We start from the raw sequence: 60,948 nt of genomic DNA, 5'->3' as shown, positions 1-60,948 counted from the left end.
TGAAGTCCCTATTTCTAGGCCACTGCTCCTGGACCACACTTCTAAACCCACTCCAGACCAGGAGGGAATCCACTGCCCTGGCAGGGCAGACCCAATTCTTGGCTGGCTTTACTACCTGCTGACACAAGTGGCCTTGGGCCTTGAATAAACATCAGTGCAGTCAGACAATAGCAGCCATGGGCCTTGAGTGTCCCAGTCCTATGCTGGTTTGGGAGGTCATGGGTATCAGATGCAATTCAGTGCACTGCCTGCTGCAATGGCCACAGAGTGCTTGAGTCACCCCTCCCACAACACCAGGTGGCCAACCCCAGAGAGGGACTCCTGCTTGGGGGAAAGAGAGGGAAGAGAGTGAGGGACTTTTCTTGGGTATCCAGGGAATTCCCTTATTTTCCCCAAGTCCATCAGTGATGGATATCCAGGAATCTGCAAAGAATCTTAGTGTACCTGGGCTTTGGACACCCTCTAGTGCTGAAATAGCTGTAATGACACAAGCTTACTGAACTCAAGACTCAGCTGCCTTTGAATTCTTGGAAGGCCTTCTGAAGAAGGATGAGGATAAACAAGGCCAGACTATGAAGACTGGAATAAATACCTAACTCTTCAGTGCCAAAACATCAATGAGCATACAAAAGCATCCAGCACAAAACTTCAGGAAAATATGACCTCACCAAACAGACTAAATAAGGTGCCAATGGCCAACATTGCAGTGGTGGAAATATGTGATATCTCAGATAGGAAATTCAAAATAGATGTTTTGAGGAAGCTCAATGAACTTTAAGAAAAGAGACAGAAAAAATTCAGAAACTTATTAAAGACATTTAACAAAGACATTGAAATAATAATAATAAAAAAGAAATAGAAATCTTGCAGTTGAAAAGTACAACTGATTAACTGAAAAATGCATAATCAGAGTGTCCTAATAGCAGAACTGATCAAGCAGAAGAAAGAGTGATTTCAAAGACAGGCTATTTGAAAATACAAAGTCAGGGGAGAAAAAAGAAAAAAGATGGAAGTACATTACGAGATCTGGAAAATAGCCTCAAAAGGACAAATCTAAGAGTTACTGGCCTAAAGAGGAAGTAGAGAAAAAGATGGGGTAGAAAGTTTACTCAAAGAAATAATAGATCACTTTCTAAACCTAAAGAAAGTTATGAATATACAGGCACAAGAAGGTTAGAGAACAACAAGCACATTCAACCCAAATGAGACCACCCTGAGGTATATAATAATTATACTCTCAAAGGTAAAGGATAAAGAAAGGATTCTAAAAGCAGCAAGGGCTGCTTTTCTTTTGAAGCAAATAACATATAGAGGAGCCCCAATATGTCTTGCAGCAGACTTCTCAGCAGAAACCTTACAGGCCAGGAGGAAGTGGGATGACATATTCAAAGTGCTGGAGGAAAAAAACTTTCAACTGAGAATATTGTACCCAAAAAAGCTATCCTTCAAACATGAAGGAGAAATAAAGACTTTGCCAGACAAACAAAAGCTGAGGGAGTTCATGAGCACCAGATCTGACTTACAAAAGATGCTAAAGGCAGTTCTTTAATCTGAAAGAATAGAATGCTAAAGTGTGACAAGAAATCATCTGAAGGTATAAAGCTCATTGGTAAAAGTAAATACACAAATTCAGAATATTCTCATACATTAACTGTGGTGAGTAAACCACTCATATATTTGGTATGAAGACTAAAAGACAAATCCATCAAAAATAATAACTACAACAATTTGTTAAGAGATAAGCAATGTAAGGCTGGGTGTGGTGGCTCACGCCTGTGATCCCAGCACTTGGGAGGCCGAGGCAGGTGGATTACTCGAGGTCAGGAGTTCGAGACCAGCCTGGCCAACATACTGACAAATATCATCAAGATAAATCATGTTCTCAGTCATATGTGGGAGCTATAAAAATTGATCTCATGGAGGTAGTCAATACAATGGTGATTACCAGAGGCTGGAAAGGGTAGCAGGCAGGGAGGGATGAAGAGGGGTTGATTACTGGGTACAAAAATACAGTTAGATAAAATGAGTAAGTTCTAATATTTGGTAGCACAATAAGGTGACTATAGTTAACAACAATTTATTATATATTTTAAAAGGCCTAGAAGATCTGCAATGTTCCCAACACAAAGAAATGATAAATGTTTCAGGTAATAGATATCCCAATTACACTGATGTGATTATTACAAATTGTATGCTAATATCAAAATATCACATATATCCCATAAGTATGTACAACTATTATGTAAAAATAAAAAAGTAAAAATTAAAAAAATAAAGTATATGAGAGGATATGCATAGGTTATATGCAAATACTACACAATTTTATACAAGGGACTTGGATATCTGCGGATTTTGGTATCCACAGGGGGTCCTGGAACCATTCTCCTATGAATACTGAGAGATGACTGTACATGCAGTAAGAGTCCTTGGGGTGTTGCTTTTAAGTCAACTACCAATAGTAAATTATAGAAGGGTTACCACTCTGTTTTTTTTTAAATCATATTATTTGATTGGTAGTTAGACATTTAGATAAGTTGCGTGAAGGTTTGTAGAAAGATATAATAGGACTTTAACATAAATCAAACAAGCAATTTCAGTATATAGAAAATTTAATATGAAATCACTTAAAATATTTCAATATTAAGAAGTTTTAATTTGGTGCCTTGGCATGAGACATTTAAAAGCATGTTTGGGTCTAATCTCAAATTAGTTCAGGGGAAGAGAAATAACTGAAAATTTATGTATATGTGTATGTATATATATATATACATATATATACACACACATCTGTATATACATACATGTATATATTCAAATTATATATGTATAAAGATATTTGTAGATTCAAGATATATAGTATTATATATCTATATATACTATATGTGTGTCTATTTATACAGCTATATATATATATATTCATCTTTCTGTGTGTGTGTGTATATATATCCACACACACATATAAAATCTATTGTTGCTTAGTGGTGGAATTCTCTAATTTTACTCATACACATATTTTGGAAAGCTTATCCCCAAAAGGGGCACATTAATCATACATGGAACAGAACCCTTCTTTTCTACTTTAATTAATTTCTTTTTAAATTTATTTATTTCTATTCTTCCACTTTTAACTACTGTAGTCTCCTTTAAAGTTGTTAATTCAGATAGGAAACTAAACTCACTTTTGTGGAATCAGAGATGATTCTGAGTTGGAAAGAACCCGAGTATGCACTTGGGCCTGTTTCCTGTCTTCACGCAGAGAGATAAACTAAAGCTAAGAGAGATGGACTGCCTGTTCTTTGCCTAAAAGGTCACATTTCTCAACTACTGGGGTACAAACTATATTTCATGAAGTAATTTTTGTAAAACAATTTTTCTTTAGCTATAGACACAGTAAAGTAGCCATGTATAATTAAGTTTTTAGCTTGCCTCAAATATGACCTTTGTTCTTCTAGAAAAGTTTCCTCCAAAATCAGTAGCAGTAGCAAGTATGGCAGAAAGAGAAATGTGGTTCTCCATGGGAGAGAGACTATTTGAAGCAGTTATATCTTTTTAGCAAAATGTTTTGTGAGTTTTTGGGAGTGTGACACTTTTAGTGCACACTCAAAGACTTGTGTTTTCCCATGTATAGAAGTTCACCTGGGGGTTTCCAAAGCTTTCTGTATTTTCACCGATGTGTGGCCTTATAAAATGTAGTTTTTAAAAAATCTATGGTTTACTAAATGTAACACGTCAAAAATTACTGAAAAATTTGCCAATGTAAATCCTAAATGTGGGTTTACTAACTTAAAATGAAGCATTAAGACCAAAAAAAATTGCAAATTTTATTTTCACAGGGGATTTGCATAAAAAGAACATTATTTTTGTTCTGTGTATATATAAGTATTTTTGTTTCCTTAACTTGTTTCTGTTGCCCACACACAACTAGGAGAAGATGCTTTTCTTTATTTTGGTTTGGCCAAAGATGCTAATGGTTAAATTATGAAGGACTTTGTTTTACTTATGTCAAGTGGTGAAAACTGTAGTTCTTAATCTATGAAGAATTCTCTAGGTGGATATACAAGAAAAATACAAAAAGTTAGGAAAACATGTAAACATAAGTTATGAGGTATTTCATAGATACAGTGCCCATAAAAATTCTCTTTCCCACAATTTTCAACTGCCAGATCTCTTGCTTTAGTCTTTTTTCCTTATATTTGGAGAAACAGACAAGTTTGAGATAAAAGTCCCTTTGAGGATGTGAGGATTGCAGTAGTTTACAGCAGGGTCAGAAAATGAAAGTAATAAAGCAATATTTACATGTTTTTGTATAAGAACAAAAATATTTCCGTAAAAAGTTGTTAAAAGTTTTTTAGTCCTATAAACACTCACTTTTATAGGGCACGTGATTGTCTGTGTGACTTCTCTTTCCAGAGGAAGACTTTTTTATTTTTAAATTCTAGGAAAGCATGACTTATTCAAATTAGATTTTCCATGCTATATTTACTTTTACAGATGTGTTTAGTTCTAAAACTGTGGTTTACTGTATTCTGGGGAGAGCATGTATATAAAAAAAACCCAGGAAACCCTTACACCCAATTTAGATACAGTCAGTTTTAACATTCCACTGTGATCTCTCAATTCTTACAGCTTATTGCTTCCATTAAGAAGAAATCTCTGAACTCTCTGCATCTAATTTTCAACGGCTACAGTCTGAGAAACTGACCCATTATCACTTTTTCTAAATAGCCAAGTTCTCAAAGTTTCTGAAAGCTCTTTGATCTTTTTTTTCTGGGAGCGAAATAGGTTATTCCTCTTATATAACAAGAATCAGGAATTCCCAGCAAACAGATTTCATTATGTATAAAGCATATTCCAGGAACACTCAGATCACACATGAATATGCTCTCAGTCATCATAAACAGGCATTCACTCAAGGGGTAAACCAGTAATGAGCCAAACATATGTACTCATGCAAATGTACAATTGACAGCAAATTATTTTAGATCCTAATGTCACTTCAGTATTAAAAATGAGCTGGGAGACAGCTCCTGTGACATTTGGTATGAAAGCTTTAGATTGCAATTTTCATGTAGAAGTAGCTTCATATTACGTCTCGTGAGTTTCGTATCGCACAGCAGAGGACCATGCTGAATATCATGCCAAAGATCTGAAACAGAAGGAAACACTCATCAGTGACTTTGAAATGGGTACTGATTGGTAAAAAGTTCAGCAGACTTCCTGGGTATCTAACTCAAGTTAACAAATAATTATAACCAATAATTACCAGTCACAAATGACATTTTAGTATGTTACTTAAGGTTGGCTATGGGGTAAATAATTCTAGATTAACTGTTTAAATGTGTATTATTATTGTTAACAGGTAACAAGGCTCTGCTTTAAAAGAACCTACCCTGCTTCAGAATTATAGAACCGTTCTGAATACTTGTGAAAGACAGATACAATACTGGCTTTGGAATTTTATATTTCAGGTTAATCCCAGATCTCTTTTATATGTTTATTTTGAAAATTGTGTCCATAACCACTTGTTGTTTAGATATGCTTGTGGTCTAAACAATTTTCTATTGCTGGAAAAGCTCTCATTTTTTACAAGTGTCCATATATCAAAAAATGGAGTATCAGCTGGGTGCAGTGGCTCATGCCTGCAATCCCAGCAGTTTGGGAGGCTGTGGTGGGAGGATCGCTTGAGCTCAGGAGCTCTAGACCAGCCTGGGAAACATGGTGAAACCCTGGCAGTACAAAAAATACAAAAATTAGCTGAGCATAGCGGTGTGTCCCTGCAGTCCCAGGTGCTTGGCAAGCTGAGGCGGGAGGATTGCTTGAGCCCAGGAGGTCGAGGCTGCAGTGAGCTGTGATCACACCACTTCACTCCCTGGTGACAGGGCCCCTGTCTCACAAAACAAGAAAAAAAAAAAAAAAGTGGAGCATCACTTCATTCTCGGTCCATTTTTAAGGGCGAACAATGCTTCACTGTTAAATTCAATAGTTTTAGCAAAGCATAAACTAAAGGGTTTATACTATGGTATTATTGACTTTTACCTTTTGGATAGTTCTCTCAGATGTTAAATACTTGAGCAAAATCAATATCCACTTCCACGGTTTGAATAGAAGAATGCCAAAGATTCTTCTTGTCCGCAATTATTTCCCCTACAATTTTGTACAGCCCATGGAACCCTATCTGTGGGCACCATTCTATAAACTACTGTCAATGTTTATTTAAAAAAATGGGTACTATGACTTTCTGGTTCTCTCCTCAATTCCATCCTAAATCAGACTAGGACCTGTAAGTGCTAAATTCAATAAGATATGAATGATCAGTTGTTTTGAAAAGGGAGGGGCAGAAGCAGGTAAGGGCATGGCCAGGAACAGGATTTCAAGCTTCTGGATGACAGGACTCAGTACCAGTGTGTAGCACAGGCGACACCCAATGGACATTTAGTTAACTGATTACATTGTGCAACTCTCACTTCACAGAGAAAAGAACTAACGAAGAAAGCCGGGGGTGCCGACTCAAGATAGGCTCACTATGGGCATTTCCCCTTTACCATTGCCATAAGGTTGGATGTAATCCCTACCCATCCTGGTTTCAGTGAGACTCCTTCAGTCTCAGCCTACTGCTGACACGAGTCAGGGGTGAATGGTTCTAGGCTGCTCATTTGCTGAGATTGTGAAACTCTCCATTATGTAGCACATGCTCAGACCTGCCTCAGGACTGTCCTTTGGGGAGCTGCAGAACTGCAGCCAGGCTATCCGCAGAGCAGGTGGGGAGGACCTGAGAGATGTCCCTTGATTTGGAGGGCCTCAGCAGAGTGTTTCCAGCCACTTCCCCACCCCTCTGTGCTCTAAATACAGAAAAGGGGAAGGCGCTTGTGTGTCCCCTGATAACTGCAAATTCATTGATTTCCTCACAATTCCCACAGCCCTTGCCTTAGTTTAGGCCATGAATTAATCTACATAGAGGGCTACAGACTAAGTGCCATCTTAGCATTAGCTATTATCATCCAACTCCTGGACAATGGAAATCATCCTTTAACCCGCCTCCCAAATCCAGTCTTGCCTCCCTCCAACATTTCCTCTATCCTCTACCACAGGTTCTTCCAACTCTTGGTGTCTCCCCTTTCCTTAAGGATGAAGCCCACCGTTTCAAAGGGGCATATAAAGATCTCAATGTTGTAGACCCAATACTCTCTCCATTACCATCTCTCGCAACTCCTGCCATACCTGTCCGCTGCTATCCATTCTTTCCACACACTCTTCTTTTGTACTTTAGAAGTACAGAGCCACCTGGTGGTGGTCTGGATGCACTACGCTTAATACCTTCTATGCCATTGCCTTTGCCTGGTAGATTATGCGGAGAGCTGGCATTTGTTGAGTGCTGTATGTCCCAGACAGTTTATCTGTATTAATTTGAATACTACCTTATATGTAGCATCCCATTTAATTTTCACGGCAATCTTATAAGGTTTATATATTAACAGATGGGGAAATTGAGGTATAGAGAAATTAAGAAACTTTCCTGTGATCTCAGAGCTTGCAAATGGTGGAGCCTAGAGTTAAATCCAAGCCATGTGATGCCACAGCTTGCCCTATTAATCTCTATGCTCTGCTGTCTCTTCAAATCATAGGTGAGAGAGATTAACCTGATATGTTGCATTGAATTTGTAACAGTAGAAAGAGACCCAGAACTGAAAATCATTTATCTAGGTTATGGATGGTAGCCTTAAAATGGGAAGTTAATAGCAATGATACACTCAAGGTCATAATGAGTTAAAGTTGAAATTTCTATTATATTTTAGAGGACAAACTATTAATATATTTATGAGCTTTGTTCTTAAAACATATAATACATTGTGAACAAAGGTCTTTTTTCTTTATGAGAATTCTCTCTTAAGATACTACCACACTTGAAGAGAAATAAGATGCAAAGTTTCAAGGCTTTTTAGAGGGCAAAAAAGATAAGTTCTAGAACTTTCTCACCGTCAGACCTGCAATTCCAATACCGACAATTCCAATGAGCTGGAGCTTAACACTGATTATGGTCTCAATTTCATCGATGCAATTCTGTTTTGAGGAAAAAAAGTCAGGAACAAAAACTGATTGTATGTGTCAGTCATTACCCTGATCCAATCCTTTCCATCTCTACAGTTCATTCTGTGAGAGTTAATCCATGCCAGCTTCTACTCATGTTTCAACAATTCATCTTTGATAACATCATCTTAATAAGCTTAATGCAAAAATGCAGTTTGGGGGAAAAAAATAGAAGCCTCTCCTTCGGGTGAGATTTTCATGTTTAGGCCAGTGGCTTCTTCAGAGCCCTGAAATATAACTGGAGGAAGCTATTTGTCTGGTTCTGAGGAATCTAAAAATTTGGAGCCACTTCTTACTTGTAGCAAATAAGTAAAATACCCTTAAAACAATAACTGTTTGTTTTCATATTGTCATTTACAGTTTAAAATACTTTCTATGTCTTTGATCCAATTTACTATGCAAGGTAGGCATGACCTATTAAGAAACTAAAAAGTCTTAACAGGTTCAAGTTAAACAAAGGAAATCCAAGAATTAGAAAAGCCAAGTCTTGGGAGCTAGAGGACCATTCTCTTCTGTGGTGGCTGGGCTGGGCTGGGTGAGTTCCTATCCTTTCATCTGTGCCCATAAGACACCTGTGCAGCATAGATTCAAAGGGCCTTCATGGATGTGGGGAAACTTAGACAGAAAGCCAAATAGAGATCACCTGTAACTATTATTAGTTTCCCCAACTTCAAACACTCCTATTTGGAGTGCTCTTAAGTAAAGGATGCTCTCAATCCAACTGTATCCTCAGTTTGTTCAGATCTGTTTGCTTGTCACTGGTTCCTTTGATACCATCTGAGCTATATAAAACCCTCAACTTCTCTCTTTGTATTTCCTATCACACTTCATCCATTCAACAAACATTTCTTGAGCATCTACCTTGCATTAGTCACGGGAAGAGGGGTGCTAGATGCAGAGACAATAGGATATGGTTTCTCCTGCTTTCTGGGAATTTACAGTTTAGAGAAGGACACAGATCCACAAGAGATACCTATAATGCATTCTGACAAAAGTTTGAAAACTACTGTTCTATAGAGTGGCTCCCTTACTTAGTGGAAAAAATGAGAGTCAACCTATAGCAATTCTTTCACTCTTCCTCTCCTTCTCCTATACACTTAGATGCTCCCTTCCTTCAGTGCCGGGAATTGCTGTAGGTAGCAAGCACACTCCTGACTCCTTTTTTTCTAATCAGAGCCAAAGAGGTGCCCTTCTCTGTTGAAAGTTAACCTCGTGGCTGGGCACGGTGGCTCACGCCTGTAATCCCAGCACTTTGGGAGGCCGAGGTGGGTGGATCACCTGAGGTCAGGAGATCAAGACCAGCCTGGCCAACATGGCAAAAACCCGTCTCTACTAAAAATAAAAATATTAGCCGGGCATGGTGGCACCTACCTGTAATCCCAGCTACTAGCAGGGCTGAGGCAGGAGGATCACTTGAACCTGGGAGGCGGAGGTTGCAGTGAGCCGAGATCGTGCCACTACACTCCAGCCTGGGCAACAGAGTGAGACTCTGTCTCAAAATAAATAAATAAATAAATAATAATAAAAGAAAGTTAACTTCATATCCTGCTTTGGGTCTTTCTCTCAGCTCCTCAGGAAGCCTGCACTGCCAGTTACTTTTTTTCCTTCTTATACATTAAGCCTCTCCTTATCCACTGACATTTCTACTTATCCTATCACCATGCTCAGGTTCTTCAATCAAAACAAACAAAACAACACTCTAGACTGTCCTCCTCTAGTTCTGCCATTGGGCCCTCCTTCCCTTCATTGTCAGCTTCTTTTTGTAAAAAACAAATGTACAAAAGGTATATTGGCTTTAGTCACAAAAGGAATACATGCTTCTTGTAGAAATCTGGAAGAGATTTTTTTTTTTTTTTTTATAAAAGAAATATCTGTATTCTCACCACAAAAGGTAATAAATTTGTTGGTGATACTTACACACACAAACACACCTACATCCTTAGGTCATTCTTTATATTCAACAGTGAGCTTTTTAAACTTAATATTACAACTTTAAAAATGCTTTGTTTCACTAAAAATTTCTTTGAAATCATGATTATTATTTTTTGGAGACAGAGTCTCGCTCTGTCACCCAGGTTGTAGTGCAGTGGCGTGATCTCGGCTCACTGCAACCTCTGCCTCCTGGGTTCAAGTGATTCTCCTGCCTCAGCTTTCTGAGTAGCTGGGATTACAGGCACATGCCACCACGCCTGGTTAATTTTTGTATTTTTAGTAGAGACGGGATTTCACCATGTTGCCCAGGGTGGTCTTGAACTCCTGAGCTCAGGCAATCGGCCTGCCTCTGCCTCCCTAAGTGCTAGGATTACAGGTGAAATCATGATTCTTAATGGTGGTAAAACATTTCATCATATGAATATACTACAACTTATCTAAACAATCCCCTATTGCCACATATTAAGGGTCTGTCCAGTGTTTTGTTCTTATGAATAACATGTAATGAACATGGTTTGCACAAAAACATCTGTCTGCATTTCTGATTCTTTTTCCTTAGAATAAACTCGGAGAAGTGGAATTTCTGGATAGAAGGGCATAAACATACTTAATCCTCTAGTCTTAATAGTCATACTGACCTTTAAAACTATTTACTAATTTATCTGAAAATGCTCATCACATCACGTTTACCAAAACTGTGTATTCTTATTAAGGGAAAGGAAAAACACTTGGTCAATTTCATAGGTTAAACAACAGCATCTCTTCATTTTAATTTGCTATTAATTTTAAATATTACTTTTAATTTCCTATATTTTCTATATGTTTAATGGTAATTTGGACTTTGGCTTTTGTAAACTTTCTTTTTGTGTCCTTGGCTCAAATCCAAACTTCTTGAAAGGATGTTCTCTCTCCTCACATCTCGCTCTCTGAAACCTGGGCTCTGTCCTCACTCCATCCCTCACAGCACATCAGCAGTTGGTTCCTTACATGATAAATCCTGCCAGCTTTTCAGCAGTTATTAGTAGACCTTCTTAGGCTTTCAGTTCCCCACACAAACCATGGCATTTCTGCCTCTGTGTTGTTGCTTACACTGGTCTCTCTGCAGATAGGCCTCCCCCTCCCGCTTCCTGCCCAATGCTTGCATAATTACTTTCCATTCTTGAAGATTTAGCTGAGACATCATTACCTCCAGTCAGCCTTCCCCATCCCCCAGCCTCTGGCCTCTCCTAAGTGCGTTTCCCTTTGTGCTTTCGGAGCACAATGCACATTCCATGCATTCCTAATCACCGGACCGTATGGACTCCATGTTCATCCCTCCTATTAGACTGCAATGCAAGCTCCTTGTGAGCAGGAACTTTTGCTCCTTCCCCTTTGCATTAACAGTGCCAAACATAAGGTAGACAGCTGATCAATACTGAATTGCCCTCAACAGCAGCACCTGGGCCTGGTGACCATTCCCTCCCCTTCCCATGGTGTCTCCTCACTTGTGTCTGGCCACCCCTCCCAGTTTCCTTCTTTGGCACCTCTTCTTTTGCCCACCCTTAAATTGTTCCCCAGGGCTCTATCCTCATCCTTCTTTTCTTCCAAGTCTAATGGATCAAATCTGTATTTATAGCTTTAAGTTTCCCATCAAGTACTGACACTCAGACATCTCTCCTGAGCCTCAAACCAGATCTTCCAACTGCCTACTGGATATTTCCATTTGGAAGTGCCACTGGCTCCTCAAAATCACCATGTTAAACACAAAGCTCATTTTCTTTTCTCCACAATTGGCTCCTTTTCCTCTCTCCCTCAGCTCCGTAAATGACACCATCATCTATGTAGATGGTGAAGCCAAAAACCCAGTAGTGGATTCTCCTCTCTTCTCTGGTCACCACTCCTGTAGATGTCACTTTCTAAAGGGCCCTCTTTAACATCTCTTGTTAACAACAGGGACAGCAGCCTTCCCAATGGGTATCTCAGCTCAATGCTATTCATTTTCCATCAATCCTCTATGCTGCCACTAGAGCAAATTCGGTAAAATGCAGATCCCATCCCAGATTCTACCTTCAACGGCTTCCTAAGCTAGCAGCATGAAGGCTAGACTTTTGGCCTCACAAGAGTGTCCATGGCCCTTTGAGTATGGGTGCCTCCTTTCTGAAGTACTCATCTCCCATAGGCAACCTGGGCTTTCGGCCACTTCCGCTGCTGGCACTCGCCTGAAGACAGCTACCTTTTCTCTCCTCCATGCCTTTGCTCTGTGTTTCTGCCTGAAATATCCCACTCTTTTTTGTTTGCATCAGGGAAGCCTCCTGCAGACCCTGGAATCCTATGCCAGGTTCGTCTGTTGCGCTCTGTCCTGTGTAGCCTTAACTCAGCCCACGTGCTGTCCATGGCTCCTGTGCGGGTCTCCCCTGCCAGACATGAGCACTTTGAGGGCAGGGCTGTCTTTTTCATTTCATCCAACTCAGAAGGACCCAACCAGTGTTCAATGGGCAATTCAGGATGCAAGCTGGAGCTAAAATCTCATCTACCCCATTCACAGCTGAGGGTCTAAGAACATCTATATTATTGTCTCCAAAGTCTCATAGTTTCCTCTCTCATTCCCACATTGCATTTTTCTCCAATTACCTCACTAAAACTGTATGACAAAAGTCATTAATGATATTCTAACCAACAAATCCAACAAATTATTTTTGGTCTTCATTTACTTGTCTTTTCCCAGCATTTGACTTCATGGGTGAACCATCTCCACCTTGGCTTCCCAAGTAGACTCTGACTCCTCCTTCCCAGTCTCTTGTGCTGCCTTCTTGGCCTCAGCCTGCCCCTGAAATGAGGGAGCCCCTCCTCCTTCTTTGTTCTGTTCACTCTCCCTGGTGCTCTCGTTCACTCCAAGGGCTTTGGCTAAGGCCAAACTGCTCAGTTTCTCACACCGTGTCTTCCTCTCAGCTTACCTGTAAGTCGATAGGCACCTAAAATACAAACTTGACCAAAACCAAAGTTGTCATCTGTCTCCAAGATCTGCCCCTTTCCCTATATTCAGGGAGTGGAGCCTTTATCCACCCAGCCACCCAAGCAGAAGTCTGGAAATCTTAGCCCCCTTCCTTCCACTCACTCACCACTTATACCTACTAAGTCAGCCAGGCCTGTTGATTTTGCCTCCTGAATGTCTCTTCAACTGTCACGTCCTTTCCATCCCTACTGTTTGTGACTTGCTGTGGCCGCTCATCCTCTCTTATCAGGGTGACCACAAGTGCCACCTAAGTGGTCTTCCTCAATTACTCTCCAACTCTTTCCTACCCTTCATACCCCAGTGGCCTGAAAATACTTTCTACAACTCAAAGCGGATTTTGCTCATTCTCTGCTAAAATCAATGGCTTCCTCAAACTTCCAGGTGTAAAATCCTGCTTTTGCCTGCTTCTCTCAACACGTTGCCCAGTTCTCTCTGTGGGCTCCCTGTTCTCCTGCAGTCCTGGAGTTTTTCACGCAGCCGTGTCTGTGTTCCTGGTGCTTCCTGGGCCTGGAATGATCTTCCTTTGTTAGAACTCAGCTTGGGGACCCGCTCCTCTATGAATCTTTCCTAAATCTACTGCTTTAGGGCACCCTGTTCAGACTTCTTACACCTCACTATTGCCCTTGACTGTCTGTGAGGCCGCTGAGCACAGGGACCATGTCTTTTTCATCTCAGAGTTCCCAGAAACTGGCATAGCGTCTGACACACAGCACTGAATAAAGGATGCGTTTATCAGTGCTGTGACTCCCACGGAGAGGTGTGGGGTAACATTCTTGGGCACAAACTTCAGTCCTGGTGTCCTTAATTAATACCATAAGCAGGTGGCATCACTACCAGAAGTTGGCGTACCATCTTTCCCCAGGGCATCAGGGGACTGTGACTCCTCATTGCTTCACTTATTTCACATGGAATAAGGCCAAGCCACAGAAGTCACTGGGAGAGGGCCTCCCAGAATCCCTGAGGTAGGAACTGAGCCCCTGGCCCTACCCTGAAGGCAAAACCATCTTGTACTACAGGTAGAGTAGGAACCTTGGTAGAAGCTTACCTTGTGTCCTAGAAGCTCCTTTGGGCATGTAGGTTGGACCTGTTCGGAGCTTTCTTTTCCACAGCACTGAAACTAGAGAGTCAGAAAAGAGACTTCAGGACCAGGCGGGAGGAGTAGCAGCTACAAGTCTGGGCACCCTGCTAAGGACTGGGGTGCCGAGGCGGCAAAGCAGCTCCAAGGCCCAGTCACTGCAACCCAGACTGCTATTTCTGGAAGGAGAGCGAAGAATCACATAATCATGCTGGCAAACCAAGAAAATGACTTTGCTAAAGCCATCTGAGTTTATGATGAGAAGACTCAAGGCAACCCAAACAAGGCAAGAAGCTAATTGACAGTGTCTGTGTAAACTGCTACTTTTTAGAAAGGGGTTGGGGCTTTAGATTCCTTCTTTCAGACTGGGAGTCATTTAACCTGCTGAGGAGCTCAAGTTTTATGAGCTGCAGAAGGACTCATTAGCTGGGAATAGTCTGGGAAAGAGGGGAGACGTGGCTGCAGGAAATTCCAGGGTCCAAAAGACCAGATGTGAAGATTGGCCAGCAAACAGGTGTCCTGCCTTGGGCTAGCTGGCCCTTTAAGACAAAAGAACCTGTGTGCTGCTTCAGGTCCTGGGGGCAGCTGAGGTGAAACTGTATAAATGTATAAATGGTGGCCACTTTCCAAGACATACTTGTCCTAGACAAGAACTAGGTAGCTGAAAACACCTGGCCCAGGAATTCACAGCTACTTCTTCATATCACAGTGTCTAAAAAATCAGAATAACTCTGGCCTGGCCCATCTCCTCTGTAAGCCTTCCGTGATTAACTGCTTGTAGCTCTGAGCACTCCACGGACAGCACAGTCCCACTGAATGTTCCAGAAGGGAGTGTAGCCATCTCCTGTGACCCTTCATTCTACAAATGAGGGAGCTGCGTGGGTAACAGGGAGGCCAAGTAACTTGCTCAAGGTCACAAGGCTGTTAAGTGGCAGAGCTGCAGCTAGAAATTAGCTTTTCTGACTTAAAGGTCACACTTGTTTCTGTTACACCACAATGCTACCCTCTGACAGAGCCTGCTATTTATTTGGGCTCCTTTCTCCGTAACCTTGTTTGTGCTCTTTTGTCTCTTTGGGGCATGTGTCTTTTGGGTTCATGCTCTTCTGTCTCTCTTGTGAACTCTGTGTGATAGACATCTTTCCCTTCTAGGGTTGCACACATAATGCAAACTCTGGCCCTCGAAAGGGCTAAAATAGGTGGTGCTACTTGGCTTTACTGAATTTATTTTTATTTTTAATCCTGGTGATTGGTGAGAACCTGGCTCACACATAATCTTTAGAAGCTGTGATTTTAAGGAAGAAGTGAAGTTACTCACTGTTGAGTGGAAGGTGATGAGCGTCCCATTGCCTTTTCCCCTGTCTTTAAGGTAATCATTGTAAGCCTCTTCATACATGGTCTGAACATGTCGGATAGCCTGAAGAAATACGAGGAAAAATGAGGGACTTCTGGGTGGGAAGTTTCAAACATTCTCCTTTCATCAAGGAAAATCCCCTCTTCCACACCTTTGAAAAATACTGCCTTTCTCATAAGAATGATACAATGGACTTTGGGGACTCGGGGGAAAGGATAGGAGTGAGGTGAGGGATAAAAGACTGCACATTGGGTACAGTGTACACTGCTCGGGTGATGGGTGCACCAAAATCTCAGAAATCCCCACTAGAGAACTTACTCATGTAACCAAACACCACCTGTTCCCCACAAAACCTGTTGAAATAAAAAAAAATACTGCCTTTCTATAGGTATTTTAGGATAATTCTGCAACATATGGAGAAGATTATAGTTTCTGGAGTTTCTAAGATGCTTTTGAGGATGGAAGGACAGACTAACCAGAACAGTTTTCATGGACTAGAAAGATTTCTGACAGTTCCCAAACCCAACTGGGCTTCAGCATCAACTGGGCCCCAGATTCCTGGGCTCCATCCAGGTGATTCGGATGCATAGCTAGGATCCGGACTTGTACATTCCTGTTACCCCATTGGTTAAAAGCATTCAAATCTTTTTATGACATGATTTAAAAGATATTCATCACCAAGGAAAACTTTCTACATTCAAATATCATATTAAGCTTACAGAATGCTTTTTCTAGTATAAAAACTTGTGATTTCAAATCCACAGATATCTCAACAGGTCCTAAGATCCCAGTCTACTTCTGTATGTAGCTGAATTTAAACTAACCTATGAACACAGCCAGTTACTTTAGAAAAATTCAAAAGGAGGTGACATTTACTACTCTACATGTTTACTGTTTTATAGTCTAAAATAAGTTCAGAAACATAATATTAATGATACAGGAGTTAATGTGAAATACAGCAAACTTAAGTTTCCATTCTTTCTCCTTTTCCATTCCATTCTCTTCTATCCCACAGTGTGTTTTACAGAGGAAGAAAAGCTACTTCCTCTGTGTGTCCTCCTGATAAGCTATTCTGGACACCTAGATTTGGGCAACAAATATAAACTGGCTTCACTAGCCCACAGCAGGGCAGGCTCTGCTCTTTGAGAATGAAATGGACCCATCCAGGCCAATCCTTAAGGACAAATGGCAGTCTGACAGGGGATGAGAATCTAGATTCTTTCTCAAGTCTGTACTCTAACTCTTACCCCATTTCACAATGGGGAAGAATCTTAAACTAGAGATACTTTTTTTTTTTTTTGGTTTTATTATAGACCACTTCATAAGTCTAATGGAAGATATGAACTATCTCCCCAGAAAAATGTGAGCATGTATATATGCCTGCACACTCATATATGTATATGCTTAGTTCTGCACACCACTTCTAAGTTAAAAAGTTCTGTTTAAACTATAATAATGGGGATTATTTGGTTTCTTAACAATATTGTGGGTATCAATATTCTAACACTTTTAACCATCATAGAAAAACATTATAAGTAATTTTACTTACTACCCCCTTGCCTATAAAAGCAAATACTCCAGTGGTTACTTCAGCAGCAAATATCACCAGGAGGCAGGTAAAAAACTGTAGAGGAGAGAAAATTCTAATTTCATTAATTTAATACCTTTTCAATTTATATATTTTGCACCTTAGTTTCCTTCTGTAATGGCTAAATCGCTTTCACGTGGTTCATTCATTCATTCATTCATTCATTCATTCAGCAATTGTTTATTAGGCATTTAGTCTGCACCAGGTACTGTCCTTGGTGCTGAGTATTCAGTGGTGAACAAGATAATATCCAAATGTCTCTGCTATCACGGACCTTGGATTGGACAGGGGAATATACGATAACTGTGTAAAGAAGTTAAAAAGTGAATAAGTTCAGGTAGTGATGTAAAAATCCCACCACCTAGAACACCACCTGGCACCTACGTGCTCAGTAAATACTTGATGAACACAAAAGACCTAGAAAGATATAAAATAAGGTCAGGAGAGGGAGAATCACTGATGCAGCCTGGGCATGGGGAAGGGGGTGACTTGAGACTCTGTGGTCTGGAAAGGTTCTTTGAGGAGATGAGTTGAGGGGGTGTCCTTCTGGATGGATTTCTGTTCTGGTCTATGGATTTGCTCTGATCAAACTAAGTTCAGTGATAAACAAGACAGAAATGTGCTCAGCAGTAGGAGAAAGAGAAGGAATGAATGGCAAAGAAATAAGTTAGACATTTCACATAGCAAGAGATCAGAGGCTACGGCCAGAGTTAAAAATCCAAAGATCACAATGAGTAATGAGAGATGAGAGGCTGCCTATTAAAACTGCTGTTTCTGACTCCCCGTGGAGAAATATCAACACTTTCTCTCCTTCTGCCCCTCTTCTTCCTTTCTGTTTCTCTCAGGCTACACTGACATTGAATGTATAGCAGTTAATTGAAATTATTTGATTTTTTTTTTATACAGAGGTTGCTTGTTAAAATAAGCCACAAGAGGGATTTTGGTTGTTATTGATCTCAAACATAAATGTTTCCCTTGTAGATAACAGCACTTCCCTGGCTATAGAAACCTTTCAGCTGCCTCACCCACTGTGAAATATTTTTTTTAAAGAACAATCATAGTCACCCCTTACAATTACTAAGTACTTTTACTCCCAAAACATCTTTACACCAATGACCTCATTTCTTTTCACACTTCCCATATGAGGCAGGAACAAAGATAATATTATTTTTTTTCTTTTTTCTTTTTTCAAGACAAGGTTTTGCTCTGTCTCCCAGGTTGGAGTGCAGTGATACAGTCATGGCTCACTGCAGCCTCCCAACTCCCGGTCTTAAGTGATCCTCCCGCCTCAGCCTCTTGCGTAGCTGGGACCACAGGTGTGTGCCATCACACCCGGTAGAGACTAGGTCTCCTGTGTTGCCCAAGCTAGTCTTGAACTCCTGGGCTCCAGAGATCCTCTTGCCTCAGCCTCCCAAAGTGCTGGGATTACAGGTGTGAGTCACGGCACCCGGCCTTAGGTAATATTATTCATATATAAGAGATGGAGAAACCAAGACTGAGGGAGGAAAAGTGTGTGCCAAGGGCTCAGAGAGTCCACGTAGGAGCTGGAGCCAGGGGCCAGAGGCACTGACTCCCTTCAGATGCAGGCCGCTCCCTCACCCCCACCCCACCATTTACCCCCACGCCCCACTTACTGATCCAAGCACACATTGCGACTCCCGCATGGCTCCACAGCACCCGAAGAATCCCACGGCCATCATCAGGGCCCCGGCTCCAACCAGAACATAGAGCCCTGTGGGGAAGAGGTCAGAGGAAACCACTGAGCTCCAACCGAGTGCCTCCACGACCAACTAGGCTTAAGACTCTGGGCACTGCAGAGCATTCTAATAGTACCACAAGGAGGTGCTATTCTTACTGCCATGTTTGACACGGAGGAACTGGGCCCCAAAAGGTAAAGTGATTTGCTTAAGGTCATAGAGCTGGTGTTTGGCAGAGCCGGGAGAAAAATAGCCATGAGCCTCAAAAGCCTGCCCAACACTCCGACTCTGTCCTGCATCTCTAGTGATGGAGGCAGCCATCATTCAGGTGGGGATTTCATTTACTACTTAGGCAAGCCCCAGGTACAGTTCTTACAGAGAAAGAAAAGGGCAGAAATGCTCTGGTTCTGAGAGAACTAAGCCAAGCCTTAGCCTTTTTGTATTTCCTTCTGTGATCCTGAGATAAGTTAGAATACAATATGGGACCTGGCACTTGTCTTACTTGGAATCATGTTAATGGTCTCTATTTCATTTTTTGCGTTTTACTCATATGAGTCACCTGGAAACCACTCTCATTAATAGGGAGGGTGAGGGCTGGTGCCCTGCCTCTGTGGGGAACCCCTGGGCCTGGCATTCAGGGTGCTTCCTGGGGCTCCTCTGGGTTGCTGATGGTGGTTTGTGGGCAGATCTGGCAGTTTACAGACCTAGTAGGAGCCACAGGCGAGGCTGCTCTGCTTCCTGCCCCACCCGGACCTGGCCTCAGGGTTCTTTTCAGGGCCCTGAGGCCTTGTTGCTCTGCAGTCCCGAGGTGGGTATTTATTTCCTGCTGTTCCAGCTCTACCACCTCCTCCCTTTCCCTTTTCTCTAAAAGAATAATTTCATGAGGGAATGGATGTGGTAATGTGAGAAATGATATCATATTAAAAATAATAGTGTTGTTGGCCCCACTGCCTAAACACTTTATTGTTTTTAAAAATGTCTTTCACCAAAGGTCTAATATCCAGAATCTGTAAGGAACTTCAACAAATCAACAAGCAAAAGGCAAATAACTCCATTAAAAAGTGGGCAAAAGACATAAACAGACAATTCTCCAAAGAAGACATGCAAGCGAGCAACAAACATGAAATAATACTAGTCATCTCTAATCATCAGAGAAATGCAAATCAAAACCACAATGAGATACCATCTCATACCAGTCAGAATGGCTTTTGTTAAAAAGTCAAAAATAACAGATGTTGGCAAGGGTAGGAGTAAAGGGGACGCTTTATACACTGTTGCGAATGTAAATCAGTACAGCCACTGCGGAGGGCAGTTTGGAGATGATTCAAACAACTGAGTTGAACTACCACTCGATCCAGCAATCCCATTGCTGGGTAAATACCTAAAGGAAAATAAATCATTCTACCAAAAGGGTACACGTTCACTGCAGCACTATTCACAACGGCAAAGGTATGGAATCAACCCAGGTGCCCATCAGTGGTAGATTGGATAAAGAAAATGTGGTACGTGTACACCATGGAATACTATGCAGGCATAAAAAGAACAAAATCATGCCCTTTGCAGCAACATGAATGCAGCTGGAGGCCATTAACCTAAGCAAACTATTACAGGAACAGAACATCAAACACCGCATGTTCTCACTTATAAGTAGGAGCTAAATATTGGGTACACATGGACATAAAGATGGGAATGATAGATACTGGGGACTATTAGAGGGGCTCAGGGGTTGAAAAACTAACTATTGGGTACTATATTCATTACCTGGGTGACAGGTTCAGTCATACCCCCAATCTCGGCATCACTCAATATACCTTTGTAACAAACCTGCCCATGTACCCCCTGATTCTAAAATGAAAGTTGAAAAAGAAAAAAAAAGTCATTCACTGTATTGCAATGTTTTCAAAGCTCTCACTTCCATCATCTTATTGGCTTCTCAAAACAACCTGGTTAGGTAAGCAAAGACTATTATTTCTGTTTTACAAGTGGAGGTCTGAGAGGCAAGATGGCTGGCTGCAGGCAGGATGCCCTGGCCTGCAGCCCCAATTCCCATCCCACATTTCTATTTGACCACCCCACAGAAGCAAGCTGGATGCAGGGTGGCAGCAACAACACCATATTCAGTTCCTTCATGGAATGTCTTCTGGTGAACCACCTTGCTGCAGAACATGCCCATTGCCTCCCATTGCTACTGCCACAATTGCTACATGATGCCATTTGCAGATCTATCATGAAGTCACAGCCTACAGACCAGTTTCCCCCAAAATCCTTATCCATCCTATGCTCCAGCCACCTGGGCATTCACCATGATCTGACTGTGCCCTGCTCTTTTCCATTTTGTGCTTTTGCAGGTTCTCCCATTAGTCTCTCATTATAGATTTCAAGTTGACAAACCTTATTCATCCTCTCTAGAACATACCCTGCACAAGGCAGAATTCTCAGTCAGTGTGCGTTGGATGAGTAGATAAGACAGAGAAAATCAAATCAGTTCCAGGCTGGCTGGCTGTCATCACCCATCTTTGCTTAGAGATATGGGCTGGAAACAGGTCTCAGCAAACATCCACAAAGCAACTACATAGCTGGGCTCTCCAAAGCCAAGCACATGAGGATGGTTGCTTCACACCCCAAGAAACCCTGGAATATAAGAAAGAGGGAGGCTCCTGAGGAGGTGGGAGGCTCACTGGACAGGGGCATAGAGGTTTGAGGAGGCCAGAGTTGCTCCCCACTGTAAATGAAACTGTCTGCTCCCTCAGGCAACAATACTTATCCTTCTGAAATAATGAGCTTTTCAGGAAAATGTGCTTATTGGAACACTATTTCATTCTTAGGCTATCAGAATCCCAGAGCTCATGGCAAAAACAACCTGAAGCTGCCCTAGCAGCTTCAACTTTGAGGCCTCTTCTCAGCCAGCTTCTGTTTTGTATGTGTGGGCCTGTGACTCAGCCCAGCTCCAAATGAACATTGCTTGCTGGAGCTGAAGGGAAAAGCAGAAGAAATTCTACAAGAGGAAAGGTTTCCTGGGCGTGCTGGATCCAGTTCCAAATCTGGCTCTAATACTCTGCATGCCGTAAGGCCACCTGTGGCTTCCAAGGATACTTTATCCTTCTTATGGTGTGTCCCTCAAAAAATAGCTGCTGAATGTAATTAATTAATTTACAGCCACATTTTAAATTCCAAGATGGTTACTGTAGAGCCTTCTCCTTCCCACAGGAGCAGGTGTGACAAACGTACGACCTACTTCCCAAATCCCTCGTGCTTTCTGAGTCCTATTGCCTTTGATTTGAAAAATAGAAAACACTTTGAAATTACATTTTCATCATGAATAGCTGGGCTTTGGGATGCCAGTGATCTTGTGACATGCTACCACAAGTACTTTCCCTGGGACACCTTCTTTTTTAAAAATTAAAAAGTATTTAAAATTATTTATTAATATCTTAGTGATATATAATAGTTGTACATATTTTGGGGGTACATATGCTATTTCAATGCACGTATACAATGTGTAAGGATCAAATCAGTGTCACTGAGATATCCATCACCTCAAACATTTATCTTTGCGTTGGGAAGTTACAATTCTTCTCATCTAGCTACTTTGAAATATATAAAAATTATTGTTAAATATAATTTCCCTACTGTTCTATAGAATACAAGAATTTCTTCCTTCTATTTAACTGTATTTTTGTACCCATTAAGCAGCTTCTCTTTATCTCCCCACCCCCCTACACTCTGCGGCCTCCAGTAACCATCAGTCTACCCTTGGCCTCCATGAGATCCTCTTCTTCAGTTCCCACGTGAGTGAGATCATGTGATACCTGTTCTTCCTGTGCTTGGCTTGTTTCACTTAACATAATGGCCTCTAGTTCCATCCATGCTGCTACAAATGACAGGATTTCATTCTTTTTATGGCTTTCATTCTTTTTATGGCTGAGTAATACTCCATTGTGTATATGTACCACATTTTCTTCATCCATCCATCTGCTGATGGACACTTAGGTTGACTCCATATGTTGGCTATTGTGAAAAGTGCTGCAATAAACATGAGAGTGCAGATGTCTCTTTAATTTACTGATTTCCTTTCTTTTGGATATATACCCAGCGGTGGGAATGCTGGATGATAGCTCTGTATTTATTTTTTGAGGAACTGCCATACTGTTCTCCATAGTGGCTGTACTACTTTATATTCCCACCAATAGTGTACGAGACTTCCCCTTTCTCCAGATCCTCGCCAGCATTTGTTATTCTTTCTCCCTTTGATAATAGTCATTCTAGCTAGGGTAAGATCTGGAACATGTTCCCAGGCAATTCCATCACTCTTTTCTTAGGTTTCAGAGTCTTCTTTTAAGCTAGAAACATCATTTTAGTTAACATAAAAATGAGAGAGAGCCTCCTAATGGCCTACTGGGATAAACTCATTTAAAAATCGTTCCCCCCTTTTAGGGACTGGATGTGGTCATCAGTTTTAATGGCTTTCTAGCAGCAGATGGTTTTACATAGTCTGCTAATTACCATTTTTTTCTAAAATTTTTTATGTCCCTACATTTATGTCCCTTCACTCTCCCTTCCAGTATCCCCTGAATGCATATAATAATGCAAATATCTAGAATATTGAATACAACTTAGTTTTGGGGAAGGGCAAGTGTTTCAGATTTAGGATGTTTTCAAATTTTGGAATGTTTGCATTACACTGGTCGAGCATTCCTAATCCGAAAATCCAAAATCTGAAATTATCCAAAGAGCATTTCCTTTGAGAGTCAGGGTAGTGCTCAAAAGCTTTTGGATGTGGGGGAATTTTGGATTTTGGATTTTCAGATTAGGGATGCTCGATCTGTAATAATAATAGCCAATATTTACTGAGGGCTCACCACAAAACAGATACTATGCTTAAATATGTTCATATTTCACAGCTGAAGAATCGGAGATGCCAAGAAATTAAATAATTTATGTAAGATTGCATAGCTAGCGAGGGGAAAAATTGGAACTGAACCTAGGGGAGCGTACTCTAAAGTGCACCCCCTGAACCCCTATGCTTTCATTTTAGCAGTAACTCTGAAGAACAATAATGCTCTTAGCTAGAAATTGGTTCATTTTGCAATTTATAAATGTCAGTAGAGTTATTGTTCTTCTTCCTTGAGAAAAGTACTTGAGATGTCTAGAATTGATGGTTCCTGGTTTTTCCTCTGAAAGTACATGGCTGGGAGCCAGAAATCCAGGCCTGCCAACTATGGCTTTAGGTAAGTCTTCCTATTCTTCAGTTTTGTTAGCTGCAATATGGAAATGATTGTCTATTCCAACTTCTTACAAAAATGCTCTGGAGAAATTATCTCAACAATGTAAGCTACAACACCTCTCTGGTATCCAGCTACCATGGATGTCAGGTACAAGTGAAAACCAAGTGGAAAAATATGACCAGCGTGAGTCAGAGTTTTTAACAAGCCAAGCCACCCCCTTGGTGTTCGGCACTGGAATGCTTTCCTTATACATAACATCCAGCCACAATCAGAGCCAGGCTTGGAGACTCTGAGTTCCACAGGGAGAGACAGCTGCAGTCAGGCTGCGATCCTGGAGAGCCGAGTGGCTCCTGTGTGTGTGGGCAACCCCTTCTTGGAGAAAACCTGTTAATATCCTCTGCTCACAGACATGACTTCATGCACCAAGCACACAGTCTCTCCAGTTTTCCAAGGGCTGAGGGGCTCGCTCCTACTCTGTAACTCTAGAAAGGAGACCCCTGGGGTGTCTGCCCACTCCAGAGAGAGACTGTAACAGGAAGTCAGATGGGCAAGTTGCTGGAATTTGGAAGACACAGGGGTTTCTCCCGAGTGCCCTGAAAGAGACTAGCGTGGACAAGGTCTAGGAAACATGGAGCAACCCAAGCCCTCCTCTGCCAGCGTCACTCCTCCAGGTCCTCTCTTCTACCCTTAGCAACCAGTGGACACAGAGACTTTGGAAGGGCCTCCAGGCCTTGGCCTGGATGCAGAGGGCCCTGAGAAGAGACACAGGCGGCAGTCAGTCTGACTATCCTCTCGCCCTGTCCTCATTTCCCACAGCTGGATCCTCCTGCCCTGCCCTGCCCTGGGATTGATCATACCTCTGGCTTGGAGGTTATGTCTGATCTTTATCACAGGAAGAAAAACTCGCTCCATCCCCAAGGAAAGAGAACCAAGGATGCCAGAAAGGAAAGCTTCCCCCAGAAGATGGGACAATTCCCTTACAAAGTCTGGCAGTCATCTACCCCGAAGCAGGGACCTAGACTGTCTTCCTGGGGTTCCTCTCAGAGAGGAGAGTCAAGGCTGGAAGGGCTTATTTCTTTAAGAACCATTTGAATGTGCCATGCCTGTTTAGGACACTCTTTAACAAAGGGGTGATAAGAGTTTAATAGGCTGATCTATCTGGAACCTATTCTGGAAAGGAAATACCCAGATCAGTGAATGGTGTCCTGTGACAATGGAGTGAGATTTCCCAAACACTGGGCCTGCTTGTTTCCTAAAGTGCTATCACCTCATACTGTATGTTGTGTAAATCCATAAACAGTATCCTAGTGTATTTTTCTTCTTGTTTTATTGCTGGAGAGCAGGTATCTTTCTTATGTGGAAAATTATTTACTGAGGAAAAAATGTCAATTTCTACAAATATGTCTATTGCTCTTTCTATTTATATTATAAGACATACTTGAAGGGGAAAAAAGGTACCTGACTTCACAAGGACTTCTTGATGCCACTATCCAGAGAGGCAGCACCGGGAGACAGAGCAAGCACAGACCTGGCTGTCTGCAAACCTGGGTTCCAGGCCGAGCCCCACCAGGAGGAGCTGGGAAGCCCTGGCTGACTGCCAGCCCCAGGTGCTTATTCACGGCCTGTAGTTTCCTTATTCTGCGTGATGCTAAGTTTCTACGACGACCCACTTCTCTGAACTTTGAGCATGGATCGTGAGTGCCTTTACCACCAACCACTCTGGGCTGCCTTAGGGAAGGGAGATGTGGTGGACGAGAAACGAAGGGTAGGTAAACCCATATCATGCCCTGTGACACCAAGAGCAAGCAGGGGGATTCAGGCCCTGCTGTGGCCTGCTGTTTTCCCTGCCCAGAATCCACTTCTTTTCTCTATTAGGTAAAGGGAACTCCTCCATTCTCAGCCCATGTGGTTTGAGAGGGCTGACTCACCTCCAGCTCCATGGCGGGCATGAAGCCCAGGCATATGCCCACAAGCAGCTGTCCACAATGACAAGTTTGAGGATGAGCACGAGGTCCAATATTGCCAACGAGAGTTAGGCCTGGGGCATTAGATGGATCTGTTCGAATGAAAAAAGCATGTTCTACTTCTGGAGTCACTCTGGAGGTGGAGCCTAGAGCCACTGACGGCCGTTTTATCACATGGAGAAGAAACCTGCCTAAGAATGGAGCCCAAGGAAAGCAGGGCCAAGAGATGGCTCCAGACTGGACTCTGGTCACATCGTCTGAGTCCCTGAGACCAGTATGAACCCTTGACCTTTCAAGTATGTGAGTCAATAAAGGTCTGTGTTGCTTCAGTCAATTTGAGTAGGTGTCTGTGATTTGCAATACGAAGAGTCCTGATAGACAAGTCCATAAAGATATGACATAATGAAGAATTCCTCATATCTCAGGCAGTGTGCGTATCGTTTGGTTTAGATTAGAAACAAAAGCAGGAATGTGTGTGTAGAGCCAGTTCAGCCTCCGGCTCAACACAGGAATCTCCTGAATGAAACACACAATTCTGATTCTTGTCACGATAGTGGTTAAATACGACATGAAGGAGAGCTCACTTTCATCTATGGAAGTTTATTCAACCTTTTGATGTATCTAATCATAAAGGTTTTTATGTGGAACTGACATCTAGAGCTGTGAAACTGTTATCAGCCTTTTGTTTCTGGAGAAACACAGACTGAGGCTGCTCCCAGGGAAGTCTTCCATCTGTAGCGCCACACAACGGCCCCTCCCTCTGATGGAGCAGGGGCCCCTTACTTAGACCTGTAACTCAGGTTTCCATCAGAAAGTCATGAATTATTACTGAGAGGTTTGACTCTGCCTCTCACTCATCTCTTTTGCCATTTTGATTTCTTCTGTCCCTGAGTTTGATTAGGCAGGCTTAAAAATGTTTAATAATGTTTCTTATCTTTCTGTTTCTTTCCTCTTAATTCCTTCTGCAATCACTGTGGGTTATACCCTAATTTGTCAGGCCTGATTATATCAATAATCTGCCATTTTTTTTTTCTGTCCTGGGATTCCCCTTTCATTCTACTTCTGCTATAATAATCTCTTTAAAATGCAGTGCAGATCATACCCTACCCCCGGCCCCAAATCATTCTTCTACTGTTTACCAACTTAACCCTGACATTCAAAGGCCTCTATACTTGTTCCCTCTCCCTCCCCAACATTCCAAATCCTACTGCCCACCATGCCTCAGTCCTCAGACTCCAACAGAGCCCCCGGCCCACCGGGCTTGCTAATCCTTCCCCACAGCCATTCTTTGTGCATGCCTTCCCCTCAGCCTTTCCAGTCCCCATTTTTCCTCTTCTCCATTGATTACAGCCTGGTCTTTAAAACCTAACTTAAATCCTTCTTTCCTTACCAGTTTAGAATGACCTCTAATGCACCCACTGCAAATACCACTTAGCTGGCATTTAGTCACATGCTAATTTTTATTGTGATTTAAATCATGAAGTCTATGAGTCTTTTCATTTATATTACAAGTTACATGGGGGCAGTTACAGAATTCTTACACATTTTTCTGTGACGGCAGAGCCCAGGACTGTGAATGCTGGCCAATGGATTATATTTAGGTTGTACTGATAGGTTATATTTTTTTGTCTCAAATATCCTTGTCCTGTGCATATTTCCTGGAAACCATGTGGGTAGAAAGGTGCATTTCAGTTTTATGTCTACGGCAGATTCCTCTGCTTTTTCCTTGTCACAAAATCCCAATCTCGTCAAAGTGTCACAGGTCCTGTGGGGGGCCCAGGCCCCTCTCCAGGCCCAGGGGAGGGTATGAAGGTGTGAATATCAATTAGTCAGAGATCCAATCATAGTAATTAGCTTCTTGGCTGTGATTGGTTTAGGCATGAATACAGAATGCAATTTTGACTAATAAGCTGCAAGGGGAAATGTGTTGGGAGATTCTGAAAAAGGTTTTACTCATTCAAAAAAGGGACCATATGAAGCGAAATTTGCTTTGTTCTCTTTTGGATGTCGCTGTATGAGAACATGACGCCTGGAGCCACTGCAGCTATCTTTTAAGGGGAGATGTCTAAGGACACTGAGGACAGCAGAGAGGGGGAAAGAACCTGGGCCCTTGATGACTTTGTTCAGCTCTGAACGAATTCTGGAAAGTCCCCATCTGCAGACTTCTTTTACTATATTTCATCACTGTCTAGATGATTTATTTTTTGGTATATTTTAACAATGCTGAAATTAGAATGCATCTTTTATGGTATGTCATAGCTAAACTGGTAGCATTTTTTCCTTTCTTAGTGGAACCTAAAATAATTGAGTGTTTTACAAAGAGCCACATCTAAGATTTCCTGAAATGTGGAATGTCCTTATTGTTATCCATCTTTAGTAGGTTTTCTGCTACTCTCCTCTAAAAGTATCCTAACTGACACAGCTCTTTTCCCCGCAGGAGGATGCTGTGTGGGAAGAGTGTTTGGAACAAGAGGCAGCACAGCTGCAGGCTGGCCCTTCGGGACGATGTCCCTGCTCTGAGTGGGGCCTGCGCTCTCTCTCTCCTGGAAGAGACTCTACTCTTCTTGTGATTTAGAGCAAATGACCCGTGCAGGATGCTCCTCCTCCCCGCCACAGAGGTCACCACAGCAACTGAAGCTTACTCTTTGGCTAGTACAGATCCTAAAACAGCGAGTATATGGGGGTGCCACCTCTAATGACAATTGTCTTGGGCTTTTTGAAATCTAGAGTCTTAGTCCACTTAGCTGGGGAATGAGAAAAGGCCACAGGAAATGCTAGAAGTAGGTCAACTAATCCCAGGGCAACAATGCTCAGCCCCTACTAAGAGCACTGCCTTGGGGGTGGAGGCTGCACCCTACCCCACACTCCTCACCCCTTCCTACTGTGGCAGGGGCAGAGCTATTGCCCCTTCCCGCTGGAGCCTCTTCCCAGGGGCAGCCCTCCATCTCCTCTCCCTCCATCCCTCCTTTCCCTCATTCTTCTCTCTCCTCCCCTCCTCTCTGCAGTCCCTAGTCATGGAGAGACTGAGATTAGCACCTTTTAACCTGTATTTTGAGTTATGTTTTTTCCTAGACAATTTAAAATAAAAGATCACAAAATAAAATCCTACAGGGGTCCTGTGTCACCCCAGATGGACTAGTGAATGACACACTTGTGGTGTACCCACTTTACTCCAGGGGCAATAGGGAGTTTTCTCATTCTTTGAAATAAATTTTAGCTGCATTTCCTTGAGACTTCTTTCCTTGAAACGAAGCACAACAGGCTGCTCTTACTGGCCCCAGACTCCCTTGATTTTGGAGGGCGGAGGAACAGACCCTGTGAGGGCAAGGGGAAGGGGTCGCAACAGCCTCTCTACCTGTCTCCAGCAGACAACCCGGAGGGCTACACCAGTGCACAGGGGCTCAGGGGTGGCTCCTTTCAGCCTCTTTCCCTGCCTCTCTGCCCTCCCCCTCCCACTAAAGTTCAAGTGCCGCTTCTGCTCTAAGCCTTTGCACAGCCCCATCTACTCTGAGCTGGAGCTTAGGAAGCTGGAGTCACTCACCCACATAGAAATACTCTGGGGACTTGTCCTCTGATGATAACTCCTTTATGGCACCTCCGAACCGAAACCATAGTCCAAAAGCAATGACGGCCGATCCAGCCAGCTGGAAGGCAAATGACACTGTGTTTACAGTGGAAGGGGAAAGAGCATGCACAGATCCGAGAGCAGGCTCTAGGCACAGGACACTGACGAGGTCACCCCTTTAGAAATCACTTAGACCACCCTTCCCATTTTACAGGGGAGAAAATGAAGGCTCAGAGAGGTGAAGTGATGTGCACGAAGCCCCTCAGGCCCCTGATGTGACATTGGACTGGGTTTTTCTGATTCTGAAAGCAGGGTTTTTCCATGATGCCAGGCTGCCCTGTGGTTATGGGGCACACACAGCACAGCCAGGGAGGTGTCTCAAAAGCAATGTTCCAATAACATTCCCTCTGGAAGGCATCTGCCCGCTGCCTTTTTGTCCCTTGCTGGGCATGTCGGATCTCTTCACCCACACTACAATGAGAAGTGACTACGTCTCAGCTGCCAGGTCACCAAGAGCAAGATGAACTCCAAGACCTGGGGGAAACCCACCTTTCTAAATGGGAAGAAAATACAGCAACCTCAACCTCAGAACCCACCCACACCTCGTGAGTGCACAGTCCCCAAATAGAAAGCGGTTTTAGGGGCATCTGTAACCCTCTCCCACCATCCTATATGGTCACTGCCTTGCCTGGGGATGGTTTTGCTGGTAGGGAGATAGCCCAGTCTTTTTTTTTTTTTTTTTTTTTGGTTGCTATTTTGAGTTTCCATGGAAAGTGAGAAAGGAAAAAATAATTTTCTGAAAAAGCATGGTCTGTGTGCTGTGTGGCTCATGGAGAGGCTGAGTGGCTGCCGCAGGCAGTGGCTGGGCAGGCTGGCGGCTGGTAGAGTCATCACCCGGCTTCCTTTCCTTCCCTACTCTGAAGGCTTTTGTGAGGCTCAGCATGGAAGTTGGAAGCCCTTTCTGCCATCTCAGGACTGTCACTGCTGCGTGCCAGCAGGCTCTAGCCACGGTGTTTTCTCTCCACAAACACCACTCTGGAATTTCACTGTATCAATCCATCAACAGATATTTACTGGGCACCTTCTGAGCCCAGGGCACCATGGGAAAGTAAGCAGAGATATAAAAATAGCCTCCTAATTCTGATGGCCCATCTAGTTGCTGTTGGGCTGCCCTGGCCTACCACTGAATGAACACTTTAGAGGCTTCCCCTGCCCAAATACAGCAGAGCACACACAGATGCTGGGAACAGGAGCATGGAGGATGGAAATCAGAGGAGCAGAGGTCTAAAAGGAAAAATCGCACCAGAGACAGCATAGTCCTTTTTATACAGGAGACTTCTATCTTGCCAGGCAGCTTATAAAGGACCTGGAACTAGCCTTCTGGACGATCTGGCTGGATTTCTATGAGGACTTTATCCCTCTTCTCCTTCTGTCTCCCAAGGCCAATCCCCTTTGTGGCCAGCTTCTTCAGAAAAGAGGTGTGACCTCAGTGAGGAGGAGTCAGAGGGGCAGAATTCTACCAGCTGGACTCTCCCTTGTGGAGTAACTAAAAGTTTCCAGTACTTAGAGGAAAGCACTAATTGGATAATGTGAGGGGCAGCTAAAGGAACCAGGATCAATCAGCTTTTGAAAGACGTCTGCATTAAAAAAAAGGGTGGCATGGCATGGAAACATATTGAAAGGAGTCTTGCTAAAACATTATCTATGAAGGGCAGGATTCCAGGTGACTTTTTTCCTTCTCAGTATATTTTCTAAGTTCTCTGCATTAAGCATGTATTTCTCTTGCAACTTAAAAAATATATTTTTAAAGTGTTACATGGTAGTTTCTATGTGCAATCCAGAAAAGGTGAGGAGAGTCTTCTTGGGCCATGCTTTAACTTGGGAGGACACCAGCTTTGAGGTCCTCGCTGTTTCTGTGTAGGAAAGAGAGCAATGCCCTTGGTCAATCACCTAGGTTCCTCCTAGGAGCATTTGGAGGCTGCCTGGGACAAGTATGCCCAGCAAAGCCTCACAGGCAACCCTGCACGCCCTCATCTCTGTGGCGACTCAATGGAAAGACAGAGTTTCCAAATACAAAGCAAGACCTATTGACAGAGGCATCAGGCCAAAGCCAGCAGCCACCGAGCAGACTATGGAGGAGGTGACTGGTCCCAGGGACACCCTACCACGAGGCCACATTTTTGGAATCTCTGTACACAAACTCTAATTTATAGCTGTCTGGGATTATCCTCCCAGACAGAATACATTTGTCCAGTTCTGGCACAGATGTGTTTGATGCATAATGGAAAATTAAAAGAGAGGTTGCAATTTAAAGCCATCGGGCAATAGGAAAAAATCTGCGCTTGCTCATCCATGCCCCTAACCCCAAACCACACGGGTTTCCTCCTGGGTCAAAGAAACTGTGGCTTAGCTGAATGTCATCACTGTGTGGAAGGGAATCCTCCCAGCAGGCTGCTGCCGGCTGTGTCGGGGATGCTGTGGGTAAGGACCTGGCCAGGGCTGATGCTGCTTGTGACAAGAGACAGGGTGATCACTGCTTTGGAAAGTGGCATTGGCACAGACCACACAGCACTTTAGTCCTTTTTAACTCACCATTCCTGTAAGATTCATGGAATGCTCTGTGTTCACTGGGCTTTGGTTGGTCTATCACACACTAGAAGTTGCTTGAAAAAAATTCACACCAGTTCCACTCCAGTCAGGAACAAAGTGAGCATGTCAGTGTCACTAAGTTCTCAACATTCCCTGTATTCCATAGAGCTGGAGGAAATGGTCTCCCCAGAGACCTGAAGGAAGTCTTCAAACTCTCTAATCCTAAATTTTAACCCAATGAGGCCAAAACTGCCTCATGCCCACATTCTCTCTTCTCCCTTTAATCTCAACCCCTCTTTTGCATTCAGACATAACATTACACCTCAGCCAATGTTAAAACAAATAAGAAATGGGAGGCTACCATTTTTTTTTAACCTTTCCTTCTTCTGCCCCCAGCCACATCTCCCTTCCCTGTCTTTCTTCTTTGCATGTTTATTAAGAATAAACTATGGTCCAGGCCAGGTACTGTGCTCAGTGTCAGGGAAACGATGATGAAAAAGACATGGTTCATAGTCTAATGTGGTAGACAGTCACATAAAGTACTAAGTGCACTACAATGCAGGAAGTGTGCTGAGGAGGAACAGCGTGCACACTGCCAAGGGACTGGAGCAAACTGTAGCCACTGGCATGCAGGAGGAGTCATTAAATTTTGATTTACGTCTTGAAGAATGAGTGAGAAGTCACTGGGCAAGGAAGGACTGGCAGCAGAGGCGAATTCCAGGCATAAATGGCAGTACAGAGGTTCATTTCCTTACCTCGATGCTGTGTTTGGTAAGGAGAGTCTGGGGGAGGTCGGAGGTTGGGGCTTGAGAGGGTGTGGGACAGACCATGACTCAGCTTCTACTTTGCTTGCTACCATCTTGGAAAGCCCATAGCAAGGTCTGCCTGCGGGGAGGAGGGACAGAAGCCCACACTTTGATGGAAACCATCAAGAGCATGAATGTTACCTGGAGGTCAGACATAGCAAGGAGCCAAAGGGAAAGGCTTGAATGGCTGAGGACCAGAGGCAGGACACCAGGGGAGTGGACTTGGAGAGCTGTGAGAACTACGAAGTCACTGGACTCACTGAAGAACTTTGCTGAGGGCTGCCCTCTTCCAGGACCAGCGCCAATCCCTGTGCCTTTGGAACAATTACAACCAGAAACATTGTTGTTTTTCCGGAAATGGACTTTTTCATACAGAAGCAAAAGTTGGACTTTGATGTTAATCCTTTAAAATACACTTATTGAGCAACTATTATGAGTCAGAAGCCGAGGTTTCAGAGATGAGGAAAGTCCAGTCCTTCTTCTGGGGCTCAAGGAGACGCTAATCCCCACTGGGTGGCCCAGGAGGGAATCCAACCCTGCAGGTGGGAAGTCAGTCCAGAGGCAGCCCACCAGAATGCACATGAGAAATTGCCAGAAAGCACCATTTTTTGAGTCCTCCTTCCTTTTTTTTTTTTTTTTTTTGACAAGGTCTCACTCTGTCACCCAGGCTGGAGTACAGTGGTGCCATCACAGCTCACTGCAGCCTCAACTTCCTGGGCTCTAGCGATCCACCACCTCAGCCCTCCAAGTAGCTGGGAATACAGGCACACAACATCACACCAGCTAATTTTTGTATTTTTTGTAGAGACGGCGTTTCACAATGTTGCCTAAGCTAGTCTCCAACTCCTGGACTCAAGTGATCTGCCCTCCTCAGCCTCTCAAAGTACTAGGATTACAGGTATGAGCCACCACGCCCAGCCTCATCATTCCTTTTCTGAGGACCAGTTGTACGTGAAGTACTCAGAGAATGTGATAAAATAGTATTTAAGGGCAAGAGTGTGCCAACTGTTAAAAAGAGGACAAGAAAAATACTTAAAGAAAAAGAGATAAGAATGCAGGGAAAGGAACAGATAGTGACAATAATTCCAAGTCATTAAATGGGGGATCATCACATATGGTTATAGTATGTATTGTCATGGGCAAGTTCTTTCAGTAGCTAACCATATTCCAGAGAGTTTGGAGGACACGAAATTGCAAATTGTAAGCATATGTCTTTAGTGAAAACAATGTGTGTTCTAAAACTAAAGAAACAGAAGAAGGACTGAAAACTTGATTAGAAAGCATTTAAAGCAAAGTGGATGGACAAAAATTTTCTTTAATAATGGCTATCTGCCAAAAACAAGTCATCGTGCATGAAGCAGAGCTTGCTAATAGACTTCAATTTTATTTTACTGTACTTACTTCCATTTTCCTGGGATTGCTGATGAGATGTCCTATCTTGAGGACATATTTTTTCATTTTAAAAAAAGACAGGTTTCACGAATTGCAAACATGGTTCCTAGGGAGGCGCTGCGGTTGGAGTGGGGTGGTGCTAAGATGCAAGAATGCAGAGATCATTCCCCATTCTGGCCTCCCCAGTCTGCCCAACTGTCCTCCTTTTCCCGGAGGTTAGCCAACCAGATCACCAAGAGCAAATACCTGCTATCCACTTTCTTCTAGTGACTAAATCCAGCAAAAAAGCCCCCTTTGGGGGTAAAAAGCATCATTTAGGGAAGTTCTAGACAGGATGTGCACTTATACCTAAGTGGGAACCACAGGTCCTGGCCCTCAGATGCTCCAGCTACAGTTTCGGATCCTTCCTGCCCCTGTGGAGGTCTCTGTTCTTGCTGTTCCCTCCTCCCCCTCCCCCTAACTGACACCCATTCACAGCTCTAACATTAATTCCTCAGGGAAGCCTACCATGACCTAGATAGGTACTTTCTTTTATATCTCACATAATGTTTTCTACTTAAATATGTCCATATTTTGTAAATTAAGGCCTAAGCTCTGTGAGGGCGGGGACAGGGTCTATATTGCTGTTTCCCAAACATAATCCCCTCTGCCCTGCAGAGTGGGCTCCCAATAGACATTTGCTAAATGAGTGAATGGAGGACCTTCACAAAGATGCTATGGACTGAATTGTATCCCTCCAACCTGCAAAATTCACAGGTTGAGGCCTAATCCCCAGTGTGAGGATATGTGGGGATGGGGCTTTGGGAGGTAACTAGGTTTAAATGAGGTCATGAGGGTGGGGCCATCATGAGGGACTAGTGCCCTTATAAGAAGAGACACCAGAGAGCTTGCTTCTGTCTCTCCGCCATATGAGGATATGGCAAGAAGGTAGCTGTCCACAAGCCCTCACCAGGGAGCCCTCACCAGAATCCAACCTGACCTCCAACCTCTAGCACCTGACCTCTGACTTCTAGTCTCCAGAACTATGAAAAATAAATTTCTGCTTCAGCCATCCCACTCTGTGGTATTGTTTTTTTAAAATGTCAGCTTGAGCTGATTAAGACAGGCTGACAGGAGCAATTGCGAACAACCTCCTTCACAAGTCTCCAAGGGAATACTTCACAAAGTGCTATTTTCAAACTCATCTGCACCTGGGAAACACTGCAGATACCTTGGAAGGCACTGTGTGAACACACTGTTGAATATGCTCAGCAAAACACATGCCCCAGAAACAGAAAACAAAACTAGAGCACATAGTATCAGTTCTGTGTTTTCCTAAGCCTGCAGGAATGTGTGTTGTGCACCGTCCACGGATACAAAGAATAAATCTACACAATGTAAATCTACACAATGTATACACGCCTTCCACTGGCAGGGACATATGAACACAATACAATTATAGCGCCACACACACACACACACACACACACACACACACACACACACACACACATGCTGCACTCAAATGAAAGAATGAACAAAATCAATTCTGTATTCTTGCTTCTCCAGGGTGAATACCAACTCATTTGCAATTCTCTTCTTTGGGATGAAGTCACAAAATTGGAAATGATGCTTCAACCCTAGAATTTTCATTAAATGCTTTTAAGCTAATACTTGCTCTTGGTGGCAATTCTCATCCCCGTTGGAATCACATAATGAGCACTTATGATTCTTGATCTGATTGTAAACCCCATTATGATACCATAAGGGTAGTGGAGTCTCACCCTCTTAGCAGGCAAAAGTCAGAAGCACATTTGCTCTGGAAGATGATCTGAATTTTCTCAAAGAGGAAAACCAGCTCCCAAGATTTTTATTCTGTTATGCAGTAAAAGCAAGGCAAGGATTCAGATGGCATTTCTTCAAAATCAAGGGTTTTATCAGAAAAAATACAAGAATTGAATGCCATACGACATCTATATCAAATGGTCTCCGAGGGGCCTCGCTACCTTGGCCTTCATCAGGACCAGGTGAGTGGGAACTGAGAGGCAGGACTGTGGCAGCATGTGGCGATGAGAAGGCTGTGTTAGTTTGGAAATGCATGGCAGCTCCTTTAGGTACCAGTGTTTCTGATCTCCCCATTATTTTCCTCATACCATTTCCTAAGAAAAAGCTCACAGTAAGAAAGACTTCCTTCAGGTAAGAGTATATTTTATAATCAACCAATGCTTAATTCTCTGCACTGATGGAAGGGTGCTGCAATTCAGGACACAATAAAATCAGGAGTGTTCCATTCATCGCTGCAAAGAACACTGGGCTATACATTTGTGCCAGATGCACCTTCAGTTTGTTTAAATTGTTATAAAGTTAACTTGCATGGGTCGACCAACATTGCTGGGGGCAGTTTAGAAGTGCTGGAGAAATATAAGCTCAGGGGAAGGAAACTAACTTGGGATGAAAAGCTTGCTGCAAATGATAGAGCAGATAATTTACATATAGACAGCGGAAAGTGTGTTGTTTATTCGGTGATTATATATAATGTCTTCTCTCTTAAAAATATAGCGAGAAGGAGAAGGAGATTAGGGAACATCAACAATCAGGAGAAAGACGATGGCTGTGTAGTTTTCTTGCTTTTTATTTTTTTGAGACAGGGTCTTACTCTGTTGCCCAGGCTGGAGTGCAGTGGCCTGATCACAGCTCACTGCAGTCTCGACCTCCCAGGCTCAAGCGATCCTCCCACCTCCTCCTCCCACTACAGGCATGTGCAACCATATCCAGCTAATTTTTTCTATTTTTTTGTAGAGATGGGGCCTTACTTTGTTGTCCAGACTGGTCTTGAACTCCCAGGCACAACTGATCCTCTTGCCTCAGCCTTCCAAAGTGATGGGATTACAGGTGTGAGCCACCATTCCCAGCCTATGTAGTCTTCTTTATACAGCAAAATGAATGTCATAGACTACTGGCTAAGGACTCCAGGGAGCAGATGGCTTTCTCAAATGAAGATCAAATATGTACAGAACTAAAATCCAGTCTACCAAGTCACAGAAGTGAACTGAACTCAATGTCTGCCTTACTTACCTCATCAAGGCCATAAGCCCAGAGAGGAAAAAAATGGTCTTTTCTAGGTTCAGTGGGCCTCCTCCTTGGAGCACCCAGCTGGTTCTCATCCTAGGCCTGCCCTCTGCATATATAATCACTTATCTTGGAGGCCACAATGACTACTGTCACATCTCATCTATATAGAGCTTTACATAAGCAAAGACAACACATTAAACAATATTTATTTATAGTGGTTGGGAGAACTACTTTGGAGCAGATAAACAATTCTTAATTATTGATCAATAAATAATGATCTTCATCCAGTTTTAGTTGTTACAGAATGACAGTGGTTAAAAAAATATTTCAAATGGAGCTAAGGCTAGATTAGAAAAGCCAAAACAATTTGTTTAGTAAGAAGTTAGCATGGGAGGAATCTGGCAGAAATTGTGAAAGTCTAGCTTGGTGCTCTATAGAGATTTTTCTTAAAAGCCATTTTACCAGGACCTGTTTGAGGTCAGGAAGGTGCAGCACGGGTCCATTCACAGAAGGCTAGATAGACTCTGGCGTAAGCAGGGAGACAAAGTCGGCTTCCTGGATGAGTGACAGCAGCTTCCAATGCACCCCTGGCTCTGCTCAGCCTTGCTCTGCCACCCCTGTTAATAAGCTGACTCTTTCCCAATCACCATTATGATGTGGAGGACAGAGCTTGGTACACATCCTGGAATATCTGCCAACTGTTCTTCTAGAAATTCACCTCTTCTGGGTGTTCAGAATACATAATGATGCCCTTAGGGTAATAAACACATGCGTGCATACAGTACTTAGGTGTAAAGGAATTGTAGTGGATAAAAATGGGGGTTCTAGGCATTTGGGTTTGAATCAGACTCTGGCACTTACTGGTCCTGTAATCTTGGGCAAGACACTTAACCTTTCTAACCCCAGCTTCCTCATCTGCAAAGTGAAGGTAATAATAGTGCCTCCTAAAGAGACTAAATGAGTTCATGTTACACACTGAGAACAGTGAGTGCCTCACACTTTGTGCTATTATGTTGGTAGACTTGCTAATGTTACCTTCAAACCGAAAGCTTAATCTTCAAGATAGGAAACATCGCTCCCATGGTTCCAATAATGCGGTTTGCTGCAGTCGTCCTCTACTAATTTTTATTTTAGATCCACACTCTCTCTTTCCATGACAGCTGGAATTCCTTTCGGTTTTCTAAATCTTCTATACTAGAAAGTCAGTGGCCTTTTGTGGAAACTATGTCTCCTCTCTTTAATGTTTTTAAGACCCCATAAGAGAAAAATATGAATAGATGTATTTATGAGTGAAAGAATAACTATATTTAGGCTAGGGCTGTCAAGAAGACCTTTCTCCAGTGATGTAAATGTCCTATATCTGTGCTGTCCAGCGTTGTGGCCACTAGGCACCTATGGCTATGGAGCTCTGAAATGTAGCTAGTGGGACTGAGAAAATGAAGGTTACATTTCATTTAGTTTTAATTAATTTAAATAGCTACATGTGATCAGTAGCATAGTCCCCACATTGGACAGCGCAGGTCTAGAATTCACAATCTTGTCAGAGCTTCAACCTTCCTCTCTGATAGTCTGTAGACTTGGAGTGGTTATGAGTACAGACTCTGGGGACACACATAAAGACACAGCTCTGCCACTGGCCAGCTCTGAGACCTGGGCAAGTCTCTTCAATGCTTCAGACCTCTGTTTTCTCATATGTAAACTGGGGATGATAACTGCTACTATTTCATAGGGTTGTTGTGAGGATTAAATTAGTTAATAAATGTGCTTAGGAAAGCAGCTGGCACATAGTGTACATTTATGTAGTGCTTACTATTTTCCAAGTTTTTGCTCCTGAAATTAATTTTTTAAACTGTCTCTTGATATATACCCTTTCTCAATTTCCATCTTACTTTTCCTCTGCCTGAAACTGTTCAGCTGTGTTCCCAACCTCTCTCCTGCTTCTTCTCCCATATGCCTTAGTATTTTTAGGCATCTCTTTGTACCTGTTTCTGGAATGCATTAAGACTAAATCTGACACCGGATATAATCTCCCTGATCACAGGCTTCACATTTTCCAAGTTAGTAGCATTTCTTATACCTTATATTCTACATGTTCCAATAAATTAAAACAATGAAAAGAGCATGGGGATTAAAGTCAGAAGACCTGGGACATACCACCTACTGTGCCTGACTTTCAGCTTTCACAACTGTAAAATGGGAATAATTACACTATTTCATGAGATTGTTGTGATTAATGATCAGGTGGGATAATGCATATGAAAGCACTTTGTAAACTGAAACATTGTATGAATGTTAATTAGCATTGTTATTTTTGTTCCCAATCGAATTCAAAGAGGATGAAAAAGGCAGGCCAAGGTAACCCGAGGTAATTCATCTGTAAGATGTGCTCCCAGCCCATCTGGTATTTCCATCTTACTGGCAGCATTCTTTCTTTAATTCCTTAGCAACCATGACATAATTTGTTTCAGTGCTCAGTATAGCTCACTTGTTTTAAGGGAGCAGCTTCACGATATTAACTGTCAACGTTGGGGGATAGAGGTTACGTTCTCTTTTGTCACACATGGTTGGAGACCCAAAGACACTTCATGGCTGATGTTCTAGAACAACACGGTGAAATGCAATGAACAATGGACAGGTGGCCTCCCGGTAATTCCAGAAAGCATCAAGTATTAGCGTAAAAAAGAGACTTAATAAAGGTAAAGTGGTAACTGAAATTAAAAGAACTGCCAAAAACAAACCAAATGAGTAAGCCAAGAAGCAGGGCACACCCTGCTTCAGTCAGAAACAAGTGCCACTGCTGAATCTCTGACTTCTTCAGGCCACATCTAAAACGGGGGTTCTCAAAGCATGTTCCCAGACCAGCAACACGAGCATCACCTGGGAGCTTAGAAATGCAGACCCACTGAATCCGAATACAGCTGAGTAAGCTCCCTATGTGATCTGTACTCACCTTAAAGTTTGAGAGGCACTGATTACCAAAAGTTTTCCCATTGCTTTTCCTTGGCCTCCACTTAGTAGCACGGAAGCGGGAAAGGAAATAAACAGATCCTGCTCCAGGGTCAGTGCACACAACTCCCTTAGCTGGAGCCATGCTTAATTAACTCTATTAGGTGCTGAGGGATTGGGAGAAAGGGGATGCCAAAAGGACACAGTCCCTGCCCTCAAGGAGCAAAGACTAAACAGGGAATAAATTCTAATCAAAGGCAAAATGGAGGCTAAATAAAGGCATGAGTGCCTCAAGATCAAGGGCTGTGTCTTAATCATTTTTGAATTCCCAGCACTTGGCAGGGAATGGTAGAGGAAGTGATCTTTCCTTTTGACTCCATGCCCTTGATAAACTCCAAGCCTCTTGCCACCTTGCTTGCTTAGCTGGATGTAAAACACCTGCCTGCTTTGTTGTGCCTTTATGAACCTCTTGGATTCTAGATTCTACTTTCCCATTTGTACTTCTAGTATTTAAAAACAACTATTACCAATATGTTATTATTTACTGTATGCATGAACCATACTTACAACCTTACATATATTAACTCATTTTATCTGCACAAAGTTCATAGATATTAGTAGTTTATTATGTCCATTATACAGATGAGAAAATGGAGGCTCCAAGAGGTTAAACAACTTCCCAAAGTCCCCTAGGTAGTAAAGAGTGGAGGCAGGAATAAAGTCAGGCAGTGTGATGTCAGTATCCACTGCCCAGGTTTTGGATTCCTGGATTTGAACTGCCACACTGCACAGGTCTGTCCGAGGTCTACCAGAACCCTGGGACCATAGCTGTGGCTTCTTCGGACTGTCCGCTCTGGTAGGCTCTCTGTTCCTCCTAGCAATGCTAGGTCCCTCTTTAGGTCCACACTAGGGGACACTGACCCCTGTTACTCTCTTTTCACCTTGACAAAAATCAGAAATGAAGATTCTCCTCCAGCGAGGCTGAGAACATTCCTATCTGCCTTATGGGCTGGTCTCCAAAGAATACTTTCTTTAGGTACCTAAACAAATGTTTCTGACAGGTGATTGCTCTGAAGTTACTGTTTGAAATAAGTTTGGGAAAGAGAGGAAGGTGACCTCTATAAGATTCATGTGAGTCAAACTTCTTTGACTCCCAAGCCTGCAAGACACTGTCTTTCTTAAATGTACCTGCTAGGCATCCCCAAGTGAAAACCCAAAGCTGTATTAATAATGGTGAGAAGGAAAGGAGGGCAACTTCAGACTTGCCATATATGGAATCTGCTTTTCAACAATTAACAGCTCTGCTTCCTGTGGGTCAGTAATGCTGAGCAGCTAGTGCAGCACAATGATAGGAAAACGTTGACCACACAACAATAAACCAAGGAATAAACAGCGCCCAGGTTTTCCTTTAAGCCAACATATGCGGCTTGGTGGGGGTGTAGTGTTTTATTTATATTGCTATGCAACGTAGGAAAAAAAAGGTGATTTCAATGAAAGGCACAGGAATATGCTCTGCTATCTGATCGCAGGTCTGAATTTAGACATGACAGATGTTGGGAGGGGTTTCACATTTGACATCAACCACGATAAGAGAAATTAATGTAGTGGGGTTAATGGCTAGGCTTTACTTTGTTTTTAAAAATTCAGTGGTGAGTACAGTCAGCGGCCGTGGGCCAGGGAATACTGTGCTGGCTCTGGCAGGGTCTGGTTGTATGTTTATGAAACCAGGAGCACAGCCTAGGGAAACTTAAAGCAAGCTGCCAGAGGAGGCTGCAAATTGATCTGTTAAATCGCAGATCACCAAAGAGACCCTGCCCCGCCTCTATGTTTACCTCTGGCGAGGTTCTGACTGGAAGGAAGTGCTGTCACCCAGGGAATCCCGTAACTCCGAGGGGCAGGCACGTGAGCTTCTAAGGGTGTGTGTAAATTTATACTTTAGTCACAGCTAAAGTGTGGCCTTCTAGGAAAACTATCCCCCACCCCTTTCCCAAACTTCCCACAAAGCCCTCCAACCACAAAAAAAACAACTTCAGAAACTTGAGTGGGGCTTTTCTGGAATCAGGTTCCCTCAGTTACAGTGAAGGCAGATATCTAGATACTTTATCCCACACTTTCCCTTAAGTCATGAGGTGCCTGTTTCAGTTGCCTCTTCACTCTAGTTGCTGCCTCCACTCCCACCACCATGAAACTGGGGGAGAGGAAGGTCCTTCATGTCCTACTGCATGCCTTCTATGCTAGGCACTATTCTAGCACTGGGGATACAGCTATAAGAAAAACAGAAAAAACAAAATTCCTGCTCTCAGAGTGTTTTAAGTTCTAGTGGGGAAAGTACAAATTGACAAGATAAGGTGTAGTTATCCTCAAATGAAGACAAATTGCAAGTCACTTGGCAAACTTATGTACTATTCCCCACTAAGAAAGGAATCAGGAGAAAGAGAGCTAACATTTATTGAACGCTTCCTATGTGCCGATAACAAAAATAATAATTAACATTTTTGAGCATTTACTATGTCCTAGGCTCATAGGAAGTTGAGGTCACATACTTTATATATTCCCTCTTAACCCTCTCAATATTTCTGTTACTCCAATCGTACAGATGAGAAAACAAGCCTAGAAGTAACAATAACTTGCTCAAGTACACCCTGTTTGTGCAGGCACACCCTGCTTGGGATCTCTGCACTCCAGCCTGATGGCTTCGACAGTCAGATGGTGGCGCACACTCCCCCTTGCTCTGCTCCTCTGCTGGTGGATGGTGTGTCACCCCCTCACTTTGCCCAGCTCCATTCTACCAGTCCTTCCAGGTTTAGCTTAAATAGCTCCTTCTTAAGGAGAACTTTTCTGGCTCCTCATCATGACTGTGATCCTTTCTTTAAACTCCTTACTTAGATCACATATAGAGAAGGTCAGATCTAACCTCACTGGTTAACACATTCAGGCACTCAAAACTGCACTGCTCCTACTTCCTTTCCTTACTGTGCTTATGGTCAACAGTGTGAAACCTGTCACTTGGTTCCACACTGTCTTATTTTTGTGTTGTTCCATATCCACTGGTCTCGTTTCCTCAATGAGATGAGCAGCTTAGGGAACTATGTTTACATTTATAAATTATTATTTGTTTAATCATTGTTTAACAGAATGGGTCTCAAATTTGAGCATGGATCAGAATTATGTGAATGACTTGTTAAATTAGATTGCTGGGTCCTTCCCCCAGAGTTTCTGATTCAGCAAGTCTGGGATGAGCTGAGAATTTTTGTTTGTTTGTTTGTTTTTGAGATGGAGTTTCGCTCTTGTTGCCCAGGCTGGAGTGCAATGTGGCACCATCTCAGCTCACTGCAACCTCTGCCTCCTGGGTTCAAGAGATTCTTCTGCTTCAGCCTCCCAAGTAGCTGGGATTACAGGCACCCACCACCAAGCCTGACTAATTTTTGTACTTTAGTAGAGATGAGGTTTCATCATGTTGGCCAGGCTGGTCTCGAACTCCTGACCTCAGGTGATCCGCCTGCCTTGGCCTCCTAAAGTGCTGGGATTACAGGCATGAGCCACAGTGCCCGGCCTGAGAATGTGTATTTCTGACAAATTCCCAGGATATGCTGATGCTGCTGGCCCAGGAACCACTTTTGAGAACCACTGGTTAATTGAATGTACCACAGTGCTTAAGAGAAGGTAGGCGGCCAGGTGCGGTGGCTCACGCCTGTAATCTCAGCACTTTGGGAGGCTGAGGTGGGCAGATCACGAGGTCAGAAGACCGAGACCATCCTGGCTAACACGGTAAAACCCCATCTGTACTAAAAATACAAAAAAATTAGCCGGGCGTGGTGGAGGGCGCTTGTAGTCCCAGCTATTTGGGAGGCTGAGCCAGGAGAATGGCTTGAATCCGGGAGGTGGAGCTTGCAGTGAGCGGAGATCAGGCCACTGTACTCCAGCCTGGGTCCCAGAGCGAGACTCCGTCTCAAAAAAAAAAAAAAAAAGAGAAGGTAGGCTGAGTTTGAATACCATCCCTGCCACTCACTAGCTGTGTGATCTTAGGTGACTTAACCAATTTGAGCATCTGTTTCCTCATCTGCAAAAAATGGGGATAATAATAGTATATGTTCATCAGGCCTTTTGTGAGGATTATGTGTAATAATGAATGTAATATGCTCAGCACTGTCCCTGACGCATTGAAAACATTCAATGAATCCTTCCAACTATCACTGGAAAGGCTGGTACAACACCAGGCACTCAATAAGCACTGAACCCAGCTTAAGAATTCCTCCTCAGGCTTAAAACTTCTTTTGAATTCATAAGCAGTGAGAATGAAGGTTGTCACTGTGGCGTGACATCTATAATTAACAGCTTCTGAAATTAAGCCAGATTCCTAAAAAATACAACATAAAGGGTCTTCAGAAACGCCTCTCCCTATAGTATGCTTGATGCAAATCCCCACGTGTACAAAGGCAGTGTGTCTCTTTAAAGTTCACGGGATGTCGGGGAGGTACCTCCTTCAAACCTTCCATTGCTGAAGGATACTGAAGAGCTTGGAGTTGCTGAAGTCACCCAGGCATCTGGGCTAATGGATTGACAGACAAAAGAGGAGCCCATCATTCAATAATTAATTAGTTGCAATCATGGGAAGACAACTTCCCCCAGAGCAGCTAGGACAGCCACCACCTCCAGCCTGGTAGTTTCAAAGCACCCAGGCCCTGGCTGCTTTCAAACCTCTTTATCCAATGTCTTCCCTCAGGGTCTAGCTGAGCAGTTACACTGGCTGACATTCTCTTAAGAAAGCCCAAGAGGAAATGTGCAGAAAAGACAATTTTCAGACCTTGTCTCACAGTCGTCCAGGGCCTGGGACAGGGTATCCAGGGATGTAGGTTTGGTCTAGCTGTATCCCTGTCTCGATAATATAGGAGACAAGGGTCAAGATCCTATCTCTCTGTGAACCATCAATCCTGGGAATGCTGTCAGTTCAATCAAACCCTGCAAAGTTGAATGAGATCATCTCTAGGAGAATTAGTATTTAGCAGAGGCTGCGGCTGGGGGTTGTGGAGAGATGCTGCTGCCCTTTAGAAGCCCTTCCATTCCCCATCCCCTTCTCAGAAGAGAACCCACCACCTCCTCTCACCCAGGGGTACCCTTACCCTGATGCCCAGAAAAAGGACGACCCCACTCCCACCACCACAATTTTCACTCCTATCTCCAATTTCCTAAACAAAACCATCTCAGCCAGGTACAGTGTCCACACACTCGAATGGAGCACCACCCCAGGCAGCCCCAGGGCAGGGGTTTCTCTCCCAACTCCCTGGCCAGGCCCTGGTTCCAGGGGGTAGGCAGAGTGAAAAGGGGGTGTGTGCACGGGAGGCTGGAGGGGAACAGGGACCGCCAGGGCCCCAAGTCCTCCGGAGGTGAGGAGAGGCTGGGTCCCCGCATCTGGGGTCACCAGCTGGGAGATAAAAACCAAGGCAGGTGGGGGTTCCTTCCAGGAAAGAGCCACACGGTGTCTCTCCCCTTCTCACCATTTCTCATTGATCAACCTTCTGTCTTCCCGTTCTCTCCCTTCCATCCCTCACCTCCCTCTTTGTTTGCCTTCTCCTCGCCTCCGCGTTTGAGCACCCTGCCCTCCCCACGAGCGCGACTCGGACGCCGCAGTCAGCAGCTCGGGGACCCCGGCCCCGCGCCCGCCACCCGGCCCCCTGCCCTGCCCGGCCCTCCCGGCTCCTGGTCTCACCCAGAAGAGCAGGTTGAAACCGAGCAGCAGGTACTTGATGCACCGCAGGCCCCCGCGGAAGCGCCCCATGCTGCGGCCCGGCGGCGGGATCCCCAGTCCCCAGGCCCGCGCTGCGAGCGCCGGGAGCGGCAGGCGCCGGCGGGGAGGGGGCGGAGCGGGGAGGACCGGGGCGGGGCCTCCTGGGGGCGGGGCGGGGCGCGGCGGGGAGGGGCGCGTGGACCCCAAGCGGCGTGGCTGGCGACGGGTGGGGGCGCCAGGGGGTGGAGATCGAGCGGCCCAAGGGAGCATGTTTGCTCTTCTCCCGGACCCAGGGACCACCTTCCTTCCCTCCCGTGGGCGCACCGCCGCCGGCGGCTATCCGAGCACCTGCAGGGCGGGAGCGCCCACCGGGGACTGGGGACCCATTTAATCAGCGCCCTGTGCGGAGACCGGTTTGAGGCCCGGGCGATGCTTGAGGGATAGGCACTTGGTCTCGTGGCTATGGAAATCTAGGAAGGTGACCTCGGGTAGAAGAGCTAAGGGGGGTCCGAGGTTGCCCCGAAGCTGGCAGGACCCGTCGCGGGGCACCCGGCTGAGTGTCCAGGGCTGCGGCTCTGCGGCGCGGAGCAAGCGCACAGGCCGCTTCTAGGGGACCCTCCCTCCGGCCCCTCCCCCCTCCTCGGGGGACTCTTACCTTAATAGGCAAGAACTGGGAGAGGGTGCGGGAGGCGGCGCCCTGCGTCCTGAGGGCTGCCCTCAACCCGGCCGGCCAGCGGAGGGAGTCTGACTTCTCACGTCCTGCCGGGTTCCACTGATCTGAGGGCTTGGAAGGATCCCAAATTTTCGGGATCTTAATTATGATGTGGAGATGGGAGAAAGGGGAAAGGGGGCGGTTTTTGTTTTGCGTTGTTTTTATTAAGTTAGGCTGTTGGCAGGAAAATCAGACTCCCACTTCCATTGACTAAGTGTCTACAATATGTGGTGTCAGACAGTATGGGGGAGACAAGAAAGTAAAATTCGGAGAGCTTATGCATAAATTCAGCAAAACTTTGAGTGCCTATTATAGGCCAGACATAGTAGCAAGCCCCAGGGACTCAATAATGAGGAGACAGTCAGTTCCAGAACCACAGTCTCTGGTGGTGGAGACAGATCTGTAAGCAAATAAGGTGAGGAGAGAAGGGCTGGGTGCTAGACGGGTGTGCCTGGCCTAACTGCCTTAACCAGAAAAGGTATTGCTAAGGAGAGGGGCCTGATCTGGTGTAGAAGAGGGAGCCCAGGTGGAAAAGATCAGTCCAGGAAGACAGCATGTGTAAAAGCACAGGGCTGGAGGGAACAAGGCCTCCAAGGGAGTTCTGAGAACCGCAGTTAGCCCGAGTGAAGCCTGGTGGGGGTGAAGTGAGTTAGGAAGGCAGGAGGCCAAATCATAGCTTTCAGTCGGCTGACCAATGTGCCAAACTGTCCTTGGCCCCTAGTGTCCCCACGTGCAACATGGAGATAATAGTACTCCCCTCATAGAGTTGTGAAGATAAATAAGTTAGTATTTGTGAATTGCCTAGAACAGTGCCTGGCACAGATTAAGTACTGCATAAGGGTTAGTATTATTGTATCACACTCTTATCACTCAACCATTCAGTTTCTACCATGTTGCCATCTTTGCCTACCTCTGTGTCTTTGGGCATTTGTTTGAATATCGACTTATTTATAAAAACGAGTCAAAGATAGAAAAATGAAAGTGCTGATTCTAGTAATAAACATGTCTCCAACAATGAAATAAAGACAAAGATGGAAGTCATTAGGTATGCAGAGAGAAGTGAATCATTAGCTTCAATCAAACACTTATAGTTCTATATCTGTCACCTCTGTTTTAGTATAAAAGAAAAGAACTAAGTTAAAGAGTAGTATCTGGTACATAGAAGGCATTCAATAAATCAACTGAATGAACAATGATATTATACTTTAAATATATCGTTGGATTTTACATCTCTAAGACAAAATATGTCTAGAGATTATATAGAGGGAAGAGACCCCTATTGTAACATATACATCTATTGTTTGTTTTTTTCATGCTACGATTTTAGCACACATGTAGTAGAGACAGATGGTGGCTGCCTGTCCAACGTAACAGTTTCAGATCTTTAGTATAGACTTGCCCAGTCGCCCTTTCACAAAGTTGTATGTCTTAAGGGAAGCTGACCCTTGACAGGAGTAGGCTAAGATAATCCCATTTCCCTTGTAGTTAGTTCAGGAAACAAATTGACAAGCATTCTGACTAATGAGATGGGAGTGGTGTCTACCGAGGGGCCAGATGGTCTTCTTCCTTTTGAAGCTGTTGGATCTGGATGGTATACATAGAGTTGCTATATCCATCTTCGTACCAGCCTGAGGACAGATCCAACATTGAAAACAGCGAAGCAGGAAGTTGAAAAAACCAGAGTCATAGGTGATATTACCCCATAACTGAGTCAGCCATTTCTGAAGCCAATTGAGGTTTAGGTTTTTGTGTTCCTGTATGTGTGTGTGTGTGGATGCATGTGTGTTAGTCCATTCTTGTGTTGCCATAAAGAAGCACCTGAGACTGGGTAATCTCTAAAGAAAAGAGATTTAATTGGCTCACAGTTATGCAGGCTGTACAGGAAGCATAGTGCTGACATCTGCTTCTGGTGAGGCATCAGGAAGCTTTCAGTTGTGGTGGAAGGTCACAGGGAGCCAGTGTGTACATAGCGAGAGTGGGAGCAAAAGAAGTGGGGAGTTCCACACTCTTTTAAACAACCAGATATCACATGTGAACTCAGAGCAAGAACTCACTCATTATAGGGAGGATGGCATCCAGTCATTCATGAAGGATCCACTCCGATCCAATACCTCGCACTAGGTCCCACTTCCAACATTAGGAATTGCCATTATCAACATATATGTATGTATTGTGCCTCAAAGGCATCCCATACATTTTCAAGGGTATATTACTATAAGAAAGTACAGGGCTACGTTAAATGACATAATAAGGAAGTTAGCCTTTAAACAGTCACTGGCGTTGCTCCCTTTTCTTTTTTTCCTGTCTTGAACTCAGACATCATGCTTGAAGTGCTAGAACATTTTGTGACTATGAAAAAAGGGCAAGACAATTGCAGACCTTCCAGCTAGGACATTGTGGAACCACTGAACCAATACCAGCAGCCACCTAACTCCAGATTTCTTGTTATATAGGAAAAATAACCCTCTTTTTGTTTGACTTTGTGTTGTTACTTGTAGCTAAAGATATTCCTGACTGGTAGAGGGAAGACAATACATTCGTTTTTGGATCTGCTGATTTTTAGATATGGTGGGAAATCCAGATGATGTGGAAATATGATTGGATTCTGGAGAAAGGTTTGGATGATAAGTTTAGGGTAAAGATTCTTCAGCAAATGGTGATAAATAGAAGCCGGTGGTGTTTAAACTTTTGTCCACACGTGCCCTAAAATAGTTACAAAAATATTTTCTCTTGCATTTTTTTCCCAATGTTTTATTATGAATATTTTCAAACATACAAAAAATTTGAAATAGTTGGGCAAGGAGCACCATATACTCACCATCTAGATTCTACAATAAACATGTTGCTTTGGTTGCATTACTTATTTATACATCTGTCCATTTCTCAATCTATCTTTTTTTATTCATTTCCAAATAAATTGTAGGCTATATGTTTCACCCCTAAACTCTTGAGCATGCATAATGTTACCTAGAGTTCAAATATTTATTTACTATTTTTCTAAAATTTACGTCAATGAAATGTACTCATTTTAAGTATATTATTTAATAATTCTTGACAAATGCTTTTGCCTTTCTAACCCCGAATCCTATTAAGATATAGAATATTACTGTCACCCCAGGAAGCTTTCAGGCTTTCATATAACCCTTCCCTGTCAATCTATGCCCACATCCCTCCTAAAGGCAAACACTGTTCTGATTTTCTTTCACTATAGATTACATTTGCCTGTTCTAAACCTTCATATAAATGGCATTGTATGGTATTACCCTCACACATTTTTAAGTTACAGATAAAATTATTTATTGTAAGTTTGAATATTTTCAGAGATGTCATTTATGGTGTGTCTTAAATACTGACTTTTTAAAATCAAATGGCCACATTATTCATGTTAATACATCCAGTAGAAACTGAAGGCCAGTATGATCTGCTACCTATTATCATCCATTAAAAAATACATGAACAAGGCCAGGAATGGTGGCTCACGCCTGTAATCTCAGCACTTTGAGAGGCCAAGGCAGGAGAATCACTTGAGTCCAGGAGTTTGAGACCACCTGAACAACACAGTGAGACTCTATCTCTACAAAACAAATGAAAAAATTAGCTGGGTGTGGTGGTGCTTGCTGTAGTCCCAGCTACTCCAGAGGCTGAAGTGGGAGGATCACTTGAGCGTGGGAGGTCTAGGCTGCTGTGAGCTGAGACTGCACCATTGCACTCCATCCTAGGTGGCAGAATGAGACCATGTCTCAAAAAAAAAAAAAAAAAAGACATGAGGAAGCTCCTCTTTAATAGGGTGAAAATTTTAATCTTTTCCTTTTGCTCCTTGAACTTGTATTTCCATTTTACCAAATGTCATCCTAAATTAATGCATGTTTATGCTTGAAAGATTTTTCTTGAATGTCCTTTTATACTTGTCTGAACAAATTTACTATGTTTATTAAAAGAAATTAAACTTTTCCCCTGAGACCATAAGGCTGTAAGTGTTAACTAATTTCTTCTAGATCGGGGTGTCCAATCTTTTGGCTTCCTTGGGCCACATTAGAAGAAGAATAATTGTCTTGGGGCACACATAAAATACACTAACACTAATGATAGCTGATGAGATAAAAAAAAATTGCGAAATACTCATAATATTTTAAGAAAGTTTATGCATTTGTGTTGGGCGGCATTCAAAACCATCCTGGGCCGCATGCAGCCCATGGGCCATGGGTTGGACAAACTTGTTCTAGATTAAGTTACTGTTAAAATTATTTTTGGTATACAAGTGGTTAAAATTGTATACTACATTTAAAATATAGTTTTAAATAAACGATCACTAAACTTAAAGGTAAAATATTGCTGGAAATGCATCTCTTAATGATATTGATGGGGTTGGTATTTTTTTTTCTACTGGTTCATGTATCCATGAATGAATATTATTGCTAGAACCACAAAGCTCGCCATAAATTCCCTTAATATTTTTCATTGTTTTGATATTAATGTTGAAAAACTCTGTTTAGACAAAAAGTAGATAAAGATGGAAGATGTTTTTATAGCAATGCCAATCAATTCTTTAAACCCCTTCTGAATTATGTGCCCCAATTCACACACTGATACATGCCGATATGGTAATTCCCAGTGTTGGAGGAGGGACCTAGTGGGAGGTATTGGATCATGGGAGTGGATCTTTCATGAATGGCTGGATGGCATTCTCCCTATAACGAGTGAGTTCTTGCTCTGAGTTCATGTGTGAGATCTGGTTGATTAAAAGAACATGGCACCTCCCGCCCTTGCTCCCACTCTTGCTGTTAAACTATTTTTAATGATTAAATCAGCTGAAAATTCCATTTGGCCTTTCTTCAATTTTATTTTTTTATTATAATTTTTTTTTTTTTGAGAAAGAGTCACTCTCTGTTACCCAGGCTGGAGTGCAGTGGCATGACAAAACTCACTGCAACCTCTCTGCCTCCCAGGCTTAAGTGATCCTCCCACCTCAGCCTCCCAAGTAGCTGGGAGCCATGTACCACCACACTTGGCTAATTTTTGTATTTTTTTGGTAGAAATGGGGTCTCACCATGTTCCCTAGGCTGGTTTCAAGTGATTCCCCTGTCTCAGCCTCCCAAAGTGCTGGGATTACAGGTGTGAGCCACCTCATCTGGCCCTTTCTTCAATTTTATTGAAAGCATAGAGTTGGAACCCTTCTAACTTACAAAGCCATTTATTAGCCATATTATAGTTATCTACTTTCTCAGCACCTACAGCAAGTTTGCAAGACCAAGAGATTTCTACAACCTGGGGAAATATACCCGATTCAGAATGGGTGAGCGGTAGCTTGTGGAAGATATCTTGATTGTAGGCATATTCCCAGGCAGATTGATTCTAGGAAGGAATACACCTGGAAATTAACGAGTGGGAAACTGATTCTCTTAAAACTGTTCGTGTTGGAGCACCTCTGGAAAGAGTTCTTGTATCCCCAGGACATGCATGCCTCAGAGATATATGGCTGTCTTAAGCCATGAGAATGGCTGATATGCCTGGGAAGAGTGTGAAAAGGGTTGAGAACAGAAACTTTAGAACAACAACATTTTAAGATGTGGGCAGAAGAGATGTGACACTTAAAGGAGACTGGTAAGAAATGACCAGAGACATAGGAGAAAAATCAGAAAGAAGTGGCGTCACAGAAGTTGAGTGAGGAGTTTCTCGATGGAGGCAGTGTCCACAGTGCAAAATGCCTCAGCAGCAGGAGGTGAGAGAAAAGAGCATTGCGTGTGGTGACCTAGTACCTTAGGACACTGACAACCTCAGTAACAGCCACTGCAGAAGAGTGGGGATGGACTGGGTAAGCTGGGCCACAACTTAGGAGGGAATGAGCGGTGAGGAAGTCATAACAATTGCTCTCTTTTTTAAGTGAGGAATGTGCTTTTTTTTTAACTTTTATTTTAAGTTCATGGGTACACGTGCAGGTTTGTGATACAGGTAAACTTGTGCCTTGGGTTTATTTGTACAGATTATTTTGTCACCCAGGTATTAAGCCCAGTATCCATTAGTTATTTTTCCTGATCCTCTCCCTCCTCCCACCTTCCACCTTCCTATAGGCCCCAGAGTGTGTTTTTCTCCCCTGTGTGTCCGTGTGTTCTCATCATTTAGCTTATAATTGAGAACATGCAGTATTTGGTTTCCTCTTCCTGCATTAGTCTGCTAAGGATAATGCCCTCCAGCTCCATCCATGTCCCTGCAAGGGACATAGTCTTGTTCTTTTTTATGGCTGCATAGTATTCCATGGTGTGTATGTACCACATTTTCTTTATCCAGTCCACCATTGATGGACATTTAGGTTGATTCCATGTCTTTGCTATTGTGAAGAGTGCTACAATGAACATACGCTTGCATGTGTCTTTATAATAGAATGATTTATATTCCCTCAGGATATACCCAGTAATGAGATTGCTGGGTCAAATGATATTTCTGTTTTTAGTTCTTTGAAGAATCATCACATTGCCTTCCGTAATGGTTGAACTAATTTACACTCCCACTGACAGTACATAAATGTTCCTTTTTCCCTGCAACCTTGCCAGCATGCGTTATTTTTTGACTCCTTAATAATAACCATTCTGACTGGTGTGAGATGGAATGTCATTGTGGTTTTGATTTGCACTTCTCTCATGATCAGTGATGTTGAGTATTTTTTCATATGCTTGTTGGCTGCATGTATGTCTTCTTTTGAAAACTGTCTGTTCATGTCCTTTACTCACTTTTTAATGGGGTTGTTTGTTTTTTTCTTGTAAATTTGTTTAAGTTCTTTATAGATGCTGGATATGAGACCTTTGTCAGATACATAGTTTGCAAACATTTTCTCCCACTCTGTAGGTATTGAAACTGGATATTGAAGGAACATACCTCCAAATAATAACAGCCATCTATGACAAACCCACAGCCAACATCCTACTGATGGGGAAAAGCTGGAAGCATTCCTCTTGAAAACTGGCACAAGACAAGGATGCCCTCTCTCACCACTTCTATTCAACATAGTATTGGAGGTCCTGGCCAGAGCAATCAGGCAAGAGGAAAAAAATAAAGGGCATTTAGATAGGAAGAGAAGAAGTCAAACTATTCCTGTTTGCAAACAACATTATCCTATATATACAAAATCCCATTGTCTCAGCCCAAAAGCTCCTTAAGCTGATAAACTACTTCAGCCAAGTCTCAGGATACAAAATCAATATGCAGAAATCACTAACTTTTCTTTTCTTTACTATTGTTATTTTTTTTAGATGGAATCTCACTCTGTCACCCAGGCTGGAGTGCAATGGCATGACCTCGGCTCACTGCAACCTCCACCTCCCAGGTTCAAGCAATTCTCCTCCCTCAGGCTCTCAAGCAGCTGGGACTACAGGCACGTGCCACCACGCATGGCTAATTTTTTTTTTTTTTGTATTTTTAGTAGAGATGAGATTTCACCATGTTGGTCAGGCTTGTCTCAAACTCCTGACCTCGTGATCCACCCGCCTTGGCTTCCCAAAGTGCTGGGACTACAGGCATGAGCCACTACACCCGGGCAAAAATCACTAACTTTTCTATAAACCGACAATAGTCAAGCCAAATAAGAAATGCAGTCCTGTTCACAATTGCCACACAAAAATAAAATACCTAGGAATACAGCTAACAAAGGAGGTGAAAGATCTCTATAAGAACTATAAAACACTGCTCAAAGAAATCAGAGATGACACAAACGAATAGAAAACATTCCATGCTCATGGACGGGAAGAGTCAACCTTGTTTGGGCCATACTGCCCAAAACAACTTATAGATTCAGTGCTATTCCTATTAAACTACCATTGACATTCTCCACAGGACTATAAAAATTATTTTAAAATTCATACAGAACCAAAAAAGAGCCCAAATAGTCAAGACAATCCTAAGCAAAAATAACAAAGCTGGAGACATCACACTACTGGGCTTCCAAATACAGTGTAGGGCTACAGTAACCAAAACAGCACAGTATTGGTACAAAAGTAGACACATAGACAAATGGAACAGAATAGAGAACCCAGAAATAAGGCTGTACACCTGCAACTATCTGATCTTTAACAAACCTGACAAAAACAAGCAATAGGGAAAAGACTCCCTATTCAATAAATGGTGCTGGGATAATTGGCTAGCCATATGAAGATTGAAACTGGACCCCTTCCTTACAACATATACAAAAATCAACTCAAGATGGATTAAATACTTAAATGTAAAACCCCAAATTATAGAAACCCTGGAAGACAACCTAGGCAATACCATTCTGAGCAGTTGCTCTTTCAAGAGGCTTAGTTGTGAGTGGTACAGCAAGATGGGTGGAAGCAAGCTTCCTTTACTTTTTTCTTTTCTTCCTTCGTTTCTTAATGGGGAAGATTTAAATGTGTTCATAGTCCTGGGGGAAGGTGCCTGGGGAGAGAGAGGTTGAAGGAGAAGAAAAGCAAGAGCAGTGTTTCTGAAGAAATAGAAAGGGACTGAGAACCAGACACTGATGGGGGCTCGCATTTGGAAACAAGGAAAATAAGCAAGGGTGGAGTTGTAGAACCATTTTGTATTATGTATCTCATAACCCTAGTATCTGAACTCTCTGTGATCTGACTTTGCTGCCTGTGGACTTTTGTACGTATTGATTTTAGTGTCTTGTTCCTTGTGTATTATGTGATTTTTTTAAAGCTGTAAACTGCTTACTTTCCTTGGAAATTTGTGGGAATTCTTTGAGTCCTTAGTTGAGATTTTATTCCTCCAGAGAGAATTTTCTTTGCCTTCTGCAAATCATCTCAAGGCAATACCACGGTGTTAATTCAGACAACAAATCCATTTGAAGGCTGGCTTGTGGTTATAAGGTCTCAGGGGAGATTTTCCCCACACCAACACCAAGATCAAAACATACACATTTCTTCGTCATCTTTTGCATGATGGGTTTATTTCTTATCTACTCTTCTTTTGAGGGTGTATCCTTTGGGAAGAGGTACCAGGTTTGGGTGGGGTCTCCTAATACACTGTCTATATTAGTGGCATTTGGGGCTTTACTTCACGAACCCCAAGCCATTGCAGCTGTCGAAACAGAAACCCAGGGCAAAAGGTGGCTTTGGTGCCTGCTTACTTCGAGTTCTTGCTTTCACTTCATTTTGGCCTTTGTAGATTCTCATCCTTTTGTGCTAGGTCAGCAATGTGATTTTATTTTTATATTCTTACATATTTTATCCAGTGTCTTAGTTTCAGTCAAGAAGGTAGTTCAGGATATCAAATCTGCCCTACTGCTAGAAAAGGAAGCCTGGTGTGCCTGCTATCATAACTTTGGTTTTGATAAGCAAACATGAGCAGTTTTTGACTGCTGGGCTTACAGCATATGAACCCTGTTGCTATGCAGCTGTTGTTGGAAAATAGTCTGTGGGCTCAGAGTTTCTAAACTAACCGTCTATTGGATGCCCAGAGAAGGAAGGAAAGCGAGGGCCCTGGCTTGCTGATTACAAACCATCTCCATGGTCACAGGTTGCCGGGTGCTCCTTTTACAATGTTTTCCCAGCAGCACGCGGGCAGCAGTAGCTTCCTTTGATCATTTTTCAGTTTCTGTTATTTGCTAGTGAGAGAAAGTTTATACCTGCTTGTGGGGACATGAGTGAAGAAAGAGAGGGGACTTTGAAACAGGAGAAGAGAGCAAACTCAAAAGGTAACTGATTGTTTTCATAGGACCCTATGGGAACAACTAGCCCATTTTTGTTTTCACTCGTGCAGCCAGTTGGGGGAAGGAGAGGAACATAACTCATCCAGGTCTGAGGTCTAAGTCTGAATATTTATTGTGCCTCACAGATGATCCCCATTTGAATCATCCAAATTAGGAAAGAGTTTAAACAATTACTGAGTAATAGTCTGGCAGAATTTTAATGTGACTTTTCTTATTGACTTTAAGGTTGAACAGAGGCCCCAAAGGCTGAGAGCAAAATTGCAGATACTTAAGTACCTTTACATTCTAAAGCAAGGTGCAAGATTGTCTATACTAGTCAGACATTATATATTTATATAAGAGATTTATTAGAAGGAGTTGGCTTATGTGATTATGGAGGCTGACAGTCCTGAGGTCTGCAGTCAGCAAGCTGGAGACCCAGGAGAGCTAATAGTGGGGTTCTGGTCTGAATGCTGTCAGGCTCCAGACCCAAAGAGAGCTGATGTTTCAGTTCAAGTCCAAAAACAGGAAAAGATCTATGTCCCAGGTCAAGGACTCAGGAAGGAGTTCCTTTTTACTTGCAAAAGGGTCAACCTTTTTGTCCTATTCAGGCCTTCAGCTGAGCAGATGAGAGCTGCCCTTTACGAATGGCAATCTGCTTTACTTGGTCTACCAATTTAAATGTAAATCTCATCCAAAAACACCCTCACAGGCATACCCAGAATAATGTTTGACCAAATATTTGGGGCCCCCATGGCCTAGTCAAGTTGACATATAAAATTAACCATCAAGGAGAACAAAAGAAATGTAAAACAGGTAGGCTAAATTGAAAACATACAATGAGATGGTAAATTTATACCCAAATATATCAGTAACTTCTGTTGAAAATAATCAAGAAAAAGAGAGATTGCACAAATAACCAATGTCAGGAATAAAAAAAAGATTAATAACTCCAGATCTGCAGAGATTTAGATAATAATAAGAGGATAATATAAACAACTGCAAATATATTTGAAAGCTAGGTAAAATGGACTGATTCCTTTGAAAAGTAACATCAGAATGGACTCAATGAAAATTAGAAGTTTGAATAGTCTTGTAAGCATTAAAAAATTGTATACGATCTTTTCACAAAAACAAAAAAGTCTAGCCCAGATTGTCCTTCATTGGTGTGTTCTGCCAAACGTTTAGGTATGAAATAATTCCAATCTTATGCAAACTCTTCCAGAGAATAGAAAAAGAGGGAGCATTTAAAAAATACTGGAATTATGAGACTTGCAGCATGATCTTGAAACCTAAACCTGAAAAAGACAGGACAGTAATGAAAAGGAAAATTGTAGGTCAATTTCACTTATGAACATAGATGCAAAAATCTTCAGCAAAATGATAGCCAACAAAGTAGTAATATCTCACTTATTTGTGGGATCTAAAAATGAAAACAATTGAACTCATGGACCTATAGAGTAGAAGGATTGTTACCAGAGGCTGGGAAAGGGAGTGGGGAGTTGGAGGGGAAGGTAGGGATGGTTAATAAGCACAAAAAAATATAGAAAGAATGAAGAAGACCTACTATTTGATAGTACAATAGGGTAACTATAGTCAATAATAACTTAATTGTATATTTTAAAATAAAGAGTGTAACTGGATCGTTTCTAACTCAAAGAACAAATACTTGAGGGGATGGACACCCCCTTCTCCATGATGGGCTTATTTCACATTGCATGCCTGTATCAAAACATCTCATGTACACTGTAAATATATACACCTACTATGTACTCCCCCAAATTTAAAAAGATATGTATTAATACATAAAAAGCCTAATACATCATGACTGTATAGGGCAGGAATACAATGTTGATTTACATTTCAATCAGTATAACCTACCACATTAATAAAGGAGAAAAATTCTATGGTCATCTCAGTAGATACAGAAAAATCTTTTGATAATTCAACATTGATTTGTCGTAAAGATTCTAAGCAACTAGATATAGATGGGAATTCATTGCTATAAGATAAAATTTTGGTGACAAGACACATTCCTGCTATCACTACTTCTACTCATCACTCTATCAGAGAGCTCAATAAGAGAAATTAAATGTATAAGGTTTAGAAAGAAAGAAAGTTGTCATTATTTGCAGATGATGTAATTATGTGTTTATTTTGATTTTCTACATAAAATAATAGGTTACTAGAATTAATAAGAGCGCTTATTAAATTTTCTGATGATAAAAATAAATGTGAGAATATCTTTTCATTAGATCAGTAATGGATAAGAAACTAAAATTTAAAAGAACATACCTTAAAATATCATAAGAAGTATCTATTCTCTGGAAAAGACATGTAAGGACTTTACAGGGAAAAATTAAAGTCTTTGTTGGGTAATGTCAAGGAAGCTGTTAATGAATGGAGAGATATGCTATGTTTGAATTAGCAAAACCGACATTTAAAAAATGTCAATTCTCTCCAATTTGATGTATAGATTCAAAGCATTTACAATAAAAAAATCTTCACAAAGGTATTGTTTGTAGGTTTTTCATGGCAGCACGTGACAAGGTGATGCTGAAAAATTTATATGGAAATTCAAAGGATCAAGAACAGCTGAAACATCATTGGGGAAGAACAAAGTGGGCTGAACTCGCTGTACTAGATATCAAGATTTATAAGCAACTACAGTATTTAAGACAGTGTAGTATCGGCACTGGGAGAGAAAAAAAAAACTAAAAGGAAAAAGAGCCCAGAGACTGACTTTTGTGTATGTGCACAGTTTGTTTATGATGAAAGTACCACTGCTATGCACTGTGGGAAAATGTCCTCAAAGAATGACACTAGGGCAATTGGGTATCCCCATGTAAAAATAATTAACCCCAACCTCATATCACACACAAAAATTAACTCCATTTGGGGTATACACTTAAATGGAAGGTAAAGCTATTAATATAAAGTTTATAGAGAATATTGTTTATTGCTTTATTGGCCCTGATTCTTCTCTCCTCCCTGTGCCCATGCCCTTTCCCAGGTGACTTTGCAGTTCCTCTCATAAAAGGGGCAGATTATGTTTTTCCTCCCTGGACTCTATGTTTGGCTTAAGTCCTTTGGTGGAAGTGACAGTGTGCCATTCTGGGCCTAGGCCTCAAGGGACCTTGGACATCTCTGCTTGCCCTCTTCCACTTATGCCATCCTCATGAGAAGGATATGCCTGATCCAGTCCACTGACCCTGACAGGGAGATGAGAGACACATGGGTAGAGTTCTCTGGTGAAGCTGCCCCAGCCAAACCCAGCCTGGAGCCAACCCCAGCCAAGATAAAGTGAGCCCATCCTAGACCAGCTAACCCAGGCACCTGAATGAGAACAAAGTAATTTTTGTTTTCCATCACTGAGCTTTGGGTACATTTGTTAGGCAGCAATAAACTAACATCAGAAGGTAATATAGGAAAATATCTATATGACTTCCAGATAGGCAAATGTGTTTTAAGCTAGTCACAAAAGTACCTGCTCTCCATAAAGAAAAAGAGTTTTTATGTTAAAATTAAGAATCCTCATTTATCAGAAAATACTATTAAGAGAGTAAAGAGGCTTGCTATAAAATGGAATATGGTATTTGCAACCATTCAGCAAAAAACTAGTATCAAGAATATTTAAAAAATTCCTACACAGAATTAAGAAAAGACAGATTATTTTACATTTTATATAAAAGTCCATCCACCTTTCATATGCACCTGTTGCATATAAAAATGAGCAAAAAGACTTGAACGAGTATTTTGCAAAAGAGTAAATCTAACTGGACAATAAACATATGATAATGTTCTCCATCCCAGAAACCAGGGAAATGTAGATTAAAGTCAACAACAAAGTGGTAGCTTAGAGCCCAAGATTAAAACAATGTCAGTGAGAAAATACCAGTTACAGAGATAGTCAGGAACCTTTAAGAAACAAGATGCCGGATGTTACGCTGAAAAATATGTGCTGAGCTGTGCTGCTCTGTAACTACCTGCCCTGTTGTGAATCTGACCCACTAGGCTTGTGAGAGTGGTGTTTTCTCTGGAGGATTCAAAGGAAAGGACAGTTGCCTTCTTCCTTGTGTTGCTACAGGGCAGAGAGAATACTGCAGGAGGTGAGGGGCAGAACAGAGTTTATAAACTCAACTGTAGTGTGAAAATGCTGGTTATCACCACCGTGTCTTAGGGTGTAGCAGCCACATGTTTTGAGTCAGGTAGATCCCACCCACCTTCAGGGATAAGCCCTGATTGCCCTAAGCCATTCATCATAATCCCATTTCCCTGGCCTTGGATGGCTGTATAACCTACATTGATTCAATCAGACTGAGGTTCTGGACTCTTGCTGAATATTAAACACATGTATGACCTGGAAGTGCTGCAGCCATTTTGCTACTACAAGGAACCCAGTCTGAAGAACAAATTGTGTACAAGGGAAGGGGCAGAGCCAAGAGAATTATGGAATGAAATCCAGTTTGATTAGATCATGCCTGAAATTTTTCTAATTACTACACCTTTCAGTTATATGAACCAATGAATTTCCTTTATTGTTTAAGCCAGTTTGAGTTGGCTTTCTGCTAGTTGCAACAGAAGCATCTGTAGAA

At 42.6% G+C, this 60,948-nt stretch overlaps 1 protein-coding gene across 1 annotated transcript; it reads right to left on the bottom strand.

Annotated features, from left to right (window-relative positions):
- Positions 1–1,861: 1,861 nt before the first annotated feature.
- TSPAN2 (tetraspanin 2) lies at positions 1,862–46,042 on the bottom strand. The gene is made up of 8 exons (XM_032154898.2): positions 45,966–46,042; positions 29,451–29,553; positions 18,658–18,755; positions 16,985–17,059; positions 15,400–15,498; positions 14,055–14,126; positions 7,975–8,058; positions 1,862–5,146 (listed from the first exon to the last, which is right to left on the bottom strand). Exons 1-8 carry the CDS (start codon positions 46,032–46,034, stop codon positions 5,081–5,083), a joined length of 666 nt encoding a protein of 221 aa, XP_032010789.1. The 5' UTR covers positions 46,035–46,042; the 3' UTR covers positions 1,862–5,080.
- Between the last annotated feature and the right edge of the window lie 14,906 nt (positions 46,043–60,948).

Source organism: Hylobates moloch, unplaced genomic scaffold (assembly GCF_009828535.3).
Source record: "Hylobates moloch isolate HMO894 unplaced genomic scaffold, HMol_V3 SCAFFOLD_5, whole genome shotgun sequence".
Taxonomy (NCBI): domain Eukaryota; kingdom Metazoa; phylum Chordata; class Mammalia; order Primates; family Hylobatidae; genus Hylobates; species Hylobates moloch.
This window is presented reverse-complemented; position numbering and strand designations above follow the sequence as displayed.

Bases quoted from the DNA above. Each gene is read 5' to 3' on its own strand.
- TSPAN2 (XM_032154898.2), bottom strand. From the start codon at position 46,034: ATGGGGCGCTTCCGCGGGGGCCTGCGGTGCATCAAGTACCTGCTGCTC. The intron at 17,060-18,657 runs GTAAGTGGGGCG...TCTCCTCTACAG, and splicing joins CGCAATGTGTGCTTGGATCA to TTTTTTACCTGCCTCCTGGT. The intron at 8,059-14,054 runs GTAAGCTTCTAC...TCCTCAAAACAG, and splicing joins AGGAGCTTCTAGGACACAAG to AATTGCATCGATGAAATTGA.